The sequence below is a fragment of the Apium graveolens genome, unplaced genomic scaffold, assembly GCF_009905375.1.
Source record: "Apium graveolens cultivar Ventura unplaced genomic scaffold, ASM990537v1 ctg432, whole genome shotgun sequence".
Classification (NCBI taxonomy): Eukaryota; Viridiplantae; Streptophyta; class Magnoliopsida; order Apiales; family Apiaceae; genus Apium; species Apium graveolens.
Window position 1 is genome coordinate 36,807 of NW_027418490.1, and position 72,089 is coordinate 108,895.

The following is a 72,089-nucleotide window of genomic DNA, read 5'->3' on the forward strand; positions in this document are numbered from 1 at the left end:
TAACCATTAAAGCATCAATAGCCTTATAAGAAACCAATTATCCAACAACTTTGTGCTTACTTTTGCCTCGTACCTGTTATGCTTAAACAAAGCACCACTTAAAATCAAATTTATATTAATTTCAAGCACATGGCAACAAGTGATCAAAGAAATTAACGAACTAAATTTAATTTAATTAATGAGGCAAATAATGGCCACTCATATACCCATAAATAAATCCAATTTAAACAATCAAATTGACCTTTGCGTCTACTCACAAGAAAGTATGAAAATTGAAGAAAACTGCTTTAAGATTGTTATCAATCTTGTACGATAAAGACATTATTATATATATATTGAATATATAACTAATTCATAAGAACATTGCTAATTCTTAAATCACATAAGCATATAAGAATTAACAATTAAATTAGGAGAAGGGTTTGAGAAAACAAACAGAGATTGGATTTAATCTCGAGTCCAGAAAACTGTCTCCTTAAAGCAGTTTCGCCCCGCACCATCCGTGTTTAGCGACCTGCTTACCAGGATAAAACGAGATACTAGTATAATCGATAGATCGAATATACTCTCAGCGAACCTGAACTGAGCCCGAGAACTATCACCGGAATATTGGAAAAATTTAAGACTAAAGAGACCAAGAATGAAAGAGATGACTCTTATTTCCTTGACTTAATAAAACTGGTGCCCTAAAACTCTATTTATAAAGAGAGGCTTGAAAGGACTTGTTTTTCTTTTCGATGTGCTACATGGTATTTATAAGAAAAACTAAGGAATAGGTTTGTGCTACTCTCGATGTGGTACAAAACCACTTTTCATATTAAAAGGTAAAACTTTGGAATATCAGTTCTCATTCACCTTTTACTCATTTTGAGCGTGTTAATATGCGTTGGAATCCCCTCGAAGAGAAGAATACGTTCCAATAAATACACACCACTAACACATAATGTGTCTCACTCATATAGAGTCTCAAAATGATTCACAACTTAGTCTAAAATACTAAGTTTGTCCAACAGATTTATCCTGTTCAAGTAAGATCTGAAAGCTAAACATAAAACATATTAGCCATGACATTATCAAATATATCTAACAATCTCCCCCAACTTGTAAATTAACATAATATACAAGTTTAACAGATATTTGATGATGTCAAAAACATTAAGTACAAATACATGAGAATTAGACTAGATAACTACAACTTACAGTCCTTAAAGCTTTTACCAATATCAACTTCTGATAACAACTTCAGTCTGTATAAATATCAGTATTTAAGCAGTTGTAGATCTTCGACTTGGCTTCATCATTTTCTGATCTCTCTGATGTCAGGAGTTGTTCTGAGATAGTTCTTCAACAAACATTTCTCAGCATATCTTAGTTCATCAATCATTCTCCTTTTAACATCTTTAAGCTCTGCAGTATCTTCACCAGTTTGAAAGATTGCAGCTCTGAGATCATTGATCTTTGCTTTTCTCAACTCCTGATCTAGTCTTATGACATAAGCTTTGTCAGACTCCAGATTGAATTCAAGTCCCTTAATACCAAGATATGTTTAGATCTGTGCAGTATTAGACTTCATATCAACAATATCACCATTGTGATCTCTGTACTTTGGAACATATATGCTGTCAGACTTAACAGAATAAAGCCTTTTCTGTCTCTGAATCTGTTCTTTTAAGTAGTTTGCAGCAGTCTCTGTTATTCTGTCATCCACTTGAAGTAAGAAAAGTACATGCTCCAATTCTTCAAAATACTTCAATGGAATGGCATTTTATCTTATATGATAAACCCTACCATCTGTCATGAAATACAACATGATGTATTCTTTCAAGTAGGTATGATAAACCATCTGTACAGATTCCAGTTGATTCAATCTCTCAGGAGTTGCTCCAATACCTGGCTCACTCAAGGAAGTTGGATCATTGGTAGTGTCGTGTACTCTTCTTTCATCAGCACTTCCCAATCCAGTTTTATCTCTAGCTTCCTTTCCAGTAACTACTCTTGCTTCAAAACCACTTGCAGTAGTCTTCAAAGATTGAGTCTGTTTTGCTTTAGTGAATCCTGGTAGGAGTGTCTTTGATCTATTTTCTGATATCAAGTTAACTTGAGCTCTGTCAGAGGTTACTTGCTTCTTCTGAATATCAGAACTTATAATTTCTTGACTCTGAACAACTTGAGCCATGTTAGAGGTTGTTTTAAGAACTTTTCTTGAAGTCAGAGCAAGATCATCCTTTTCATCAGTAATTTCTTCTTCCTCAGGAGGTACATAAACCTTGATAGGTTCACCAACCTTTTCTTTACCCTTGGATCTTGGATCTATCTGTGGTTGTGATCTAGCCAACGTTGCTTCAGTATGTGTCCTTTCTTTGATCACAATGCCTTTGAGTTTTGGAAGTGAATTTTTACGAGAAGCTTCAGATTTAGATGTGACTTTCTCTGATTTAAGTCTAGCTTCTTCTTCCTTTAAACTTTCCAAGTCCATTCCTGGATTTTCTTGAAGAAATAACTGTCTTGACATTTCCTCATCAAGATCTAGAAGTTCATCAGAACTTATCCTTTTACCAGCAGCAGAACTTATTCTTTTCCCAGTATCAGAACTTGTCCTGTGACTAGCTTGTCTTGATGTAAACCTTCTACCTTGACTATGACCGCTACCCATTCCAGAGTATCCTTGATCATCATTTCCATCATCCTTTCCTTACAGTGTCTTGTTAGTGTTGCATTTGGACTTAATTACCATCTCCCCCTTTTTGGCATCAGCAGGTAGTAAAAGAGAGATAAGTAATTCCACTGAGGATTGGATTTCAGTAAGTTGCGATTGCTGAGAAGCTTGATTTGTCAGAATGTCATCAATCTGAGCTTGTTGTTTCTCTTGAGTTTTCTCAATATAAGCAATCCTGTCAATGGTAGGTTGAAAGAACTTTTTCTTATCAATTTTCCAAACTTGTTCTTGTTTAATAAAGTTCTCCTGAATCTTATGTAGCTCTGCATGAGTAGTTGAATGAAGACCTTGTAGATGTTTAATACTCAATGCAGTGACTCTAAGCTGGGTTTTTAAATCATCAGAATTTAACATTTCATCAGCTTTAGTCAAGTGCTCAGCAAGATATATTGCAGTTGGAACATATGAAACTGAGTTCCATTCCTTAGTCCACTCCTGATCTGCAGGAGTTTCACTCCAAGGTACTGGTGCAGCCCCGGTAACAAACTCCTTTACCAGTTCAGACTTAGGAAGAGTCTGTTGAGGAGTATGTCCTGAAGGACCTGCTTCATCAGCATCTACAGTTGGAGCAGCTTCACCAGTATCTCCAGCATTTGCAGCATCAGAACTTAAAGAATCAGTATCTTCTGATAAGACAACAGTGTGAGTAGCAATGGAGGCTTCATCATCCTCTAATTGCTGATCTGATACTAAGTTCTGATCAACAGCCATATCCTGATGCTCACCTAAAGTCTGATCATCAGCATCTTGATGCAGAGAAGGTGTTGGTGATAACTCTGGAGTTTGAACAGCATCAGTAACAGGTGTTGTGGAAGGATTATTTGCTGTTGGAGCTTCTAAGAGAAATACTTCAGACACAACCAAGTGTTGAACATCAATATCAGCATTTGTGCCTGGATCAACAAGAGACACAGATGGTGAGTTAGCCTTATCAGATACAGCTTCCTGAGATGGAGTTAATGGAGAAGAAGTGACCGGAGCAAATTTCTTGTCTTGTGAGATCAGAGATTCCTGATCCCCTTCCTTAGCTGCTTCCTCTTCATCATCTGAAACTGGCCTTTGTGCCCTCTGTTTCTTGTACTTCCTTGTTGATTTGGATTCCTTGGGAGTTTCAGGAACTGTCATTCGTCTAAGCCTGTTGAGAAGCCTAGAACCCCCAATTTCAGAATCCTTCTGAGAAATCTCTTTCTCAGCTTCAGAAACAACAGGTTCTCTAGAAGAAACCCGTTCCTCAGAATCAGATTCATCTCTCAATACAATCCTCCTTCTCTTTTAAGATGTTTGAGGAACATTCTTTGTCCTCTTTGGCTTGGAAGATGAAGGCTTCACAGTAGGTGCTGAAGATGAAGGTCGAGCAGTCTGTGAAGTTGAGAGATAGGATTTGAGATATGTTCTGAGGGTAGGTTGAGTAGAATGAGTGGTAGGTACTGAGGTTGATGGATTTTGGGTGGTTGGAGTTGGTTGGACATCAGAGTAAACAGATCTATAAGTATCAGGATCAGCATTTACCAGGATCTGTTTTACAGACTTAGAAATCTGTAATGGTCTAACCACTTTTTTCTTAGTATCAGCATTTACCAGGTCATTAAAGTATCGTTTTGTAACCTTAAAATGTGGGGTTTGAGTGCTGACTAAATGAGGTTCATCAGTACAGTAAGTGTAAATAAGTTGACAGAATCTAGCAAAATAAACAACATCTCGATCCTCTGTCATCCTATCCCCAATAAAACCAATTATTCCAGTTGCAAAATCAAAATGAGTTTGATGAATAATAGCATACCCTATGTGCTGACTCAGAATTAGGATAGCATCAAAATTTGAACATTTGTTCCCAAAAGCTTTGGTGATGCAATCAAAGAAGAAACTCCATTCTCTTCTCATATTAGCCCGTTTCAACTGTCCAAGTTTCGTCAGACTCTTTTCATATCCCAATTCAGCCATTAACTCCCGAAGGGCTGAGTCCTCTGGAATTGAGAAAGTACAATCTTCTGGAAGATGTAAAGCCCTGCGTACTGTACCAGGAGTGACTACAAAGGATGAATCACCCACTTGGAAGATAATACTGGGAGTTCCACGTTGACCACCATCATCAAAAAGTCCAGTCCTCCAAAACCTCAGAACTTGTTGGCTTGAAAAGAATTCAGGCTGTGTTAATGCATACCCAACCTCACTATGTGCAAGAAGATCTTGCACAAAGTGCAATTCAGATGGAGCTTCAGTGTGATCAAGAACTGCAGCATAGTTGTTGGGGACAAACTTAGCTCCATCAATGATTAAATCCTTTGGTGCCATGTGAAAAAAATGAGATTCAAGTATGCCTGTTAGGTGTTTGAGATAATGTCTGTATGAAAAACCAACGTGAGAAATAAAGAGAAAGAGAGTAAAAGTAAGGAGAGAGATAAAATATGAAGAAAGTAAAAGATTTAAAGAAATCTTCTCTCTGTTGTACTTATACGCTGAACAAAAATGTTACCGTTGGACACCTGTCAGACATGCAGTAATAACGAACAGTTACTGGGCTCGAGAAAACAGGAATCATTACTTACCCAGTTGCCTAGTTTCAAGGAAAAACCGTTCCATTTATCAAGAGAAACAGTTTTAATTCAAAATTGAAACCGTTAGCACTGATTGAATTATTTTTCACTGCATCATTGATATTCTGAAAATACATCACATGAAAATGACCAAGATAAATTAGATAAGTAAGTGCTGAAAATGAATCAGAACTTAATATAAAACAAAATTTATATGATCATCAGAATATCAATCAGGATTTATTAAACACAAGATAAAATAACTCAGAGACAAAATCTTGAAGTGAAAACAACTTTCATTAATATATCAAGATAATACATTTATAAAATGGAAATTACATCAATACTTATACAAGATTTTCCCTAAGCTTCTAAACCTAACATCAACAGCCTTAGTCCTAGCTAAGAAGCCTGACAAAGCTGATGATGAAGAAAAACAGGAAGAAGACGAGATTAAGTCATCTTCTTCTTCCTACTCTCGACAAACAGAATGGCGAGTCGGATGATTCGCTCTTGCTGGCGGAGAGCTTCCAGCCTTTTCTCCTCCAATCGCTCCAGATGGCGATGGTAGTCCATATAGAAGAACAGAAGGTGTATCAGTACCTCCTGTGGGACAGAGTCCCATATCTCCTCAGGAATGGCTGTGACATGCCATTCCTGCTGCCACTCGGCACAGCTTAGCTCCATATTGAAGTTTTGGTAGTTCAAAAACATGTTGTATCTGACCATTGTGTTTTTGAAAGAAGAATTAGGAAGATAAGTGTGTGAGAAGAATTTGATGGAAAGACTGATGTGAAGTGGCTGCTTATATAGGCAAGAGAATGTCAGGAGACGCAAAGAAATTGAATGCTGACAGGTAGAATTAATTCTACCTCGTCTCCCTAGACTTTGAAAAAGAATAACATTCATTGGAAAGAGGAATCATGGTTTAAAACGCACAAGAAACAAGAAACAATGGACTGTTCAAGTACGAATACCATTAATCCTAATCATAGTGACTATTAATCTTCCACTTCAACATATTCTAGTTCGAACTGAGACTGTTATCAAATTTTATTCACAGATAAGCCAAGTAAAGGATTGACTGAGAAATCAGAACTTAGACCTATACAAGTTCTGAGTTAACAGTCATCAGAACTTAACAGTCATCAGAACATAATTTCTTAACTCGAAAAAGGAATGCCCATCTTAGTAAGTCCTCATACAAGTTCTGAGTTATAGACTTCAGAACTTAATCATCAGAACGTGTAACTAGAACTTGTCCTCAGAATTTGTGCAATAATGACACAATGACTGTTTATCTAAAATAACATAGACCACCATAGAAATTTTCATCATTCAGATGGAGTGATTAGTGTGTGCATTAAGCTAAATAACAGACAAAGAGTAAAGTCTGATTCACTTCAGTACATCTTAGAAATAAGGCATAACTAAAATTTTGCTAAAGAGTTGTCATTGTCCTGAAACCTACTGATGAATGAGTTCATGCTTGAGTCCACCTCAACTGTTTTGTGCTAATTTTATGCATCTTTTGAAATTCTATTTTACAGTGGCTTCTCAGTGTAAGTGAGTCACGACTGTTTATCAGAATTTATGCTATTATCAGAGTATTTCTCCAGTAATCATAGAGTGTGAAAAGTCACCAAGAAAATATTTTGCTTTTCTAATGCATATCTACTTAATACCAGCAATGCACTTGGGTCGTCCCTTCCACATTTTTACTCTAGATCTCAAGGGAGTACCTGATTTTATTCTTTGAACTTTTTGTTTTTCTTTTGATAAGTGAGGTTTATCAGCACTTAGTACATTCAGCAGTTTTACTAGTATCAGAACTTAACAGATGAGTAGCATTATTCTAATTTGTGACTTAGTAATAAGATATACAAAGTAAACTTAACTAAGCTCAATTATCAGAATTTGCTAGTGTCATAGGGTTTCCACTGAAATAATTACTTCTTACATGGAATCATTTGTTTATTGAAGACTACTAGGTCAGTATCTAGCACAGTTATCCTCATAGGATTGAATAGGTACTTGAACAGACATATCACTTATCAGAGTTTAGAAACATATATCAGACAACAGTCAGTACTTAAAGACATTTATCAATTAAGCACAGAATACACAACGAGATTAATTCTGTAAATACTGAGCATAAAGTCTGATAACACAGAACAAGACTAAGCAGATTTAGAGAAAGAACCTGAAACCATTCCAAGTTCATTTACCAATCTTGTAAAAGTAGCTTCACACAGTGGTTTTGTGAAGATATCTGCTAGTTGTTGATCTGTGGGAACAAAATGTAATTCCACTGTACCTTCATCCACATGTTCCCTGATGAAGTGGTACCTGATGCTGATGTGCTTTGTCATTGAGTGTTGAACTGGATTACCTGTCATAGCAATAGCACTTTGATTATCACAGTAAATAGGGATTTTGAAATATGTTAACCCATAATCCAGTAACTGATTCTTCATCCAAAGAATCTGTGCACAACAGCTTTCTGCAGTAATATACTCTGCTTCTGCAGTTGATGTGGAAATTGACTTTTGTTTCTTGCTGTACCAAGAAACCAATCTGCCTCCAAGAAATTGGCAGCTTCCACTTGTGCTTTTCCTGTCAATTTTGCAACCTGCAAAATCTGCATCTGAGTAACCTATTAGTTTAAAATCTGATTCTCTAGGATACCATAATCCCAGAGCAGCTGTTCCTTTAAGATACTTAAAGATTCTTTTTACAGCTGTTAAGTGAGGTTCTCTTGGATCTGCTTGAAATCTTGCACAAAGACAGGTAGCATACATGATATCAGGTCTACTAGCAGTTAGATAGAGTAGAGAGCCAATCATACCTCTGTAGTCAGTAATATCTACTGATTTACCGGTATCCTTATCCAGTTTTGTCGCAGTGGCCATTGGAGTGGATGCACTTGAACAATCTTGCATTCCAAATTTCTTCAGCAAGTTTTCGGTGTACTTAGTTTGACAAATAAAAGTGCCTTCCTCATTCTGCTTGACTTGAAGGCCCAGAAAATAGCTAAGTTCCCCCATCATACTCATCTGATATCTTGACTGCATTAGCTTGGCAAACTTTTTGCAAAGTTTGTCATTTGTAGATCCAAAAATGATATCATCAACATAAATCTGGACCAGAAGTAAGTCCTTTCCATGGTTGAGGTAGAACAGTGTTTTGTCTATTGTCCCTCTGTTGAATCCACTTTCCAGAAGAAACTGAGCTAAAGTCTCATACCATGCTCTAGGAGCTTGCTTAAGTCCATAAAGTGCTTTATCAAGCCTGTAGACATAATCTGGATGTTTGGTATCTACAAAACCTGGAGGTTGTTCAACATATACCTCCTCCTCTAATTCTCCATTGAGAAAAGCACTTTTCACATCCATTTGAAAGACAGTAAACTTTTTATGAGCAACATAAGCCAAGAATATCCTTATGGCTTCTAACCTAGCAACTGGTGCAAATGTTTCATCATAATCAATTCCCTCCTGTTGAGAATATCCTTTTGCAACCAGCCTTGCATTATTCCTTGTAATTATGCCATCACTGTCAGTTTTGTTTCTGAATACCCACTTTGTACCAACAACAGATCTATTCTTTGGTCTTGGCACTTGGGTCCAGACTTTGTTTCTTTCAAATTCATTTAACTCTTCCTGCATTGCTTGCACCCAATCAGCATCTTGAAGAGCTTCTTCCACTTTCTTTGGCTCAGTCTGAGAGAGAAAAGAATTGTAAAGACATTCATTTGAAGTACCTGTTCTAGTTTTGACACCTGCATCAGGATTTCCAATTATCAAATCAGGTGTATGTGATTTTGTCCACTTCCTTGCAGATGGAAGGTTTTCTCTAGAACTGGATGCTCCCCCATAATCCATGCTATTTTCATTTTCATTTTCTGATGCTCCCCCTGAAACTATGCTCTCTGAGTTGGATTCTTCAGTATTTAGATTTTCAGCACTATCAGAACTTGGCTTATCAGAACTTGACGAATCAAAGCTTGAAGAGCCAGATGCATGTTCTGATGTTTCTTGAGATGTGGTAGGATCTTGAGTATGATCCCCCTGCATAGGTGCATCTTCCTTTGACGTAGTCTCCACAGTTTCAATAACATCAGAGTTTAATCCATCAGAGTTTACAGTATCAGGACTTAGACTGTCAGGATTTTCTGTATCAGAATTTGAGTCTTTATTTTCAAATCTCAGCTGATCATGGTCAATGAAATCTTCAAGACCAGTAATCTTTTTATCATCAAAAGAGACATTGATAGATTCCATGACCACTTTTGTTCTCAAATTATAGACTCTGAAGGCTTTTGTGGAAAGTGGATATCCAACAAAGATTCCTTCATCAGCTTTTAGATCAAACTTTGATAGCTGTTCAGGATGAGTCTTGAGAACAAAACACTTGCATCCAAATACATGAAAATATTTCAGATTTGGCTTCTTTTTCTTCACCATCTCATATGGTGTTTTTCCATGCTTGTTAATGAGTGTTGCATTTTGAGTAAAACAAGCAGTCTGCACAGCTTCAGCCTAGAAATAGGTTGGAAGCTTTGCTTCTTTAAGCATTGTACGTGCAGCTTCAATGAGAGTTCTATTCTTCCTTTCAACAACTCCATTTTGCTGTGGAGTTCCAGGAGCAGAAAATTCCTGCTTTATTCCATGGCTTTTGCAGAACTCTTCCATTATCAAATTCTTGAACTCAGTGCCATTATCACTCCTTAAAACTTTCACAGAATCTTTGACCATTTTATCCAGATGTTTAATATGATCAATCAAGGTTGATGCAGTTTCACTTTTTGTATGCAAGAAATACACCCATGTGTATCTGGTGAACTCATCCACTATGACCAACGCATACTTCTTCTTTGCAATAGACATGACATTTACTGGACCAAATAGATCAACATGTAGTAGATGATAAGGCTCAAGAATTGATGATTCAGTCTTGCTCTTGAATGAAGATTTTCTTTGTTTGGCTTTCTGACATGAATCACAAAGACCATCAGGAGCAAATACTGTGTTTGGCAATCCTCTCACAGGATCTTTCTTGACCAGTTCATTTAGATTGTTGAAATTTAAATGAGAGAGTTTCTTATGCCAATTCCAGCTTTCTTCAATTGATGCTCTACTCATCAGACAGATTGCAGAACCATCAGTACTTGTTGAAAGCTTAGCTTCATAAATGTTTCACAGTGTTCTTCAAAGAAATCAACATGATAACCTCTGTCACAGATTTGACTTATACTCAGTAGGTTGTGTTTAAGTCCTGAGACTAGAGCTACTTATTTAATTATGACATTTCCAAGATTGATATTGCCATATCTCAATGTTTTTCCAATGTTGCCATCTCCATAAGAAACACTTGGGCCAGCTTTCTCCACAAAGTCTGATAGCAGGACCTTATTTCCAGTCATATGTCCTGAACATCCATTGTCCAGAACTAGGATATTTTTCCTGTTTCCCTGCAATCACAAAGACCACTAATTATTAATTTTAAGGACCCAGACTTGCTTGGATCCTTTGGCCTTATTAAGTTTGTTAACATTTGCAGCGGATTTAGCATCAGAGTTTATGTTAACATTTTTCTTATCAGAACTTACACTATCAGACTTTGAATCAGAATTTACACTAGAAGGAACAATGGAAACTTTCTTCAAAGAAGGTTTTATTTGATAATAATCATAGTACAAACTATGATATTCCTTACAAGTATAAATGGAATGCTATAAACTACCACAATGAAAACAAGGATTTTATGGTTTGTATCTAACAGACTGACTCTTAACTCCTGATTTTGAAGGTAAGGAGTTAATATTCTTATTCTTCCTGCAAAAAGAAGCCAGATGGTTAGAACTTCCACAGTTATGACATGTTTTCCTAGGAGCATCAGGAACAGGTTTATAATCATTGCTTTTATTCACACCTTCCTTTCCATTCCTATTTTTCCTAGGTGATTTTACCTTGTTTGCATTCTTGACATCTTTCAGCTTATGCTTAAGCTGCTTCTTTGTCATTAAGCCTATGTTCACTTCAGCTGTCTTTTCCTGTTTTAGTTTGTCAGAAGTTGATTCCTTTGTAACTTCTGATTTTTCATTTTCAGACTTTACAGTTACAAACTTTACAGGTTTTAACTTTGGCTTTTGCTTATCAACAGACTTAATTTCTTCAGTTCCTTTATCTTTCTTATCTTCTCCATAACCTAAGCCCTCTTTCCAGTTTCCACTACTTAGCAAATTTTGAGTTATTTTGCCAGAGTTAGTCCAAGTCCTGATAATCTCTCTTTCCTTTTCTAACTCAGTTTTTAGAGATTCATTTAATTTTAGCACTTCATTCCTAACATAAAAAGCATCATCTCTATCCTTCTGAGTTTGATGGAACATGACTAACTCTTTTTCTAAGAAATCATTTCTTTTCTTAAATGCAAGATTTTCAGAAGTTAATCTTTCACATGTTAAAGTTTGATCTCTATAACTAACAAACATGGTTTTAAGATATCTTCTCAACTCATTAATATCATCAGTATGAAAAGCATAAGTAGTCTGAGGTACCTTTGTTTCAGCAGCTTCAGAACTGCTCTCAGCACTTTCTTTATCAGCATTTGTCATCAATGCATAGTTTTCCTCACTTTCAGAGTTTGAGGTGTCTGTCCAGCTTTTCTGCTTTGTGACAAGAGCCTTGCCTTTGTCACCCTTTACCTTCTTGCAGTCAGGAGATATGTGGCCTTTCTCACCACAGTTATAGCATTTAACATTGGTGTAATCTCCTCTGTCAGACTTTCCTCCTCTGCCTTCAGGTCTTCTGAAATTCTTCTTATCAGAACTTATGCCTTTCCTGGAAAACTTCTTTCCCTTCCTGAACTTCCTGTATGCAATCTTTGTGATTCCTTTCACCATAAGAGCACACAGCTTCATCATCTCCTCATCAGCATCAGTCTCAGGCAAGCTTTCAGAATCTGAGTCATCATCACTCTCAGAACTTGATGACTTAGTATCAGACTTTTTGAAAAGAGCTTTACCCTTGTCTTTCTTTGAGGAAGCTGCTTTGGGGAATTCTTCTTCAGCCTTAAGAGCAACTGTCCTTGACTTTCCTCCTTTCCTCTTGCTTCTTTGTTCCATCTCCAGCTCATGAGTCTTGAGCATTCCATAGATTTCATCAAGAGTTGTTTCATCAAGATTGTAGTTGTCTCTTATTGTCGTTGCCTTCAAATCCCAGCATTCAGGAAGAGCTAACAGGAACTTAAGGTTTGAATCTTCAAGATAATACTCTTTATCAACCAATGACAAATCATTCAAAAGTTTGACAAATCTATCATATAAATCATTCAATGACTCATTAGTCTTTGAGTCAAAGTGTTCATACTCTTGAGTGAGTATTGTCTTCCTGTTCTTATTAATTGTGTCAGTTCCCTGACACCTTGTTTCCAGAGCATCCCATATCTCCTTAGCAGTCTTGCAGTTGATTACCCTGTTTGACATTACATTATCAATGGCACTATGCAGTAAGTGTCGTACCTTAGCATCCTTAGCAATTGATGCTATGTCTTCAGCAGTATAATCACTCTTCTCTTTTGGTACGGTCTTTGCTGCTTCACCTGTAACTGCAACAGCGAGCTTGGTTGGTTTGTGAGGGCCTTCCTTGATTCTATCAAGGTATTCTGGATCTGTTGCTTCCAGGAACATGGTCATCCTTACCTTCCATATGGGATATTCAGATGGTCTCAGTATGGGAACTCTGATGGTCTCATACCGACTCTGAATTTGTGTCTTTGGTGATTCCTCAGTTTTGGTAGGCTTAGTTGGAGTTTTTGTGTCCGACATGATTGTGTTTGGATCTTTAACTGTATGTATGTTAACAGATAGGCTCTGATACCAATTGTTAGGTCACACACACACTGTAGAGGGGGTGAATACAGTGTATAGTACACTCAAATCGAACTTTAAGAACTTAAGTAACAGAAAACAAACTTTATTGAAACAATAAACTCTGTTACAGTATGGAACTGTTACCTCTCAGTGATGAACAAATATCACGAGAGCTGCTAGGGTTACAATAAATAATGTTCTCGATAATGATAACACTTATAGTGTAAACCCTATGTCTGTGTTTATATACTACACAGTTACAAGATAATCGCTAATTGATATGGAATATAATTCTGCTTCCTAAAATATATCAATCAGATATCTTTTCTTCCAAGTATTCCATTCTTTACGGAATTCCTTCTTCATGCATATCTCTTCTTATGTTTATCTTGATCTTCTTTCCTTTAATCAGCTACTGTCCTTATCTGATTGTCCTTCAGCACTTAAGTTCTGATATCTATCTTCTGATGATTATCTCCTGATAACATACGTACTGATATCCTTAAGTCCTGACTTCCAGTATAAGTACTGATCAACAGTTAAGTACTGATTTATCCTGTTCAAGTAAGATCTGAAAGCTAAACATAAAACATATTAGCCATGACATTATCAAATATATCTAACAAATCCATCTTGCTGCAGCTACGGTACCATCAGCCGACACTCTCCTCCACATTATTAACTTTCACTTTATATAGGAAAATCATCTAAAAAATGATTAACATATGATGAATAAAATTGTCTGGAGGCAGTAGAAAAAAAATAAACTCAAATTTCTATACATATGTAGTTAGTAAAATTGTGTAAAGTAAATAATTAATTAATACCTTCAAAAAAATCAGTTGCAGTTTTCTCACTAAGTTCTTTTATCGTGATAGTATGAATAGAATGATAAATTGACCATTCGAATTGAGTTGATGATGATATAGCTTTTCTCGAAGGAACGCAACCTTCTTCACGAAGTCTAATTCGAGAAATGAAGTACATGTAATAATTTTGGTATTGAGAATAAATACATACAAAAGTGCCATAATTACTCAAATGTGAACCTCTATCTCATCTCAAAAACGGCATCATGGTCCAGGTTTAGATAAATTTTGGAAGCAGGTATAGTGCTAATCTGAACAGAGGTTGCAACCAAGAAAATTTAAAAATTTAGCTTCATTGCTGCAATATTTTTGATAGTTTTATTAATAAAGAGGTTAGTTCATTAAAAATTAACTAACTATGAAAAATCTTAAGTTTGGTAGTGGTCAATATGACAATCGCTCGCTCTTCTTTTGGAATCTCTTTATAACGTGCATCAATTGAAATTGCAAGATTACCCTACACGGTAACTTTGGAGGAATGCCTAGAATAAAATAATAGATGAAGTAATAATAAACATACAATATGGAAAGTAATATTAAATATATGTACACAAACAATAATCAGAAAGAACCAAGAAAATTAATACCTTCCATCAGTTATCTGAAAATGGACAATGTCCCTTTGACCAAACTTAGTATCAATCTTGGAAAGCTCCTCAAAACTCTCTAATACTCCCATAACATCTACAATCAATCTTGACGTTAGACACTTTGCATGAAAAAAATTACTTGAAAATTTTAAAAAAGGATTGTGTCCTCAAAACCTGTTGCAAATTCTGGAAATTCTGTACCACCGTTTGCTTGTGCAACAACAAATAATTCACTTAGATTCACAAATTCAAATTTGTGGGTAGATATCATAACATCATCATCATCAACAGGATCTACAGTTATCGTATGTGAGAAATTAATTATTAACCTAGGGGAAACATGTTTTAGTGTTCCAAGAGCTTTTTTGGTGTAAAAATTAGAAAACACGTATACGCCACCCTCCACTATCTTATCAGAATGCATTTTTCCAGTAATCTGGATATATGTAAGCATGTACATGACAATCCTACATAAACAAATAATGGTGAAGAAGTGGTTAAACATAGCAAATATTTTATAAACAGATTGATATTTAAATATAATTTATGTAACTATTATAAGTAAAAAAAAATATAGATTTTACACTATCATTCAATAGAATGAGGTTATATCTCTTGATGATATCGATTGCGGTAGAAGAGTTTGGAACCGAAGGCCACATTCGAGTTACTCTTGCTTTAATTTTCCAGGTGGTTCTAGAGAGGTCGAGAGAAAATAGTTGTTCGAACATTGTTGCTAAAAATCTGGAAAATAGTATATTCAGCGAATTAGTTCGAATCAATTCAACTTTTAACTACATGATAGATACATAAAAAACTATGAGAAAATAGAAAATCAGAAATAGTTGAGTATTATTACGTCTATGTAGTGGTTGCTAACTGTTAGTAGGAAGATGTGATTTTGTGTGAAAGGATGAACATGGTTTATATATGTGATTGAGACATAATTAGTGGGAGGAATTGATGTATGTATAGAAAAATCAGCACTTAATAATTGCTTCCATGATTCAAATAATAAATTAGTGATTTTCTAATCATAAAAGAATCAATTATAACATGAATTATGGACATGTATGATATTATTTGGATTATTGATTTTGTAAATCATAAAAAGAATCAATTAGAACTGTATCTATATTTTTGCAGGGTGTAATTTGCTAATAAATAATTAATATGACTATTTACTCTTATTAAGGAGAGGAAAATAAAGAAGGGCATTTTAAGTAAATTGTAAAAGTTAGTGCTAGTAAATATTAAGAATATATTTAAAATTCAGTTTGATACATACTATAAATTGTATGTATCATGTGGTGTGCAACAAATTGTCCGATGAAGAATTATGTTTACAAAGAAGAATCAAAGAAGAATCGGCAGAATCACGTAGCTCTACAATAAAGGAAATTGAAATACATTCGATGATAATTGTGATGATAATTGTGATCAGACATTCCTTTTATTCTTTGCAGAATAACTGTGATTGCTGTCATATTGGTAGTTATCATGTTGAATTAATTCAAATATGTTGGATAGTGAATATGGAGTATCCGGAACCCATGAATAGTGAATATGGAGTATCCGCTAAATATAGTATTGTTTGTATTGATAAATTGAAATCGGTAAAATTCATGGGTTGTAACTGGGTTGGATTATTAAAATAGATCATGTATTTGAATTTTGTATGACCAAAAAGGGTAAACAAATGATTAAGGAGATGAAAATAGAGAAGGGCATTTTAAGTAAATTGTAAAAGCTGCTGCTAGTAAACATTACGAATATATTGATGTTTCCGACAATTATAAAATTTCTAAAAGAATAATATAAAAATAATCATGCTTTTAGAGAAAAGTTATTAAATTGACCATTAAAAATAAGCGTGTAATTTGTACAATTGAGATTTAAAAAATTGAAAAGTCGGTTATTGTTAAAACATATAAAAATAATAATGTAATATACTTTGTAAAAAATTAAATAGAAATATTTTCTTAAAACAAAGTAGTGTTCTCGAAGTATTTACAATCTTATAAACAGTAGTATTATATATTTTTCATAAGTGCCAGTTAGACCTGGCTAACACCGCTATAGGACACGTAAACACGTTACGAAGCGCTACGAATAATTAGTATTTGGATTCAAAAATTCCGTACACAAACACGAAAAAACACGAATATAATTAGTGTCGGGTTTGGGTTTTCAGTATATGTACACGACACGGAACAAAAGTACACGAAATAAATAAATAAATAATTTTTAAAAAATATATAATATACATATATATACTAAATGCCAAATATGAATTTTACCTATTTTAAATAATATATATATAATTGTAAATACTAAAATATATTTTATTATTTATTGACTACGTGAGTGAGCACTTCACAGTTAATTATTTATTGTAGTTTTTAACAATTAATTTTTTTTATATAATCCGTATACTTTAGTATACTAAAATAGGTAAACACAAGTATATTAGTTTTGAGTTAGTGTCACCAAATTGATATATAAATGAAAATCCGGCTTAAGATTTGATACATTAAAATACAAAAGTACATGACACTGTTTCAGGTCTAGTCCAGTACAGAACTCTATAGTCTCTATAGTCTGTAAATTGAGAAATGAGATAGGACACCCTGAGAAGATTTTTTAATGAGTGAACAAGATTGTTTGGCAATATTAATATTATCATTATAGAGTAGAGAATAATTATTCTCATTATTCTTGTACAGAATGTGTTATCAAAATTATTCGTATATAAATAATGTAATAATGAAATATAAGTGTGTAAATAAATAAACTATAGTAAGTGTTTCAAAATAAACTTATAAAAAAGGGTTTTTGAAACAGTATTTTTTTATGATTTTATAATTTTTATATTTGCAAAAATATGATTTTACAATAAGATGCAAACTGATGTCAATTCAAATGTAACACGATTCAACCACAAATACAGTCAAACTTTTTTATTCATTTTTAGTAAAGGTAAGAAAGGGGTGGTTAATTTTGGTTGTAAACCGTATTTTTGCATTTTTTTTAAAAATATAATAAAATCACAAATAAGCCTAGAAAAGATAGTGTTAGAAAAAAATATCAGACTAATTGGTTAAAAAATTGGCTTCATTGTTAAAAAATAAAAAATATGTAGAAAAATAAAAAATATAAATTTGTAAAAAATTTAAGAAAATAATTATTCTTGTATACATAATTACTGTTTGATATGGTTAAATAATATATATTTTTTAAAAAAATTCATCTAATATTGAGCTTAATTCATAACTTAGTTCTTAAAAATTATATTTACTTTATCAAATTACATATTTTAAATTTATTTGTATAATATATATAATAATTGTATATATATAATCAAAATTATAAAATAATTATATATAATAAATTAATTTCGATTATTGACCGGATTATAATTCCAATTACCTGATTAATCATTGTGTTTACCGACTAATAAAAACGATTCCAGCAATTTACAAAATCGGGGAAAAAATAAATAGTATTTTTGATAATTTTCAAAAAATTAAATATTAGCAATCTAACGGATGAGAGGTGAGTTACGTGTTACTCCGATTTGCGCGGTTCTAATTAAGGCCCTCTGTTGTAAATGAAATCGATCAAAGTGGCGGGGGGTTAGGGTTTAGACAATAGTTTAGTGGTATTACAAAATTGGAGGGAAACGCTAAAGGAGAAGGGGGAAAAGAAGATGCCAGTGGCAAGGCCCGAGTCTTCTGATTCTCGAGTCATTGCTCATGTCGACATGGATTGTTTCTACGTTCAAGGTCTCTCTCTCTCTCTCTATTCAAATTTCCCTTACTATTAAATATGTCTATATGCTCTCTCCCTCCCTCTCTCTCTCTCTCTGTTACATACTTGGCTAATTGGCTTCAAAATTTTTTTGATAGATATTTCACATTTTAGTATATAATTTTGAATAAGTAATTTTGTTTGTATTTATCAAACTTACTTTCAATCTACCCGAGAGTCCGTTTCTGCCAACTATTTATGTGCATACACTCGTGGAACAGTTAAGATCATTTAAATTAGGAAGCTACAAGTATTTTTTTTGCCAATTTCTAGTTAAACATATGGTTTATATGTGTTACTCCAATGCTGTTTTCTGCAGTGGCCGAGTCAGCATGTACTGTTTAAGGAGGCATTCTTCAAATGTTCAAGATAAAACACTACAATATATATATATATATATAGAATGAATAAAGTTCTATGGAGTCCACAAAGTTCCACGATGAGTTTTCATGTTCTGAAAATGTTGCATAAATCATAATAGATTCATTACTGACACTAGCAAAGAAATCTGATAGAATCAACCGAAGACTCCAAACGGATACAATACTCAACTTGATCTTTCTTGGACTGCTTGGTAAAAAATGTGGCCATGTGTTGTTTCCGACTTAGTAAGGCATTGCATCATCTCCAAGCATAACTATGAGCGCTACCAGGATTACCAATTACCAATATGAGTTTCGAATCTATCTTTCTTTTTCCAGTTTGAATATCCTTTACTAACAAATATTTAGAGAGCATTTTTAGACTTCAATTAAAAAATATGAAATCTAGAGTTTTATATATCTATGCACAATCAATAAACAAGTTTAAAGTGAATTTAAAACTCAGAGAATTAAACAGTTATCTTGATTTGTCCTTATTTGAGATAACATCAAAAATAATTCACAAACCCTAAAAAACATCACATAAATAAAAACAATTACAAGCAAACAAACAAACAATACACAAGAAATATGACTAGGAAGATTGAAAATATTTTTTTTTAAAGTCATGGGGGCACGTGCACCCCTATGCAGCCATCCCCCTCCGCCACTGGTTGTCTGCAATATTGAGAATTTGAGATACATTCCTTCTCATTTTTAAGAAGTTGTGATTAAATTTTTTTTACGTGCCTGTCTGATTTTCTTTTTCAATTTTCGTTTTAAAGTGGAGCAGCGCAGACAGCCTGATTTAAGAGGACAGCCTACTGCTGTTGTACAATATAACGCTTGGAAAGGAGGGGGCCTGATTGCTGTTGGCTACGAGGCTCGTAAGTTTGGAGTTAAGAGGTAAATTTTGTTATTTCGTAGGGAAGGAGAACTTTTTAATTTTGGATACTGAAAAACAAGAGTATTGTGGTATTTAGGTCGATGAGAGGGGATGAAGCCAAGAGTGTCTGTCCAGAAATTCAGCTTGTCACTGTACCAGTTGCCCGTGGCAAAGCTGACCTAAGCATATACAGAAATGCGGGTTCAGAGGTTGAAGGACTCATAATTTCTCTTTTTAACTGCATCACCCCTTTAACTTAAATATGTGACCAACTTTTACTATTGAAGGTCGTGGCTATTCTTTCAAGGAAAGGTAGATGTGAGCGTGCTTCGATAGATGAAGTGTATCTTGACCTCACGGAAGCTGCAGAAAAAATGTTGTCAGAAACTCCTCCTGAGAGTGTTGAAGCGATTAATGACGAAGTTATTAAATCCCATGTTTTGGGGCTTAGTGCCGTAAGAAATCTATATTTTCATTTGTTCATCCTATTCTACTACAAAATTCTATATCTAGTTTACAATCCTACATCAAATATGATCCATATCTAGTTTTCCGTCATTGTGTAATTAAAGGGGGCGGAAGAAAAGTAATTATTGGGGGATTTTTTAAATATTTATTATTATTATTATTATTATTATTCTAATTATTATTATTATTATTATTATTATTATTATTATTTTAACTATATAAACTAATTCTGACTTTGAAAGCTAATATTCTGTTAACTATTTTTTACCTAAAGGAGCCCAGTGATGTTAGGCAAACTGTGAGAGAGTGGCTTTGCCAGAGGAACGCTGATCGTCGTGATAAGTTATTAGCCTGTGGGGCTTTTATTGTTGCAGAACTTAGGATGCAAGTATTAAAAGAAACTCAGTTTACATGTTCTGCAGGCATCGCTCATAACAAAGTAGGGCGGGGTATTGGTTATCTCTATTGTTGTCTTTAATCCACACAGATAATAATTTCACCCCTTCAAAATGGATAGCGACATAGTGGGTAGCTTACGTTTATATATGTTGCAGATGCTAGCGAAACTTGCAAGTGGTATGAATAAACCTGCACAACAAACTGTTGTTCCTTTCGCATCTGTAGAATCTTTGCTCGACCCGCTTCCTATAAGGAAAATGTAAGTTAACTCATGTGCTTGGTATCTAGTCTTACTATATACTCCCTCCGACTCCTAAATAGTTGGCCTGTTTTGACTTTTGTTACTCAAATTGACCCAACTTTGACCTAAGGAATATAAATATTCTTTTAAAACTTTTGTAAAGATTGAAAAGGAAACCTTAAAACCAACATACCTATTGTCCCCCACTCAAAAGTAGGGCATGGGATGCTGAGGTGTATGCAGACCTTATCCCTCTACCCCTTCAAGTCTAAAGAGGTATCTGTAAAGATATTCGGCTTTTTTAAGAAAAAATTGGAAAGCTATATAGCATAACTAGTTTGCATGATAAAAATGAACAATTGACCTAAAAAGTGAAACAAACCAGTTTTATTGTGACGGAGGTTGTATATACATATCGAAGTTGCTACCTGGGTTTGGTTATGTTTATTTTGAGTTGCAACTTGTCTTTAAATCAGTTATTATTCCCATAAAAGCAATTATTTCATTTTTTTCTATGTAGGATGATGCAATATTCTCTTGTGGTCTTCTGCAAGGTGATGCATTATTTTAGTATTCACCTGAATCAGAAAATTTTAATGCAGGAAACAGCTTGGTGGAAAGCTTGGCCATTCTTTGCAAGATGATCTCGGTGTCAATACTGTTGGGGATCTATTACAATTTTCGGAGGAAAAACTACAAGATCGATATGGAATAAATACTGGGTGATTATCCTTCATTTTAGAACATGGTGGTTGACTCGAGCTGTGAACGTCTTCGTTAGTGCATCATAAATATTCAATTATGATAGTGTAATCTTTATGAGATGTTATATCTTTATTTTAGGTGATTAATTTTGAGAAGAGAAATGTTATTTCCTGAGAAAACTGTTATTTCCAGAGCAATTTGAGTTCTGTTTCTGTCCCTTGATAGACATAAAGCATACAATTTTAATACAAATTTCTCTAAAAAATACCTCAGAAATAACATTCTACCTCGAGGTTTAGAGAAGCTGTCTAATATATATTTTAAACAGTTATACTGTTCGTGACCTAAATGTTACTTCTTTCCTTTCCAACTATTTCTACATGTATTAGTATTATGGTTTGAGCACTGTTTAGTTAATGATGTTCATTTCTTCATATCATATAAGTTTTTCTGCACAAGGAAGTTATAATAATCCTGTAAGAACATGTTACGATTCCTGGCGAAGGATGTAACTTCTTTGTAAATATCATATATATTGTATTTCCATTAGCGTGTCATCTAAGATTCAGTAGATTTGAATTTTGTACTAATATCTGTTTCACCTTTTACATGCACAACAGTACTTGGTTATGGAACATTGCCAGAGGGATTAATGGTGATGAGGTTGAGAGTCGTGTTCTTCCTAAGAGTCATGGTACTGGGAAAACATTTCCGGGACGTAATTGTCTAAAGACAATTGACGGGGTAAGTCTTTCTCTCTTTTGTGGTGATTCTTGTATCTTTTGTTTAAACTAAGGGGTGGTTCAAAGTTGAGGTGTTCTGATTGTAAAGTTTTAATGTCTACCCAGACTTTTGTATAGTTGATTTAAATGTGTAAATTGGAAAATACTCAGCTCTTCCTTTTTTTATATGACTATTAACTCAACGCATAGTATGCATTATCATTCTTGTTTTTCAAATTTCTTGGCTTGCCTAGCTAGCTTTTAATTTTTATATTTGCCATGTTAAGTAGTTAATTTCTGAATTTTATTGTCGATTTATATTTATTGCTGCATACACAGTTTGTAAGTTGTTAGTGACATAATAACGGAGACATGCATATCCCTTGAGATTTAATACCTATTTTCTGTCTCTTTACTCATACAACTGTTTATCCTCCAGATTGAACGCTGGCTTAGTAAATTTTCTGAAGAACTTGCTGAGCGCCTTGAAGCAGATTTGGAACAGAATAAAAGGATTGCCCAGACACTCACCCTACATGCTAGTGCTAGCAAGGTTGTCTTGTGTGTGTGTGTGTGTGAATATGCCCCAACACCCCATTCTTGCTCATTAAACAATGTTGCTATCAGTTGACTTAGAATTTTCATACCAGTTAGACATACATAACTTATTTGGGGTAACAAGCATTGTTGAGTTAAGTATTCAAAAATGTTGAGGACTTGCTATATGTGCTGATCATATGTTTTTTGCAGGCAAATGAGGCTCAGTCCCAGAAAAAGTTCCCTTCAAAGTCATGTCCACTAAGATATGGGACTAACAAGATTCTAGAAGATGCCTTGAACCTTTTTCAGGCTGGCTTACGTGAATATCTCAGTTCAAGTAGTAAAGCTCATGGAAACGGGTGCAGTGGATGGGGAATCACTAATCTTTCTATTTCAGCTAGTAAAATAGTTGATATACCATCTGTAAGCTCAATTATATGTTAAATATTAGTTTCCTCATCATCTCTTTGCTCACACATTACCGTGGATAGAGTTTTTGTTATAGGAAAACACTTATTCCTTTTTTTTTCTGGACTCACTTCTTCCCTTTAACAGTGTACGTATAAGTATAATATTGAGTGTTTATAGTGTTTCACAAATGCTCTTGGCAGGGCACCTGTTCAATCATGAAATACTTCCATAGTCAAGATCAGCGGTACCCTTCAAGCAAAGAGTTTGATGACAAAGAAATTCATGAATCTACAGCATTATCACCCTCAGGTACTTGTGCTGGTCTGCATTTTGCAAAGACCTTTGTTTCATTCCCTGAACCTACATTTCACAGATTGTATAAAATTTTCAGTAGGAAGTGAAAGCTCTTCAAGGAAACATCTACTAGAGCCAGAAACAGAATGCTCTAAGGATGGGACAAAGATGAATATTGTGATGAATATTGTGATGCAAGCTCACCTAGATGATAAAAGTAGAATGTTTGAAGAGAAGGTTTGTGTGTGTTACTTCTATACAAATGATTTCGACCAATTTTCATTTTTTTTATCAAGTTATATACTTTAGTATCAAGTAGTAGGTTCATGGTTTCTTACCATAGAAATGGCTGCATTCGCAGCAGTGCCACACTACACCTTTCTGAATTCATAGTTTTTTTTTCCACCATATCAAGTTGCTAAGCAGCTCTGATGTGTACTCTTTTTCTGTAATTGTATAACGTTTAGTTTTTGGCCTTATATTGGTTCTAGAATGAAATATAGGTGAACAATCTTTTATGTACAGGAATCTGTATGAGGTAGTGGTATAATAGTTTGCCCTTGCGAAGAAAACGCTGGTGCTTATCGCCAAACTAGATTTGGCACCTGGTTAATGAGTGCTTCTACACTAGGTAGTAGGTCGGTAAAACTGAAGAGTTGTTTTCTGTCTATTACAGGCATTGATCTATAACCTCAAACTCTCCGATCTATATTTGTTCACCCCACAACAAATAGACCAACTCTTTGGGGTTGTTTATGTAAATTTGACAAGCAGTGAAGTTAAAATGAATATTTTAGTCTAGTTTTGACTTGTGTAAAATTTCGATCCTAATTGAACGGCTTGAGCTTAATGGTATCAACCTCACGAGGTGGGTGTGTGAGTGTGGTCATATATCAACAATTTCATAGTATTAATACACTAGAGACCACAATCTGTCCAATATATAACAAGTCAGTTTATGCAATTTGATTATTTTGCTGCCATATTTATGTACCAGTAGTCAAATTTGGTTTTTGTTTACTGAAGTCCCACTTTTTTATGGTGCGAAATATCATTACTTGGAGATTTGTTTGTAACTAGAACTTATCCTGTTTTTCATCTACAGACACAAACTAGCTTCTGTAGAGAAAGTTTGCCTTCATCAACTTCAGGTTTTCTATTGATCGATATTTATTCGTCCTTCTTTCCCCCTGTCTATAATATCTATTTCATTTTTATATATGATCTAATAATTGTTTTCCAGCTAAGAAAAATGAGCCACAACTGGACTCCGTTGGGGAAGAAACTGTAATAAAAGATGCTATTAGTGGGAACAGGTCACAAGACCAGAAAGGGAAGGCATTTAAAGAAAAGGTTGTTATTGTGATTGTTCTTCATTGATGCTTAACTATTACGTCTAGGACATACTGTCTTCTTTCACATTTTTGAACTGGACCCCCACTTTTTTTACCTATATGTTCTAAATGACAATCTAGATTTGCATGTTTATGGACATGGATGTATGTAACATGAACATTTAGAAAATTAATCTTTCAACCCTTATAGCATTAATATACTGAACAATTCAAAACTGGAGTTTCATTAAATATACAGTATTGGCGTTTCAGTGCTGATACCAAGGGCCCTTGTTGTTTAATTGAGCAGAGTTCAGCATCTAAAAATTAGAAACTAAACAGTAATGATTTGAATATTTTGTTTTTTTAAAATTTACGCGTATTAATGCTAGGGTTCAACTTGTCCCTAGGCGTGCTTATTTGAAAATGTTCTGCCATGTAACTGTACATAGTGAACAATATCTGCTAAAAAAATTGAATGAAATATATTTTTTATCCCTTGGAAAAAAATGGTGAAATTGATCACTGTAAATTTTGGGTAAAAGATCAACCCTTCAATTTACTAATCAAATTTATAGTATATAGTTATATATATATTTGCTTAATCCATCCAGCAGTTGTTGTAGTTTCTGTTCCTTTCATTGTGTATTTTCCGTTCATTATTGTATAAATTCTTAGCCTGGTAGTGTCATCTGTTTGCAGCAGGGAACATCTTCTATTCTGCAATTCTTTCAAACACAAAATTGTTCTTCGTCAATTCAGGAGCCGAAAGAAGAGACCGTGAATGCTATTCAAGAAACAGCGGAGTCCTCATGTTCAGGTAATGATAAGATTCAAAAATCATGCATATTTAAATCTGTACGTTTTTCCGCTTACCTATGCACGATTGCGCCCAAGACTAAGTAGCCAATTTGGACTGTTTAAAGGCAAGGCAGATGACACCGTGCCTCTAGAAAGTGGTGGAATCAGGAATATGCATCACAGTGCTGACCAGAGTCGTGTTGCTTGCATGTATAAAATTGATGAGATTGATCCCAATGTAGTCGACGAGTTACCGCGGGAAATTCAAGAAGAAGTTCGTGCTTGGCTCCGACCTCAAAAGCGCGCTAATAATACAACTAAACGTGGTTCTAGTATTACTCATTATTTTTCACCAAACAAGAACATGTAAGGACCGAAGGACATTTTTAAACGATTTCCTTGTAAATAGGTGTACAATATGTTTTAATTGCTTAATTGCAAGAACATCCTTAAAATAGTCTCATTTAGATCTCCCAGTTTCTTCTGCCATTTGGTTCTAAATAGGGCATTTTCTCTTGTATTAGTTTCAGTGACAAGTTTTAAACTATAAGAATTCAGTACCGCGTATTAATTAACTCAGATGTTTGTATAATATTTAGGAAAAAAGGGAACTTGCACGCCTCAAATTTAAGTTGGTCACAAGTTTATATAGTTAGTTGTTAAATACTGGTAAGTATTAGAATCAAGATTTGATAAGTATTAACTTGTTTACAAGAATAAAATAAACCAAATATGTGTTAATTTCGTTGTGACAATGATTTCTTGACAGTTTAGGGACATGTTTAAACATTACTCAATACTTGTCTACTTGAATCTCATCATTGGTATCATGCCATAAAAAGTAAAATTATGTAGATCAGGCTAGTTCCTCGCAGATCCTGCTAATAGAAAATCACATAATAAAATTTATTGCAACCTTATAACTTGCTACAATCGCATCAGTTCTGCTACAAGTGAAAGTCATGACCTAATTTTTTTTTTCTGGTCAAATCCAGTTTATTTTTTTACGAGTTAAATCATAAATGCTACTCCCACTTATCAATTTTTTTGCACGGCTAGTCGGTGTAGTCCAGGCTTCTCCAGACCTCAGCACACTGAGAAGATCTGCAAAATTGATGACTATGTAGCTTGTGTGGTTGATAGTAAGTTAAGATGCCTGACATGCTTACAAACGATGCTCAGCTTCAAGCTCAGTTATAAACTTTTTCATACCAAGATTCCATGCCTGCTAAGCGGCTAATTGATCAAAATCACATATTAACAGCAAGCATTCGCTTCGTCCATTTTGTGTTTCATTCCTGTTTGCAGGTTGCTTCAGATTTACAATTCCTAGAATATACACATGGAATTAGTTTTGTTCTGGTTAGGATATTCATGCCTCTGAAAAACAAGCACCTGAAAAAACAAGTACATAGACGATCTAGTTACAGAAACACAGTTTTTTCCATCTCGATCAAATTTCATAGGGTGCCATGGTCAACCAGGCTTGTCTTAGGTGAATTTTCTACACCCTCATCAATCCCACAGAAGTTTAGCACAATAAATATACATTGAACATATTACAGAGCTCGGGCTACTCAATAGTAGACTGCTTGGAATTGAGCCATTCTTGTGCGGCAACCAAGTCAGGTAGCACAGTTGCACCAGATTTCCTCCATTCTTGAGCATCCGGTGTCTTAAATCTATCCAACAATAAGGCATGCATCCCTATGCTCTTTGCAGGCACGTAGTCTTTACGCATGCTATCTCCGATGTGCAGAACTGCTTCTGGTGCAATATTTCCTGCTCTCTCCAGAGCAATCTTGTAAATTTCTGGATCAGGCTTCTCAACTCCTTCAAGACCCGAAAACACGCCAAAGTCCCACTCTGAACCCTAAAAGTTGACAGGTCATTTAAGAAAATTATCACGATCATATAATGGAAGAAACTTCAACTGTCATCACATTTACCATGTAGAACTTAATCAATGATCCAGTATAAATGATATTAGTTGGGTCGTTCTGAGCTTATCTATGCATATTTACCTGATTTAAACCCATTGCTGGAAGAATAACATCCCGATATCGATACTCTGCGTTGCTAATGAGTCCAACCAGCAATCCTTCTTTCCTGGCCCATCTTAGGAAAGGCTTGGAATCAGAAAACATAGAATAAGGCGCAGCAGACCCAAAGGTGGAGTATATGCGTTTGAAAACTTTTTCAAATGTCTCTTCATCATAATCATATCCTGCCTGGAAAAATAAAAATACGATTCACCCTTTAAAAAAACCTGATGCTTGAAAATGGAATGATATCAAATTAGATGTCTTCGTCTCAGTATATAGTTCCATCACCTGAAGGTTTGAATCTATGTGGAACAAAAACTAATTATAAATAACACTGTAATAAACTGAAGAGCACTTTGATTAAATTAGTAAATCGATTACAATACTTAGAGACTAAGTTCAAGCAACCATCAAATGAACCGTGTTTAAAATGAAAAATACAGATAAGGAAGGACTTTCGAGAGGTCCGCTCTCTCCCAAACCCAAAATAAAGAAGCTAAGAATCATCTGCATAACCCTAATTCTCGTCCCTCTTTGCCTCTTATTCTTTCCTCCTCTGTAATGACCTTTCTGCCCTTCAATTTCCCTGTGAATTCCCTTCCCTGCCCTTCCGTTCCATTATGTCCTTTCTACCCTTATACTTCTTTTTAACATACGATATTAGTTGTTTGGTCTTATTATTTGCATCCATCACATTACATCTAGGGATGGTGGGTTATACATAAAATAGAAACTCAAGGAAACAATCTTCGGAGTATCAAAACATTTGTACAGTTTAGTTGTTTACAAGCCTATTCCAATTGCTAATGAGCGAATAAAACTCAAATTGTTATGTGAAACTAAAAACTAGGGGTTACTAGTAAGATCTGTCCCTTTCTCAGTGAGTCAATTATGTAACAGAGAATACTGTGTATTCTTTTTTTTATGCTGTTAGTTCTCTAGACTTGCAATGCAACCATCTCTACCATTGTTATTATGCTATAGCATAAAATAGTCAGAGTATTATAAAATAAAAATTCAATTTCATTATATTAGATGGTAATAATGAGACGATTTAGCATATAGGGGAGGGGGAATAAGGTAGCACACATGTATAGTTTTTTTAAGATCTGAAAGCAATAATTGGCAGCAACCTGTAGACTGCAAGTCGTGGAAAAACTAGATGAAAGAATTACCTTCAGAAAAGAATCTCTAACGCAAGTTTTCCACCACACAATGTTGGGAATTTTCTCTGCAAACCCAAAACATGGATGTTCTTTTGCCATTTTTGTGTATGCAATTTTAAAACCCTCGTGTACACGCTTGTAATCCGGACATGGCAGTCCTACAGATTTGGCTGCCATGCAATAGTAGTCACCAAGCTCCCCTTTGTAAGCTATTAATGTGCCAGTGACATCTAGAGTGATACACCGTAACTTTGTCACTACAGACATTTTGGGTTTGATATTCTGGCCTTTTGTGTCTTGGTCCTGACATCAATTGTACGGATTCTTTAGTATATCGCCAGTTCAATGACATTCCATAAGAACAAAAGTATCAGCTCTCTATACGACCAGCAACCTTACTTTTCGAATTATCAAGGATTTTGTTAAGGACATGTTATAATAGCATTGGCAAGAATCATCAACTAAAATGGCCTAATAACAAATCTTACACTGCACAGAGACATTTGAACAATTAAAAATGATACAATTATCTCATCTTGAATAATGGTGAAGATGTCTCCACCCTTATTTTAGAACTTAGAACCCCTTCGAGGATTTAGAATAGTTATTTTTTACAACATCATCACCACCAATAAATAGGATAAAAATTTCCCTAACTCTCATCTGAGGCATAATTTGGTAATACAACAATTTGACCAATACTGTTCTAGAAAATGACAGGTACAATGCCATCAATTTCTTAGCAGTTCATATGCTCATAAATTTCAAAGATTTGTTCTGAAAGGAGTATGAACAGAGTTACGTTATCCTGAAACCAATACTTAATATTCAAGAAACAGAAATTTGTGATATGTTCACTTAGGTATGGATTTATTGTGCTTTCACAGGACTATACAGAAACAAACTTTAGTGGAAAATATATAACTTTGAAGCAGTAAAAGTGTACATTTTGTTTATCATAATTTAGGTGGAACTGGCTGAAAAAAAAAACTTTTCCAGTTTAATGAGAAAATAATTTTGAAGTTCATAATCTTCAAGCCATGTCCAAACAGAAAATCTTGCATATTAGTTAACGTAATGACTAGTAACTTGTGTGAAAATTTGACAACTCTAGACTCATGATAATAATGGGAATGATTTTAGGATCTTATATTGTTATAAGATACTGTAATAAAGATACTGCAATAGTAATGATTTTGTTAAAGATCCACAGTACTCCAGAAGTTCATCAAGCAACATCTGTCTATAATCAGTTCAAAACTTCTAAATAATACATTTACTTCGCTTGACAATGCATAACCATGTTATTATCTCAGCAAGTACATTATCATTCCTGCAAACGTTACTTTATATATGGAGTGAATGTTATAGCAGATCACGTAGCTCGCCTCTACTTAGCACCTAATAGATTACTTTGCCTTCTACATAGTTTATATTCCAAAGTTGCATTTTAATACCATGTATATAAAGTTTCGAGACAACAAAATCAATGTATAAGTCTTCTGAGTAAATACACTGCAACGCTTGCGTCAAATAAAGATACAAGGATGATATACCACATAATTAAAAATGATGTTAAGGCGCAAGATAACAGGGAAGAACAACATCTCTAGATTATTTGGAAGTGCTAAAAAATGCCAACTCTATGCAGACAACATCAAGATTACACATGTTTTATCACTATCATTTCTCAGTAAAAATAACCCAAATTGCGTGCGCAAACAATCAGAGGGATAAAAATTATCACCCCGGAGGCCTGGATTAAAAAAATTCATTAATTTTTGTTCTTTACTTAGTTAACTCATATTTACATGTCAATATATCAGTCCTTTTGAGCAATTACATTGCTGAACTTGCATAACCTAAACATACAGAGTGATAGACCTTAAAATTAGAAGTAAGACTTAAGCCGAAAATAACAAAGACAAAAGAACATCAAGTTAGACATCTTAGATCATTCAAAGTACAAAAAAGACATGCCAACACTGTAAATGATAGTAACTGATAACATCAAGATCACACCTTTTTTATGCCAAAACTCTATTCTTACTAAAACAAACAAGAATCACAAGAAAAGAACAACACGAAGCAAAAAAAAAACTATGCAGATAAAAACATAATAATAAATATTGATTTCAGTTGAATCAACTCAATACCAACAACAAATTAAACAAAAAAGAAGGAAGCCATAAAATTAAAAATGAAGTTTAAACAGATTTATTTACAGTAAAAAAAAAAAGAAGTAAAAAAACAAACCGAGAGTTTGAAAGAGGGAGGAGTGTTGAAGTGGGTTCGTCGATATAGTCGCAAAAGGGAAGCTGGTTTTGGGGGGGTTGGGGGCGCCCACCTTATTTAAATCCATTTTTGCTCGGTAACTTTACAAGTGTTGTAGTTTGTGTGTTTTTTAACTTTAACTTTTTATGTACACGTGCTGCACATAACACATCAACTGAACCCATGCCTGTTAAATAATTACTGTATGTGCTCCTTGTTTACGGTAAATCCAAAAATATCCTAAAAATTTGTCGCGTGTTAAAATTTGAGACATTTTAAATAAAAAGGTGCTCCAATAATATTTTAGTGGTGTCTTAAAATATTAGGATATTTATTATGTGCCTCATTTTTAAGACACCACTAAACATGCCTTATCTCATTTATTTCAGTTAAAAATTTATTGCCCTCACTTTTAACACATCTCTCCTCTCATCATTTATTTTCTCTCCTCAAATATATTAATATTTTAGTAATAAGGCACAAATATAAGACATATTATTGGAGTTGATATACAATAAAATTGTCTTAAATCACTACAACGCAATATTTTATTATATTTATAAACCATTTACTAGGATATTGTTGGACTTACTCTTATATTACGGGAGAGCACAAAATCGAATTAGAACCGAAATCGGGAAAACCCGGAGAAAATTGATCCGAGTAAAATCGATCCAAAATCGAAACTGAAATTGAAAAATTAAAAATCGATCTAGTTGGGTTTTGGTTACACATCTCAACCGAACTGATTAAAATCGTACCGCACCGATTATTAAAATAATAATTAAGTAATAAATATTATATATAATTTATATACATTTTAAAAAATAATATATATATATTTGAATAACCGAAGAATACTAAATAATAATACACATCAGGGGGTAAGATATGTTTCGGATAGTTCATAGTTCATACTACTATCCAGAATTCAAAATGTGTACTACTAATTTAATGCAGCAAAATGATTAGTTGTACAGAAAATTTTGACCTTGTAAAAAGGTCGAGAAAATACTCCCAGTAGAATAGTTTTTCTTTTACGAACAAAGTGAAAATTTCATTAAAATATTGAATCCCAACCAGGTCAAATCCCCGAACTGTCAACTACAACCTGATTGTGAAATAAAAATCTAGCTAACTAAATAGCTGTTTTGTTTTCAGATTGTTTAACACATAGAATATTCAAATTTTTTAAACTAAAAAGTATTACAATGACATTTCGAGTAATTCAACCTACATCAATTTCAAAACTAGTAGTAACACAATTAACCTTCACATAAGCACCATATCTAGCCCAATGTTCAGAATTATCAGTTATATCAATTGATATTATAGTAACAAAAACCCCTAAAATACGAACACTTTTCTATTGTGAAATGTAAGCTTTTGCGATATCTACCGCCTTCCCATATCTGATATAAGCCATATAAATCCTTCTCGGAGCGACTACCGAAACCGGTAACAAAAGACATAAGAACATCACGACACAAAACACAAACATCCCAAAAAGATGGGCACGACTAACAATCTTGATAATAAGGTACTCGACAATATCTCACCTGAAAGAGATTAGATATTGGTTTTATTGAAAAAAATAAAAGATAAATAAAAGAGGAGACGGGGAGCGAGATGGGCTTGATCGATTGATGGATGAAGGTTGAAAAATAAAGAAATGGTGGCTAAAACTTTAATTTCGGGGGTCGACTCTCAAAACCCTAAAAAAAATATCATGAATCAGTAGAATAGTTAATTTGTACCTAGTTTTGTTACAATTAAGTCGGGGTACTAGTTAAAGTGATATATTCTACGCTACTGTACCATGTTCTTTGAATCCATCCAGGTAGACAGTAGGCTGGAAGTCGAAAAATTAATTATTTTATTAGTTTATTTTGCGCATTAATATGTCTCGTTTGTATATTATTTTTTATTTTTATATTTTTCGATTTTATAACTAAAACCGATTCGATTATAACCGAACTAGTATTTTTTAAATCGAAACCGAATCCAAACCGACGGTTGCGGTTTTTAATTTTAGAAACCGAAAGCATATAGTTGCGGTTCCAGTTTTATCCGAAAACCGAGCCGAACCGGCCAATACTCTCCCCTAATTTATATGATGATGTCTATCCTTTACAATTTTTTCATTTTAAGTTTTCTACCTATAAAACTATTTCTCTAAGCACCGAAATGAATTATTTGAATCATTTTCTCTTCGTAAATATCAGAGATTCCAAAATCGTTCCCAAAATAATTCAGAAATGATGGGTTGTCAATTAGTTATTGGGTATTCCCTTATAAATTAATAGGATTTCGTCTGTATATTTATATGAACTCCATCAATTAAAACATGTCAATGTCAAGTTTAATTTGGGAATAAAATTGAGATCTATACTAAGCTCCATAGCATTGTTCTTTAATTAATCATTCTCGAACCTGATCAGATAACTTAAGTGATAAATTTTTATTTTTGTCATTTTATATCATGGATTCGAATTTCGTTCACCCTAAACTTTTATTAAGACATATACTAATTAGCTATAAGGTATATAAGCCTAGTTATTTTAATAAATATTATTCTCATTTTGCTTTCTCATTTATGCAAAATAAGTATCATCTCGTACTTTTTAACGCTGTGCTCCCGAGATGTTTTGGGAGAGAAGAGAAGAGATGGGAGAGAAAAAAAGAGAAATAGTAAAAACAAATAAATTAGTCGTGTGCTCCCCAGTTTGCGTAAAAGAAGAGAGAATGTGACCAAAAAGATTAAGATAATGTGAGATGATCTTTCCAAATCTTCCCATTTTTGGGAAGAAAGTTTGCGGAGAAATTATAAGAAATTTTCTCTCTGGATCATTTCTCTTCTCTCACAAAAAAACTCGGGAACACGCCTTGAAAATAAAATTTTAAAATTATCATTTCTCTCTCTTTTCTCCATTTTCAAATTTTGAAGCATAACATAAATATATACTTAAAAGATTTTTTCACATTAAATTATAGACTAAATATAGACCGTCTCTAGCTACAGGGGTGTTCATGAGTTCACAAATTAAACCGACCCAATTCTCTGTTCGACCGACCAAACCAATAAATAAAATCCGATACTTGATTGATTTAAAATCATTTCAAACCGAATTAAACATGCTGAGTATTGATTTTACATTTTTTTTGGCCAACCCAACATATTTAAACTAAAAATTTTGTTCAATAACTTTTTTTCCACTAATTTTGTTCAATAATTTAAATAAATATATTTATATATTAGATACAACTACGTTATACAATATGTCATACTTTAACCGATAAAACTATTTTTATATTTTGTATTTGTGTAATTGAATTATGACACAATATACATTACTAAACTTATAATATTAGTCAAAATAAAAAATTATCACTTAATTCTAGGATATTACGTATTTTAACTATAATTCGAATTTTTGAAACACTTTCTCTCTATAAATCTATACTATACTATTATAAACAGAACACCCTCTATTTGGTAATTGCTCGGTATAGTTGTTTGGTAGTTGCTCGGTAAAGTGGTTTGCTACGACAAATAACAACGGTCAGATCTAAAGTCAGAAAAATGAGAACCATTGGATACAATAATAAAATATTATTATATTAATATTTAAACTGCTCTCATGAATTTAGGGTTCGAACCCCGTCAACAGTTTATTATATTTAAACTTTTATATTCTTTATTTAAACAATATATTATATTATATTATTTATTTTCAGTCAAGTTTCAAATTATTATAAAACATAAATTGTTATAATTTATTATATTTTTCGATTTATTTTTCAACTATTAAAAATTATATTATAAAATATATTATTAAAAAATATCGAATGTTAAAAACAATCCGTGTATCACACGAGTTACAGGGTAGTATATATAATATTGTTAACTGATTTAAACTTTAAATCAACCCAAACCGAAAACCAATATACAAAGGGAGAGGATTGATTACAAATATATTTTTCACAATTTGAATTAAAAAATTTGAAATCTACTTAATAGAATCGGATTGATAAAATGTTTGGAACGAACTGGGTGAATGAACACCCCAGCCCCTTCTCCATCTTTAGTGCCAAAATCCGTGCACCAGCTTCATTTCCCTCTACTAAACCAAACCCAACAGATACATACATCATACATACACACCCCACCCACAACCATCTCGATCTCATCATTCCAAAATGGTTATGTTTCTTCCCACATTTCAAACCACTACCACTCTCCACCCCTCTTTTATTAACAATTATTATCCTACAAATAATGCTTTAATTAATCATAATCTAAACTTATCTAAAACCCTAAACCCTAGCTCTTTCAATTACTCTCCTTCTACTCATTTCCACAAACTCTCCGCATACAACTCTTCTTCTTCTTCTTCGCCTAGAAGAGGCAGGAGATCATTCGAAAACGATGACGATTCTTTGTACAGGCGAATCTCTCCTGTTGGTGACTGGACCGTCTCCATTGTTCCCATTCTTGATCAGTGGATTTCGGAAGGTAAGAGTGTTAATAAGGTGCGCCTTCAGCGGATTATTCGGGAATTGAGAAAGTACAGACGTTTCAAACACTCGCTCGAGGTACATTTTCGATATTGTACAATGTATGCTTGCTTCTTTATTGTGTGTTTGATAATTGTGAAAATTTTAATGTGATTCGATTACATGCTTGATGTTAAAATTTACCTACGGGATTGTAATTGAGGTGGTTTAGAATTGGAGCTATAATGAAAGATAATATTAGACTTTTAGGCCATGTTTGTTTCGTGGGATTATAATCCCGGGATAATAATCCGGGGATAATTAATCCCATCAAAATTAGTCCTATGGATTAAATAATCCTATCCTAAGTTTGTTTGGAAGGATTAAGTGTAATGTTGGAATATAATCCTTTAAAACTTTATCCTATGTTTGTTTTGTGGGACAGTACTTGAGATTGGAATATAGTCCTTTAAATTTTCCAATCCTATGTTTGTTTCATATGAGATAACAATGAGGGGATTATAATCTTATAAACATGACATAAGACCATGTTTGTTTAATGGTATTAAGCAGGGGATAGGATTATAATCTTTTAAATTTTTCAATCCCATGTTTGTTTTGTAAAAAATTAGTCAAGAGTTATCCAAGGTTTATAATCCTTTAAATTATCATATCCTATGTTTGTTTTGTTGGAGAAAATGATAGGATTATAATCCCATCTAATGCTTGGTGGGAGGAGGTATTGTTTTATTCTCTCTTACAAGTCATTTTTTAAAAGATTATAATCCCCCTCATTGTTATCCCATTTGAAACAAACATAAGTTTGAAAAATTTAAAGGACTATATTCCAATCTCAAGTACTATCCCACTGAAAAATTTAAAGGACTATATTCCAATCTCAAGTACTATCCCACAAAACAAACATAGGATAAAGTTTTAAAGGATTATATTCCAATCCTACACTTAATCCTTCCAAACAAACTTAGGATAGGATTATTTAATCCATAGACTAATTTTGATGAGATTAGTTATCCCCGGATTATTATCTCGGGATTATAATCACACAAAACAAACATGGCCTATGGGGATTATAATCCTTTAAAAAATGATTTGTAAAGGGAATAAAACATTACCTCCTCCCACCAAGTATTAGAGGGGATTATAGTCCTATACTATACTCCAACAAAACAAAGATGGAATTGGATAATTTAAAGGATTATAATCCTTAGATAATCCTTCACTAGTTTTTTTACAAAACAAACATGGGATTATAAAATTTAAAGGATTACAATCCTACCCCCTACTTAATACCATCAAACAAACATGGCTTAAGTTATTAAGATAGAATAAAGCTTGGGATGAGGATAAAGTTTATGTATTTTTTGAGGTACTCTGGAATTATATCATTTGGCCTTGAGGTTTTATAAAGATATTATTAGAGAAAGTGTGGATACAGAAGTAGGAATAATTTTTTTTAACGAAGCAAGGCAAGGGTGCTGATGGAAAGGTTATGCGAGAGCTTCTATCCACTTCTCTACTCATTATCCAATACCAGGAAGATAATTCTCGGATTTGTCCTTTATTTGATTAAAAGAAAACTGGCAACATGACTTGGGAAAAAGAAATTCCTATTGATTATCTTCCTTTCTTTTTTCCAATTTTAAATTCAGGAATGCATTGTAAATGTGGAGTGGATTTCTGTATTAGTGGTAAGAGGGGTGGATTATGAAAGAAGTTTATATGTTGTAACTTTTTAAGTATTCCTGTGTGGATCCAAGGTTTTCAAAGAAGAAAGTGCACTATAAACCCAGCAGTACCTACCACAAGCTAGCAACAGAACTACTTTTTTAATACTTGTGAGAAGGATATTACTTGCTATCCTCAGCATGACCGAATCAGTGTAAAGATTAATTCCTTACAAAATTCATTTCTTGGTTGAACGAGGTAGAATGAAAAAATAATTGGTGTGGAGGACAATAATATTTTATTGTATAGGACTATAATATTTGAACCATATGTGGTTATTGGTTTTGCTTTTTTAGTTACCAGGAATAAGAATTAAGAAGTCCCAGATATAGTTATTATATCCTCAACTAATACACGTCTTTCTAAATATGTATGTTCCCCTGCAAATGTTTCTGGCTTTCTGCTCACGTTTATCTACTTACCGGTACCACCGAACTAGGTCAAAATTCATCCTTTTTATGATTGTAGAATTCTTGTCAAGCTAAAGCAACTTGCTAACTTGAATTCATCCAATGAAGGTCTTAAATATATGTATCAGTACTGATAATGAATAGGTAAAGCATCAGAGTTATCTCGTGAAAAGTCAGCATCACAGATCAGCACACATAAAAGCTTCTAGTGTAGAAGTGAAAGCTAGTCACAGCATATATCTGGCATTTAGTTAGAAATATAGATAGAGATCAGATGTGTATGCAAATAGAAGGTAGCGATATAAATATAGTGTAGAACATTACATTTAGACTCAAGCATTCATAACAAATTGTGTCATTAAGTTCTTGTAAATACAAGTTTATATTCTTATTTACTCTGTAAATATGTAAATCTGTCAAGTACCCTTGTATTCTAGATTAGTTTTGTGTTCAAGTCTTTCTTATTGTTATATCAGGTTTCTGAGTGGATGAGTGACATTCTGTGTCTTAAACTTTCACCTGCTGATATGGCTATCCGGCTGGACTTGACCTATAAAGTTCATGGGATTGACCAAGCTTTGATCTATTTCAATAACATCCCAGGACAAATGAAAGACGTGGAGGTTTATGGTGCACTTCTTCACTGTTATGCTGAAGAAAAATCTTTGGAACGAGCAGAGGACCTCATGCAGAAAATTAGGGCTTTGGGACTGGAGATGGACACAATTAGCTATAATGTCATGCTTAACCTCTATTGTAAGACTGGAAGCTATGAAAAATCAAAGTCTTTGATACATGATATGGAAGAGAAAGGCATTAAAAAGGACAAAGTTACCTATAGCATCCAGCTAACAGCCTGTTCCAGCAGCAGTGACACTGAAGAGATTGATTTGATACTTCAAAAAATTGAATCTGATCCTGAGCTGGTTTTGGATTGGAACACCTATACCATTGCGGCAAATGTATATATGAAACTTGGTTGTGTAGACAAGGCTTTGGAGATGTTGGTGAAAGCTGAGGGATTAATACTGACGGCACACAAAAAGAATACTGGATTTGATTTCCTTCTGACACAATATTCAAATTTGGGTAATAAAGCTGAAGTAATGCGGGTTTGGGAACTGTATAAGAATATTGAAAAGGTAAACAATAGCGGGTATATACGTATGATCCCATCGCTTTTAAAGTTTGATGACATAAAAGCTGTGGAGGATGTCTTTGAGGAATGGGAGTCCAGTAAGCTGACTTACGATTTTCGGATTCCAAACTTCTTGATTGGTTATTACTGCAGAAAAGGTCTTATGGGGAAAGCTGAAGCTCTTCTAGACAGAGCCAAACAGGATGGAAAACCTCTACCTTCAACATGGTATTATTTTGCCACAGGTTATATTGGTTGTGGTGAACTTCCAAAAGCAGTAGAAGCAATGAAAAGAGCCATTTCAAAGTGTCAACGAGGTTGGAAGCAACCAAGCACAGATATCTTGATGGCTTGCTTGGAATACTTGAAAAAAAACAAAGACGTTAAAGAAGCAGAGGAATTTATAAGGTCCCTTGTTGTTAAGGATATTGTATCCGCTGACACTGAAAAGGAGTTCTTGGATTATTCTGGCATTAGCAAAGAAGATCGTGATTCCAACAAATCTAGTGAAAGGGATTTGATCGTAGTAGGCGAAGTATGTGAACCGTAAACGTGAAGCATAAAAAACTGTCCGGGAAGCGATTAGCTCTTTTTTTAACAACGAACCAAGTTAGGAATGGGTATTTAGGCTTTTTATTTTGCGCGTGATGTCATATTGGATGCAGAAACTTATCAGTGGTTTATTGCTGAAGCAAATTGGCGTAATGTGCTACCAAAGAGGTACCATATGCAAGTAATAGCAATTCCGGAGAAGTAGTTTACCAAGTGCTTATTTAGTTGACTTATCAATACATGAGCATTTCAAATTTATGGGCATTAATTATTGGCAAAAATATTTGGTTGAAGATATTCACGGAAGTACTGTTTGTGAGAAGCAAAGTTGTTTATATAGCCAGAGTAGGCAACTTTCTTTAAGGTAATATATCAAGTTGTTTCCGCACCATTAATTCATCATACCCCTTAATTCATCATACAACAAAACAAGTGTTAATAGTTCATTAATTATCAATTTAATTGTAGATCAGAAAATAACAATTATATATATATGGGTGACAATCCATAGAGCTTTCCCTTATATAGAGGTCCGTAGAGAAATATTATTTAAAAAATGTAAATACACATTTATTTTTCATTTTTTATGATATATAGTTACAAATTTTAATTACCAAATTAAAAATAAAGTTGCACATGTTTTTTTTTAAGAAAATCATTAAAATTTGATTAAATAGTTTAAAGTGGTTCTGTAGTAGAATTACAGTAAAATCATACTTATCTCAAATTATTTCAGAGTAGAATCAAATTTAAAATCATTTTTTTTGAAATTTCAATTGCTAAATATTATATTATATTTAAATATAATTATTATTCTACATTAGCAACGAATTTGATAAATATCTATCATTCCGTACGGTTCTCTTTTATAAAAGGGTTATCTCTTGAAGAAAGACATATATATATATATATATATATATATTTTTTTTTTTTCCTATTAAGAAAGATGCCATTCCCATTGATTCATGATAGTCATACAAAAGGTATCACTTTCTAAATTTTTTACAATTTCACATATTTAGGATTTAATTCGATACAACTAATCAGCATTCATTTTTTAATTGAATATGATGATTACATGATTCCTTTGAATCAATCATAGATAGAAATAGGTGTAAAAAAAAATCAAAGATAGAAATAGACAGAAGTGGAATGATTTATATAAAAATAGGATTGAACAATTTAATTAAGTTTAAATTATATTAATGATTGTTTTGTTTTTATCCAATGAAATTAAAAGTAAAAGTATAAAAAATTGAAAGTCAAGTTTTCAAGATTTTCACTCAATTTGAGGTTATAAATTATAATTCAATAACACAACAAAACCAATATCATTTAAACTTATCTCCTAATATTCTTTCAGAAATAACTTATTGTGAACATTATAAATCTATTAAAAAGTAAAAATATTATAAAAAAATTATATTTTAAATAAATTCATAAATTTTTAGTGAGAAATATATCTCAAATTAACTAAAAAAGTAACATGACTAACACATAATTTTAAATAAGTTTGTAAGTAAAATATTATCTCTGGTTTGTGCACTCTAAGGTGAGCATATAGTGTGCATCAAACTTATTTGCATATAACAAATTCCGATCAAATTTTTTGGTCTAAGTCATCATAATTTGCTTGGCTATAAAAGCTCACACATATATACATATAATAAATTCCGATCAAACTCTTTGGTCTAAGTCATCGTAATTTGCTTGGCTACAAAAATTTTAGTTGGCTTTCATGTTAAAAATCAAAATCATAATACTATCTGTCTCCAAAAAAGTTGTTATTTTATTAAACTTTATATAAGTCAAGTCAGAATTAATATTTTATCAATTTAAATAATAAATAGAAAAATATAACCTCTTCTTTTGCCCAGAAAATATTGATCCTGGTTGAACTCTTATATCACGTAGAAAATGATTATAACTATTAGATCTATATTTATATTTCAAAGGTTCAGATGGAAACAACTTTTCCCGATTCACAATAATTTTCCTGAAATTTAAATAAATTCGACCAACAAAAAATTATTACTTTAATATTAATTCTTAAAATATAGATCACACATGTCCATGTATTATACGAACGGTCCCCCACCTACAGAGTCGCAGATAGCTAAAATTACTGGATGTCACTCTATATACCTATTATTTAAAATATTAACCACTTCAACAGACTCTTTTTATTAGATAAAATTATAGCTATCAAAGTTTGGTTTTCTAAATTTGTTGATGGTCTTCCCATTAACTATATCAATTTCACGTCAATCTCCCGCCCTTGTCTCTCTTTATCACTGCTTACCAACTGTGACGGCCTCAACCCGGGGTGAGGAGTTGACATCACCAACAATAATAATAAACATAACATAATCCAAATCATTAATTATACATAACCACGACCCCTTTACCAAGACCTTTTCCAGGTTTAAGTATGATTTAGGTTACAACTATTACAAAACCGACTTACAACAAACCATCCTGACGCAACTAACTTAATACAACAATCACATTCCAAACCAATCACGCAATCCAAATAATCCCGAGAATAAATATTTAACTACTACTCTATCTCGAAAATTATAAAATAGAATTTATAAATTTGATATTTTTTTTTATCAAGAAGATACTCAAAATCAGAATTTTTAAATCGTAACTAGAGGGAAGTTAAATTTTTCCGAAGCAAAACACAACCCAACACAACAGGCAACAGCACGCATAAACATGTGCCGCCACCCTCACCGGAAAATGGTGAGGGGCGGCGACATGCACAACACCAGCAATACAGACCGAAATATACACATACATATACACATAAATGTACACACGACTGAGCAGCAAGAATCGAGCAAAAACAGCCGTACCAGAAACACATCGGCGACTCACATGAAAAACAACGATGAAGATGGCAGAGGAACAGAAGAACAGAGGATGGAGGAGAGAAAGGAGGAATCGAATAGAGAAAACATAGAGATGGTGAGAGATACCCAAACTTCGAATTGATTTTACTATAGATCTTCCATCCACTTCAATCTACAGTGATATGGTTGATAAAACTTGATTCTACTTGTCGCGAGCTTCGATTCGACTACTTGCACGCCAAAATCGGAGTTCGATAATACCTTCGAATCACGATTTAATTATGAAGAACATGAAGAACATTTACTACTTTCTCTGGATAATTATGAAATTTTACTGGTGAAATGATTATATGCGCGAAATAAAACTACAGAAATGGCTATTTAAAGAGGAAATTTTGATAATATTCCATGAATAAGCTTTGAAATATTCCTTGAATATACTTTTGGATTGAATATTCCCTGAATATATTTTGGAATATTTCTTGAATATACTTTTGGATAGAATATTCCCTCCCGCTATCTTATTATTCACCCTCATCTACCTCTTGTGATGTACTTATTTTTTCGGTTGTTTTATTTTTTCTCCTCCAGACATGTATATTTTCATCTCTTTTCTTTATGTAATATTTTTGATTTATTGTGTAATTGATTTAATTTAATAAATATTTCTGCAAATACAGTCATTGTTATAGCAAATATGTACTTATATGTATAAATTACTAGGGATTTAGTATCTAAAAATTAGGTATTTATTTAGCAAAGTTGTAATTTTTTAACGTTTTTACAGAAAATTGATGGCTCGTTTACATCTTTACTTATATTCATTTGATTTTGAAAATTTGGTGTTTTCGCAACAACTCCCCTGTCAATCCCAACCCCTCTCTCAATCTCAATCTCACCCAACCCGAATCACAAAAAGAAGCTGTTGTGAAATTGAAAAAGAGAAAGAGGTCCAAAAATTTAAATTTCTTGATTGAAGAAAGATATATTGCTCCTTTCTGCTTGGTTAAACATTAGTATGGACTCGATACAAGGTAAAGATCAAACACATACTTGTTAATAGGATATGATTTGGAAATATTTTAACAATAATGAAGAAGGCTTTGAAAGTGATCGAAGAGCAAATTTTTTGTGTAATTGATGGTGCACTATTAATTAAAAGAGTGGCCAAATTTGTTGGATTCTACAACAACATTTGCTCAAAAAATCAAAGCGAAACAAGTGAGTAAAATAAGTTAATAGTTTATTATATCTAGTTATTTCTGTCTTTCACTCTTGTTGACATTGTGTGATTTATTAATAATGATCAATTGAATATTGTCTTTATATTTTAAACAATCTGTTTTGGTTAAAAATGAGTATTGTTCAATGGTTTTAATCCTCTTTTCTCATGATTTTGTCAATTTGGAACTTTGTTGTTAGATAGGAAATCCTATTAATAAATAGGATAGTTGTTCTTGTGTTTCAGAGTATTGCTTTTAGTAGTAGTACACTAATAGTTCAGAAGTTCTTATACACTTTCAATTCAGCATTTTCTCACCAATTTTTTAAGATAATTATTGATCTGTTTTGATCTTATGCGCGCAAAACCTATTATCTAGGCACAGTTTCTTTTAGTGTGAATTGTGACCTGAGATACCAGTCTTTTGAAATTCTTACTAATATATTTGGTACAATTTTATCGGAGGATGTATTAATCTGTTTTGATCTTATGCGCGTAAAATTTTTACAAGAAAGATTAATTTTTACACTTTGCTAATGTTGGTCCATAGTTTCTCCAATTTTTCAGGGCTGGTAGTAGTAGCATAGTTGCTTGTCGTTTTTACCAATTAATATTTATTCATTCATGTGCTAGTGCAACATCCCTTCTAGGTCTAGCCATTACAAGTTGTAAATGCAGGAAAAAGAACGAAAAAACAGTAAGTAACGATGGATGAATAAATAATATATAGTAAATCTTTATTTTAAGAAATTATTATTTCCACCGTTTTCTGAAATGTGGCCACATTACCAATGAAATGGTGCTGGGACTGAAGTTGGGAAGTCAGATTGTTAAACTTCTTACTTTGAGTGGCAGGATAACACATCTGTATATGCAATTAGGTTCACAGTCCGATCATTGTTCCAGAGGAACAGTGCTCTCTCAAACACCTAAGACTGGAAATAAATTGAGCTTTAAGAAAGTGTTTCCCAATATGATAAGAAAAGAGTAACTACAGAAGTATCCAAGACCATGTGACCAAAGTAAGATATTCGATAAATGTGGAAAAAGTGACGCGTTTATTATATAATTATTTGATAACATCTTGATGAGTGCTATTCCGAAATGTAGACCTGTCATGGTATTATTGTAACTCCCCCAAATCCGGGGTCAGAGAATTTGGTTGTCACGATGGAACCTCAATATAAAATAACTTGTTTAATCAATAAACAATTCCCGGCAATAATATTCAACATCTGCGACCCCAACTATACCAAGATCTTTTCAGATTACAGTTCTAGAAACAAGAATTCCAAATTTTACAAATAATTTTTTCCTTCTTCTTCTAAAATGTTTTTGAACAAAATCCAAATCTCAAAACTAAACCCCCTAGTATAACTTCGAAAAGAAGTATATTAGGTTCAAATACACGATAACATAACTAATATACATACAAATAATTTTATACAATAGAACTTACTTTAATCCCGCATACTCTGGACCAACCATCTTCAGAAAACTTCTTTCTCCGCTTTTCACAAATTACACGGCTTACTGCGTAAGTTATTCCTCTCACTGGAAGATTAAATTTAAAACATGCAAGTATGAGCGAAAGAAATACTCAGCAAATTCAGCATAACATCATTAGAAAGCCTCAAATAATTTGCAGGTTTTTTTAATAAAAATCAAAATTTACACTTTAATAACATTAAAACGATTTTGATGATTTGCAACACTTTTTCGTTAAAATATTTTGATAATTAAGCAATAGAGGCTTCAACAATAATTTAAATTTCAACAAGAATCAAAATATGTAAATAACAGAGAGAAAATGCATTTCAAATCCGTAACCAAGTTTTATTTAAGAATTCAGAAATAAACTTTCATTTAGACTTTTATGATTATCAATAAATGATTGGAATCTCTCAAGACGCATGTGTTGCCTTCGATGATCAGTCGCGAAGCAACACCGACATGCCGAATCACATCCAAAAAAAGGGTACCCCAAAAGGCAACATATTGGCCTATAAAAATGATCATATATATTACAGTATATCGTAATATATGCACACGCTGGGCCGGCGCCAGGATCTCTTACGTAACCATCCATTCTGAAATAACAATAAACTATTATTCCTATTCCACAAAATCGACTTTAATATCAAACATTATATCTCATTGTCCAAGAAACAACCAAGGAATTACTATTTAACAACATTAATGGATTCTAGTAGAATAATTACTATAAGTGTTTCCTAACCAATATCATAAAGACAAGTTATATCGAAATGACAATATATTTTAATTTGTACCATATCGATCATAATCGAAAATACTTGCACATTCAGAAGTAAACATTTTGATAAGTAAAGCATAAACTATTCTAGAATTAGAATAGTGGTGAAATACTTGCCTTTGATTTTAGCAATTAAGCACATCGCACTAACACAATATCTTTGACATTCTAAATTTTCATATCACCACCATCTTTTTTACAAATTCTCGGATTTGCCGCCCATGCAGTGTTGCAAACCCATTATTCAATATTATTCGACTTTACTCTTCATCTATTCTGTCAGGTCTTAATAACTCTATCGTAGGAACATATTTCACATAGCACGTAATCACATAATTCATGCAACATGTAATTCAGATCATCACAACATTAGCCTCGGTATGTCTAAAACTGAAATCAAGTCAATATACGACTTTTCGGTAAATTTACGACTCAGAAAAGTTTATAGAATAAATGACCTTTTGATACAAAAGGATTTAGGTCTTGAAAGTATTTTTAATGGAAGCGTAACATCTTTCCGAGTCTAGCCACGTTCGTTTCATTTAAATCACTTTAACGGTCTATTTAATAATGAATTAATAAGAATAATTCAATTATTATTAAAAATAATTGAATATCCAAATTAATTAAATATTAATCCTAATTTAAATAAATAACTATAAGAGTATATAATTAGAAATGATTTTTCAAATTTTAGAAATTTTTATAAAAATTTGGGTTAGAAATGTTTTTTTTTGGTTTGAAATTTCAGATTTTGAAGATCAAACGCGTTCTTGAGCATGAATGCTTCATGAACACAACAATGGTGCCCAGATTCCGGTCATCTTCTCTAGTGACTTGAACGAACTCCGGAGAAGCTCTCAAATACTCAAAACATCACAGTTTCGAATGGGTTTCGACATATTCATGTCATAAATCAACCCAACAATTCGAATAACACAACAACAACAATAAACGAATCAACAATCATAAAAATCGGCCAAAATCCGAGAAAAAAGGCGAGTTTCGAATTTTTTTCGGCAAGGCATTAAACGGAAACCAAATTCGACGCTCTATATATCAAAAAGAAACTCTCAACAACTACAACCTATTATAATCAACTATATAAACAACCCATCAATAACGAAGATGGAAAATCGATAAACATCTACTAATAAAACCCATGAACTTGTTTAACCATTTGGGAAATCAATCAAAGCATATATTTACATGAATCGACGCTGTTAGTCTCTTAACAATATGACAAGAATTACAGAAGGGGGGTTGAATGGAATTATTGAAACTTTTTTCTTTCAAATAAAAATTGTTCTAACTCGAATATATATATATAAGTATGAATTGATTAGCACAATGCGGAATAGTTACTTAAATGAATCAAAATACAAGTAATTAAAAACAAGAGTCTTTAAAAACTTTCTAGTGGATTTGAATGATTCCACCAGAGATATATATTATATATCGAGAGAATCCTGTGTGCAAATTGCTCACAGCTGCTTACAAATGTTGAACAACTAAGAGTACAGAGAAATGCTAAGAATTCTGCTTACAAATATTTCTCTGCTTGTTTTTTAGATTATTCCCTAGTTGCTACTTCTTGGTTTATATATATCACCAAGATTACAAAGTAATGAGACAGGATAATAAAATAAAAACTATCTAGTCTAATACAATGCTACTTCATTACTCTATTCCAGCATCTTTGAATATCTTCAAAATAGTATGGAAATGGCAATGCTTCTTTGTTCTCGAAAACCCAGTTGAATAGGCTATCACATTCCATTTGCATCCACTCGACGCATGTGACTGTGTTGTCACTGTCAACAGATATTTGAATTCTTTATCCGTTGGGTTCATGATCATCCGTCGAGTTATTGATCATCCGTCGGGTTGTTGATCATCCGTCGAATTCATTGTTTGCTCATCTGTCGGGTAGTAATCAGGCACTTGACTTCATTTCACTTACACATTATTACAAGACATCATCTATGTACAATTAATCAACCTATTCTGCATATCTAACTGAGGTCAACATGACTCAAATACTACTACAGATTCTAAACAATGTGTATGCAGAAATGTGCTACTGACTTATTGTTACATAAGCTACTCACTCGATGGATAATAAGTCATCATCCGTCAGGACTATATTGAGTCATCCGTCGGGACTATAAACCTTATCCGTCGAGTGCTACATAATTTCACTAAGTAAAATCTACCAAGTTGTTTTGTTCATGAAATCATCAAGTACATAACATATACACAACAATCTCCCCCAATTGATGTCTACTGGAATTGTAGCCATAAATTAAGAGACACTTGATGATAACAAAACACCTTAAAATTATAACTTTTAAAAGACAGTAGATAATACTGAAAAGTGCTTCAATTAACAAAATGTACAAAGTTTTGCTCACAGTCATTTTCAAGATGCTCCTCTAGCCTGAGCAGATTTATCTAGTTCCTTGAAGATCTGGATCTCTTTCCAAGCTTTCTGTTGTTTTCCTCAATCTGATTTTGGAGTTGCCTGTGGAATTCCAGTTCATCAGATTCTGAGAGATTTAACTTTCCTTGCATTTCCAAAAGAGTCTCATTGTTGGAGATGCTCAATTGGTCTTCTAATCTGAAAAATCATCTCACTACTTTGTCATCCATGAACTCCATCAGCCAGTAGGGCCTTATATGCACTCTTCTCCCTGTGTAGAGGATAATTAGAGTCTTTGGGAGTGCATCTTTAGCTCTAACACTCCTTAGTTCTTCAATCTTCTTCAGTACCAATCTTCTTGCAGTAATGTTAAACCCAAAGTTCTTCTTGAAGGATGAATAAACTTTAATCAATATAACTTGGCTTTCTTGAAGGATCCTATGAAGTGGCCACTGAATCTCTTTTCCTCCTTTGTACTTGAACACTAACCTTTCAGGTAGGTTTCTGTATGCATCAATTCCTCTCACTTCATCTAGATAGAGGTTTAGATCAGAAAATTCTTTGATGTCACACAAGTACATGTAATCTCCCTTATTGGCTTTAGATTGAGCTTTGACTAGAGATTTAGATTTGAGAGGTGACAGCTTCACTTTCTTGACTGCTCTTGACTTTGTTCTCTTTGGCTTGTTAAGGATTGGCAAATAGAAGTCAGGAATTTGTATGTTCTCCCATTCTACTGATTCATCCTTAGGCACTATAGGTTCACCATGGATGTTCCTGTAAGGATCCACCACTTTGATATCTTCAAATACCACAGAGGGTTTTGAAGCTTGAGTTGTAGTTGGAGTGGATTCCTTGGGAAACTGATTCTCCAATTCCTTATCAAAAATGTCCAATTTCCTTTTAGTTCTTTTAGCCAATTCCTAGATTCTTGGAGACTTATTCTGTTATTCAACTTGCTTCTTTGATTCACTAACTTCAGATGGCTAAGAAGGAATTTGTTGTGATGAATTTACAGCATGTAGCTTGGCCAAGATAGCAATTTGCTCTTTCTTTTGTTTAGTCTTTTTAGCATCCAGAGCATCTTGCTTCTTTTCCTGCTTCAATCTAGCCTTTTCTTCTCTCTTTACTTGAGAAAATTGAGGATGTCCAGCCACCACACAAATTTCTTTCCCATTCCTGAAAATTTTAGCAATCCTTCTTTTTGAAGCTGAGTCAGCTGGATCTTTGTAGAAAGCAATTGATCTTGACAGAAGCTTCTTTTCATCAGGCTTAGGTGTCTCATACACAGTATCCAAAGGGTTCTTCAATGATGATTTTGAGTAGTTTACCCTTGGTTTCAGAATTATTTCAGCCTTTGGAGATTTGATGCATGATGGCTGTCCTCTTTCCAGATAGTTCATGCTAATCTCATTCACACTAATTTGCTTGATTTGAGAGTGATGGATGGCTGACATAACTGGCTCCTTGACAAGTTCAAATTTCTTCTGTATTTCCTCATCAATCTTCTCCCAGTTGACTAAACTCAACTTCTCCTTATCAGCTGCTCTTATGTTGGCTGCTGCTGTATTGATCAGATCAATACTGTTTGTAACTGGTGGCTTTGAGATAGTAATTGAAGGCACAATTACTTTATTGATTTGAATCTGAAGCCCCTCCCCCTTACTTGGTCCTTTCTCCCCCTTTTTATTATCATCAAGTTGAGTAGAGGAGGAGGTTTGAGCAACCACCAATTTTTAAAGTAGATCTGTTTGTTGGGCTTGATGAAGATGAATGGCTGTTAGAGATGCTTCCATGGCTGACATTCTTGTGTCCAAGGCATCTATCTTGTTTGCAAGATCAGAGTTTTTCCTTAATTGCCTCTTGATGTCAAACATTGTAGTTCTGGAAGTTTAGAATCTAGCTTGTCTGAAATGGCCTTCTTCATCTCCTCAATATCACCCTTCATGGTGTTTACATCCCTAGCATGCTGGAAGCCCTGGATTTGTTGAAGTTGCAGGGAGGCTAGATGTTCCTGAATGAGCTTCTTGATACTGGCATTAGTAGTGGTTTGAAGAGCAGTATTTGTCTGATTGATTAGTTGGATCAGGGTGGTTTTGAAGTAGTGCTCATCACAGTGCTTTGAGAATTCCCATGATGGCATACCTGATCTTGAACTTGAGTCTACTTCTCCCCCTATTTCTATTGCCTCATCTTCACTATCTCCACTCCCATCACCAAAGAAATCAGCTGAACCACCAGTCTCATAGTCCACATCACCAGCTGTAGAAGGCAAAGCTGTGATGGCATCCTTAGCTCTCATCATAGACTGTGTGGTATGCACCAGAGTGAGCATCCTTTCTGCATTGTCATTGCCCTGTTCAGCTAGAAGTTGATAATCTGGAACAGGGTGAGTAAATGCCTCAGCATCAAGGGAAGTGGAATCTATAACAGCTTTAGGATGCTGAGATAGTTCTTCCTTGTCTGCATCCTGGACATTCACTGACTCACTAGCAATGACATCCATCCTTATAGCTCCAGTACCTGCATTTCTCTCGTTTTCACTCTTTTGTTGCATCAGGGTCTCACCCTGGCTCCCCACCCTCACACCCTCACCTTCACCTACTAAGGTGGGACTCCTCTCACTCTCTTTTGCCAATCCTGAAGAAATCGATTGCATAGTTTCACTCATTTCATCTCCTTTTTCCTGGGAGCAACCCAGACTCTCACTCAAAACACTATTCTCTCTCAATCCTAAGAGTGATTGTACAACCACTAAATATTCTGCACTTAAAATAAATGAAGTTTGAAGTTGTGCAGAGATACTCGACGGATGAGTGATATCCATCGAGTGAGTGGTGTTGCTATCCAATGGATAACTGCTGTTAAGCTTATCTGTCGGGATACAATCACTACTCGACGGATGGGCAATATCCATCGAGAGAGTAGAAATGAATGAGCTGGGAAAAGAAACTATTGTTGACTCTGTGCTGATTGAGGATATTTTAGGCACATATGATACAACAATTCCTGAAAGAATTGGCAACTGATCCAACAAATCATCTAAAAGATGATGCTCACTTGCACTAGATGTTGGATTCCCCAATAGAGTTAAAGAAGGGGAATCAGGGATTGATATGTTTATCATATCCACATCTAGAGAATTTGTTGGTGAGTTTGGTGTTTGAGGTGCTTCTATAACTAGAGATTTTGGCTGTGACTCCACATTTATCGGAGCCACATCAAACTGAATTTGTGAAGGTGCAGTGACTGTGTTTTTTACACCAGTTTGCATAGTGTGTGTACCCTGCTGCGCAACCCCAAGGGTTTTAGACTTCTTCTTTCTGGCATAAGTCTGGGGTGAGCTTGTGTCCCTAACCCTCTTGGCCTGTGCTCTTGGTTGAGAGCTTTGTTCAATAACTACATCCTTTTGGGAGGATGCAGCTAAAAATGAGCTTTTGTAATTTTGAAGCACTGCATTTTGTTGGGAAACTGCAGTGTGGTTAGGCTGGGATCCACTCAACTCTCCATCCTTATTTTTAGAGTTTCTTTTATGTTCACCCCTTCCCTCACCTACCTTGCCCTCCTTCACACTCCCCTCTTTGGTTTTAGTGGGTTTTGCAACTGACATCTTTTGAGAGATACCAGAGGGGGCTTTCTTAGATTTGGATTTTGAAATAATTGCAGGTATAGTGGCTTGGGTAGGCAACTGTTTGGTCATTGACACAGTTGCCATAGCCACACTAGAACTCAAAGAAATTGTTGAGGTCGGAATAGTGGTAGGGATAGATGAACTTACCTCACTTACCTGAGGTGCTTGCATTACAGGAAAATAGAACAATGGCACATCCTTGTGATGATTAGCCCTGTTCAAATCTGCAATGAGCCTTCTCTCTTGAACCCAACATTCTAGTTTGTTGTTTGGGTTCTCAAGCACAATCTCTTCACAGAGGTGGTTAGCTAACATCATAAAGAATCTAACATAATACACATTTTTACCTCTTTTATTTAACTCTCCTAATTTAAAGCCTAACTCAAACAAGATAAGATCACTGAAATTGTAGAATTTATCTGTAACTAGCATATAGAGCATGTTAAGCATATATATATTGACTGAATCAAAATTACTGATTTTTCCTGAAAAGACCTTTGTCACAACATCACACATAAAACTCCATTCTTTCCTAAGACCCATTCTCCTAATGTCACTTAACTTAGAAGTAGAAAGAGCATAGTTCATGGAATTAAGCATATTAATAATATCAGTGTCAGTGTATGGTGAGGTCACAGTGTTATCAGGAATCTTGAAACATGCTTTTATAACATCACTATTGATACATAATTCTTTACCTTTAATGGTGAGTGTGATGGTTTTATCTGTAGAGTTGTAGGTAGCAGTGGTCCACATCTCTTCAACAACTTCACAGAAGATTGTAGGAGATTCCAGCATGGCATAATTGAGCTTGCAATTCCTCACAAAGTCCATCATCTTGTGATAGTCACCAGATTGCTGAATACCCTTGTTAACCAGTGCAGTGAAATTGTTCTTCTCATAAATGAACCCAGTTTGAGACATAATCTTTACAACATGTGCCATTGTTAGAGAATAAGAGCTTGAAGAGAAAGAGAGTAAGTGCTTTGAGAGAGAATGAAATTAGAGCAGTTAATTTGAGAATGATAAAAGAAAAACAATTGAAATGGAATAAGCTTTTATATTATCTTAAATATAACTGTTAAAAATAATAAAGTAAAATAAAGTAACCAATAGAAATTGCCTAAAATAGCCGTTTAAAAATAAACTTTAAAAATTACACCATTATCCGTCGTGTTATGCTTACAAACTATAAGTGTACTCGATGGATAATGTAGAGGGAATTAACGGCTGAGATTAAGACAATTCGACGGATGAGGATAAACGGTTATCCGTCGAGTCATAAACTATTCCAGAAAAATAATTGATTTTTATTAGCAAATAGTATACCGACGGATAATCAAACTCGATGGATAAGGATCATCCGTCGAGATGTAAATTTTGACTTAGCCAAAATTTCATCCAAGACTGAAAAATCAATTAAATTTCTGGCTGCATTTCAGCTTGCAAATTAACTCATATAGATTTAAGAATAATTAAGCATACCTAACTCACTTACCAACCTTGAAAAGGTGGATTCATCCAGTGGCTTGGTAAAGATATCTGCAAGCTGCTTTTCACTTGGAACAAAATGAAGTTTTACAGTACCATTCATTACATGTTCCCTTATGAAGTGGTACTTGATATATATATGCTTTGTCCTTGAGTGTTGCACTGGATTTTCAGTGATGGCAATGGCACTTGTGTTATCACAGAAAATATGAATCCCCTCAACTTGCAAACCATAGTCTAGCAATTGATTTTTCATCCATAGTATTTGTACACAGCAACTACCAGCAGCAATATATTCAGCTTCAGCTGTGGAAGTAGAAACTGAATTTTGCTTTTTACTGAACCAGGACACAAGCTCGTTTCCTAGAAATTGACAGATTCCTATTGTACTTTTTCTATCAATTCTACAACCTGCATAATCCGCATCTGAATAACCAGTTAGATCAAAACCAGAATCTCTAGGGTACTAAATGACAAGTTTTGGTTTTCCCTTGAGATATCTGAAAATTCTCTTAATAGCTATTAAGTGAGATTCTCTAGGATCAGCCTGAAATCTGGCACATAAACATGTAGCAAACATTATATCTAGCCTACTAGCTGTTAAGTACAGAAGTGAGCCAACCATGCCTCTATAACTTGAAATATCCACAGACTTTTCAGTAGTGTTTAATTCAAGCTTAGTTGCAGTGGCCATAGGAGTTTTTGCAGATGTGTAATCCACTAGATCAAACTTCTCTAAAAGATCAAAAATGTATTTAGTTTGACTAATGAATATTCCATCACTAACTTGCTTAACTTGTAAACCAAGAAAGTAAGTCAGTTCTCTCATCATACTCATTTCATACTTACTTTGCATTAATTTGGCAAACTTTTTGCAAAGTTTCTCATCTGTAGAGCCAAAAATAATATCATCTACATAAATTTGAACAAGTATACTAGAGCCATTAACATTTCTGAAAAAGAAAATTTTATCTACAGTACCTCTTGTGAAGTGATTTTCCAAAAGGAACTTTGATAAAGTGTCATACCAGGCTCTAGGTGCTTGCTTCAGTCCATAAAGGGCTTTCAAAAGATAGTAGACATGTTCTAGAAAATTTGGATCTTTAAAACCAGGAGGCTGACTGACATAGACTTCCTCCTCTAAATCTCCATTCAGAAAGGCACTTTTGACATCCATTTGATAGAATTTGAAATTGGCATGAGCTGCATAGGCTAAGAAAATTCTGATTGCTTCAAGTCTTGCAACAGGAGCAAATGTTTCATCCAAATCTATTCCTTTTTGTTGACAATAGCCCTTGGCAACCAATCTAGCTTTGTTCCTGACTACTATGCCATTTTCATCCATCTTGTTTTTTAATAACCATTTGGTGTCTATTGGATTCTTTCCTTTAGGCTTGGGCACCAGCTTCCATACATTATTCCTTTCAAATTGGTTTAGCTCCTCCTGCATAGCTAAAATCCAATCAGGATCCAACAAAGCTTCTTCTACCTTCTTTGGCTCTTTCTTGAAAAGAAAGCTACTGTATAGACATTCTTCTTGAGTTGCTCTCCTTGTTTGAACTCTAGAAGAAACATCACCAATAATAAGCTCAGAGGGGTGATCTTTTGTCCATTTTCTTTATTGAGGTAGATTAGCTCTAGATGAAGAGGCCTCATTGTTGTCTTGATGTGTGATTGAGTTTTGATTGTTAGAAACCCCCCCCTGAGTTTGTGGATCTTTGATTTGAGAAAGGGAAACATTCTACAGGTGATCTATCTTGATTTCCAGCTTCTCTTGATAACCCGACGGATGGTGAGTTTTGGGTACCGACGGTTGAGGCTGGTTGTCTCCCGACGGATAACGAAGATTGCCTCCCGACGGATGAAGCATTATGTAACTCGAAAGATGTTGAGTTTTGTGCTTCATTGGTTGTGGATTTTTCTGCATTATCCTTAGATACAGTTTCTTGATCACTTTCATCATCACTATCATCACTAACCATCTCCACATTGTCGAATTTGAGGCTCTCATGGTAATCTCCATCTTGCAGTCCTTCAATCTTTTTATCATCAAACACAACATGTATTGATTCCACAATAATGTTGGTTCTTAGATTGTAGACTCTATATGCTTTACCAACAGCATATCCAACAAAAATTCCTTCATCTGCTTTAGCATCAAACTTCCCATTTTGATCAGTTTGATTTCTCAGAATATAGCATTTGCAGCCAAAGATATGAAGAAAATTTAGAGTTGGCTTCTTATTCTTGAAAAATTGATATGGAGTCATGCATCTTTCTTGATTAACCAGAGAAATATTCTAAGTGTAGCATGCAGTATTAACAGCTTCAGCCTAGAAATATGTTGGCAGTTTAGATTCTTCAAGCATTGTTTTTGCAGCTTCAATAAGTGATCTGTTCTTCCTTTCCACTACTCCATTCTGTTGTGGAGTTCTTGCTGCTGAAAACTCATGCAGAATTTCATTTTCCTCACAAAATGCTCTCATGACAGAATTCTTGAACTCAGTTCCATTGTCACTCCTGATTCTTCTAACCTTGAAATCAGTATGATTATTGACTTGCCTTATGTGATTGATGATGATTTCACTAGCCTCATCTTTAGACTTTAGGAAATATGTCCAAGAGAACTTTGAGAAATCATCTACAATTACTAGGAAAAATCTTTTTCTTGAGATAGACAACACATTGACTGGTCCAAACAAATCCATGTGTAGCAGTTGCAAAGGTTCTACAATTATTGAATTAAGTTTCTTCCTGAATGATGCTTTAATCTGCTTTCCTTTTTGGGAGGCATCACACAGTCCATCCTTAGAAAACTCCACTAGAGGAATGCCTCTAACCAGTTCTTTCTTTACTAGCTCATTCATGGTCTTGAAGTTTAAATGGGATAGCTTCTTGTGCCATAGCCAACTTTCATCCCGACTTGCTTTACTGAGAATATAAGTAACAGATTCTGCATTAGATGAGTTAAAGTCAGCTAGGTACACATTTCCTTTTCTCACACCAGTGAGAACCACTTTGTTGCTTCTCTTATTAGTCACAACACATGCTTCTGAGTTGAAGGTTACTGAATTACCTTTATCACAAAGCTGGCTGATACTCAACAGGTTGTGTTTGAGACCATCCACTAAAGCAACCTCCTCAATGATGACATTGTCCTTTGATATCAAGCCATATCCCACAGTATAACCCTTGCTGTCATCTCCAAAAGTAATACTTGGGCCAGCTCTCTCCTTAAACTCTGTGAGCAGGGTAGAATCACCAGTCATGTGTCTTGAACAACCACTATCCAAGTACCAAAGATTCTTTCTGTTTCCCTGCACACATCAAAATCAAATCAAGTTGATTTTGGTACCCAAGTTTCCTTGGGTCCTGCCTTGTTAGCTTTCTTTTTCTGTTTCTTAGGCTTTATCTCATTTGACTAGGGAATATCAGATTTATCCTTAGTCATTTGAGTTGGGCCTTTGAAACCATTCATTGTAACAAAATTATCATGCATATTATTATTAACAGGGAATGGCATGCTATTAGTAAACATGTTATTCCAGTATGGCATGCTAAATGGCATTTGTGGCATACTAAATACGACATAATAAGGATTAGGTGCAAATGGCATGTTAGCAAACTGTGCATTCATATTCTGTGTAGACATAGCATTCATAGGCATGGGAGACATGGCATTCATGTTTGGAAAGTGAGGTAGCACAGACATGGAAGTAGGCATGGCAGATTTGCAATTAACAGATAGATGATTTACACTACCACACTTGACACAGATTTTTCTAGGAGCATATTTATCAGGTGTGTAATTATTATGTTTGTTAATCCCTACTTTACCATTTCTATTATTTTTCTTTTTAGTCTCTGTTTTTACCTCTATCTTTTCAAGTCTGTCACTTAACTGTTTGACAGTCATGTGACCAATATTAGCCTTTTTCCCTTTCTTAACCTGACTCGATTCTCCTGAAACAAAGTTCTTGGAAACAGACCCATACTTTTCATTCAGCTTAACAAGTTTGGATTTTCATCATTCGACAAATAACCCTTTTTGTTATCTGACGGATGATCCTCATTATCTGTCGAGTCTACATCTGTTAGCACTCCATCTACCAAATTTGGTTCTAGTTTCTCTTTGTTCTTTTTCTAGGCTGCATCACAAAAAGACTCAATTCCTTGAACTTTGGTGATTTGAGCATGGACATCCTTGGATGTTTTCCATGCCTTAATCGCCTCTTGTTCACGCTCGAGCTGCTTCTTTAAAATTTCTTCTTTCTTCAAGGACTCAGTTAATTCCTCCTTGGCAATCTTACATTCAATTCTTAATTTTTCAAAATCAATGAACTGAGACTCAAGCACATTATTTCTCTCACTCAAAAATAAATTATTTTCTTTGATTTTAGCATTTTCTTTAGTAAGAGACTTAAGTGTAACACGCAAATGATATAACTCTGTAGACATGTCATTTATGATATCATTACACTCTGCTTTAGATAAATGTGCAAGGTTTGTAGTAAATACCTGATTACTTGAAGAACTTGTTTCTGTCTCATCAGACTTGGCCATTAGGGCTAGATTAACATAGCTGATATCTTTATCTTCATCCAGACCATCTGCTGCCCAGTTATTTTCTTGTGTTATGAAAGCCCTTTCCTTTTGTTTGAGCAGTTCAAAGTATTTTTGCTTATAATCCATAGGCTCAAACTTTTTCTTACTGGAATCTGACTTTCTACACTCACTGGCAAAATGCCCTGCCAAGCCACATTTGAAACATTTGAATTTTGATTTATCCACCATGTATCTATTTGGCTTGGCTGCTCCAAAGTTCTTCTTGAACTTGAGCTTAGCAAATCTCCTGGAAAGAAATGCGAGGTGTTCATCAATGTCCTCCATGTCATCTTGGCTCAAAGAATCTCCATTCTCAGCTACCAGCCCCTTACCCTTGCTTCCACAGACCCTTGAAGTTGACTCAACAGCTTCCATCTTCTCTTCCTTCTCTTTTTCCAACTCAGCAACTAGTGCAATGAATCCTCCTTTCTTCTTTGCTCTCTCCATCCTCTCATCTTGCTCTATTTCAAGCTCATAAGTTTTCAGGATGCCATACAGTCTCTCCAAAGTAAACTTCTTATAATCTTGTGAGTTTCTTAATGAGACTGTCATTGGTTTCCATTCCTTTGGAAGAGATCTAAGGAATTTTAGATTGGAGTCTTTTTTCAGATAGACCCTTCCATGCAACTTTAGAGCATTTAGCAGTTTTTGAAACCTACTAAAAATGTCAGTGAGAGACTCACTTTCTTCATTATGAAAATGCTCATATTGCTGAATCATGAGCTTCATCTTGTTTTCTCTAACTTGCTCAGTGCCGTCACAGATGATTTGTATTGTATCCCAAACATCCTTGGCAGTTTTGCAGTTGATAATGTTGTCAAACATATCTCCATCAACTGCATTAAACAGGATATTCATGGCCTTTTTATCCTTCCTAACTTGTTCAATGTCAGGATCAGACCATTAATGCCTTGTCTTGGGTACTGATGGCTCGTTTCCTGTTGCAGCTCTCATTGGAACATGAGGACCTCTTTCTATGCAGTCAACATAGGCCTCATCTTGAGAAAGTAAATGAAGATGCATCTTTACCTTCCAATGATGGTAATTATCTTTATCCAGAAAAGGAATCTTGACTCCAATATCCTTCTTGTTCATCTTGCTGTATTGTTTTGATCTTTAAACTCTTTGTAAGTTAAGAGCTTGCTCTGATACCAATTGTTAGTCCCTTAACAATATGATAAGAATTACAGAAGGGGGGTTGAATGGAATTCTTGAAACTTTTTCTTTCAAATAAAAACTGTTCTAACTCAAATATATATATAAATATGAATTGATTAGCACAATGCGGAATAGTTACTTAAATGAATCAAAACACAAGTAATTAAAAACAAGAGTCTTTAAAAACTTTCCGGTGGATTTGAATGATTCCACTAGAGATATATATTATATATCGAGAGAACCCTGTGTGCAAATTACTCACAGCTGCTTACAAATGTTGAACAACTTAGAGTACAGAGAAATGCTAAGAATTCTGCTTACAAATGTTTCTCTGCTTATTTCTTAGATTATTCCCTAGTTGATACTTCTTGGTTTATATATATAACCAAGATTACAAAGTAATATGACAGGATAATAAAACAAAGACTATTTAGTCTATTACAATGCTACTTCATTACTCTATTCAAGCATCTTTGAATATCTTCAAAATAGCATGGAAATGGCAACGCTTCTTTGTTCGCGAAAACCCAGTTGAATAGGCTACCACATTCCATTTGCATCCACTCGACGCATGTGACTGTGTTGTCACTGTCAACATATATTTGAATTCTTTATCCGTCGGGTTCATGATCATCCGTCGAGTTATTGATCTTCCGTCAGGTTGTTGATCATCCGTCGAATTCATTGTTTGGTCATCCGTCGGGTAGCAATCAGGCACTTGACTTCATTTCACTTATACAGAATTATAAGACATCATCTATGTACAATTAATCAACCTATTCTGCATATCTAAACAATGTGTATGCAGAAATGTGCTACTGACTTATTGTTACATAAGCTACTCACTCGATGGATAATAAGTCATCATCCGTCAGGACTATATTGAGTCATCCGTCGGGACTATAAACCTTATCCGTCGAGTGCTACATAATTTCACAACGTAAAATCTACCAAGGTGTTTTATTCATGAAATCATCAAGTACACGACATATACACAATAATCTCCCCCAATTTATGTCTACTGGAATTGTAGCCATAAATTAAGAGACACTTGATGATAACAAAACACCTTAAAATCACAACTTTTAAAAGACAGTAGATAATACTGAAAAGTGCTTCAATTAACAAAATGTACAAAGTTTTGCTCACAGTCATTTTCAAGATGCTCCTCTAGCCTGAACAGATTTATCTAGTTCCTTGAAGATCTGGATCTCTTTCCAAGCTTTCTGTTGTTTTCCTCAATCTGATTTTGGAGTTGCCTGTGGAATTCCAGTTCATCAGATTCTGAGAGATTTAACTTTCCTTGCATTTCCAAAAGAGTCTCATTGCTGGGGATGCTCAATTGGTCTTCTAATCTGAAAAATCTTCTCACTCCTTTGTCATCCATGAACTCCATCTTCCAGTAGGGCCTTAGATGCACTCTTCTCCCTGTGTAGGGGATAATTAGAGTCTTTGGGAGTGCATCTTTGGCTCTAACACTCCTTAGTTCTTCAATCTTCTTCACTACCAATCTTCTTGCAGTATTGTTGAACCCAAAGTTCTTCTTGAAGGATGAATAAACTTTAATCAATACAACCTGGCTTTCTTGTAGGATCCTATGAAGTGGCCACTGAATCTCTTTTCCTCCTTTGTACTTGAACACTAACCTTTCAGGTAGGTTTCTGTATGCATCAATTCCTCTCACTTCATCTAGTTCATCTAGATAGAGGCTTAGATGAGAAAATTCTTTGATGTCACACAAGTACATGTAATTTCCCTTATTGGCTTTAGATTGAGCTTTGACTAGAGATTTGGATTTGAGAGGTGACAACTTCACTTTCTTGACTGCTCTTGACTTTGTTCTCTTTGGCTTGTTAAGGATTGGCAAATAGAAGTCAGGAATTGGTATGTTCTCCCATTCTACTGGTTCATCCTTAGGCACTATAGGTTCACCATGGATGTTCCTGTAAGGATCCACCAATTTGATATCTTCAAATACCACAGAGGGTTTTGAAGCTTGAGTTGTAGTTGGAGTGGATTCCTTGGGAAACTGATTCTCCAATTCCTTATCAAAAATGTCCAATTTCCTTTTAGTTCTTTTAGCCAATTCCTAGATTCTTGGAGACTTATTCTGTTGTTCAACTTGCTTCTTTGATTCACCAACTTCAGATGGCTGAGAAGGAATTTGTTGTGATGAATTTACAGCATGTAGCTTGGCCAAGATAGCAATTTGCTCTTTCTTTTGTTTAGTCTTTTTAGCATCCAGAGCATCTTGCTTCTTTTCCTGCTTCAATCTAGCCTTTTCTTCTCTCTTTACTTGAGAAAATTGAGGATGTCCAGCCACCACACAAATTTCTTTCCCATTCCTGAAAATTTTAGCAATCCTTCTTTTTAAAGTTGAGTCAGCTGGATCTTTGTAGAAAGCAATTGATCTTGACAGAAGCTTCTTTTCATCAGGCTTAGGTGTCTCATACACAGTATCCAAAGGGTTCTTCAATGATGATTTTGAGTAGTTTACCCTTGATTTCAAAATTATTTCAGCCTTTGGAGATTTGATGCATGATGGCTGTCCTCTTTCAAGATAGTTGTTAGGAATATGTGTATTAGTTTGATGATAAGTTAAACAAAATACTTAAGTAGAAATCTAGTGTTTGTAGCCTCAACGGATAAGACCTTCTTGGCTATCCGTTGAAGGAGTAGCTTTACTTAGCAATAAGTTTAGTATTATAGCACATTTCATTCTCTGGATTCAAGTTGTAATTCTTAGATGTCGTAGGAAATTATCAGTCATGTTGACTACTAGTGGATATGCAAATAGTAGGGCTAATTATAAATATTTCATGCCTTGTAATTTTGTATAAGTGAAGAAGTATCAACTGATATTGAAGACCTTCAATGGATAAGAAACAAAGCTTCAACGGATGTCTCTAATGCTTCAACGGATAATATCCATCAACAGATGAGTGCTTCAACGGATAAAGACTTGAACTGATAGTGCATCAACGGATAAAGCTTCAACGGATAAAGACTTAACGGATAAGGCATCAACGGATGAAAGCTTCAACGGATGCTTAGTTCATTAGCAGTTGATAGTGACAATTCACAAGCTGACAGAGGCACATGGGTTGACAGAGACAAACTGGAATGTGGAAGCCTATATGAGGAATCAAAAAAATGCAGCATTTCCATTCTGATGCAAACAAGGAAGTATTCAAAGATCTACAGCCAAACCTAAATTGCTTTTGATAGAGAAATGAAGAAGAAACATGTGAAGAATCTTTTTAATTGTATTTTACAGTTTTGTCTTCACTTGTAAACTTGGTGATATATAAACCAAGTAGCAGCTAGTAATTAGATAAGAATTTTCCAGAGCTGTTTAGAAAAATTCAGAGAGAAAATCATCTAGTTTGTACTAGGAAGCAGCTGTGATTTAATTCTTTGAATCACAAATTTTCTGAAATAACACATCTCTGGTGGAACAACAAATCGACCAGAAAAGTTTTTAAGTTCTCTGTGTTCTTTACATTTGTGTTTGAATATATATCTGTCTGCATTGGCTTCAAGCAATTCACACACACTTGTTCTCAGAAATACTTAGCCTTAGAAACTGCTCAAAACTTGAAAAAGTTTTGAGATTTACATTCAACCCCCCTTCTGTAAATCTCATTGTTAGTCTACTAGGAATAACAATTGGTATCAGAGCTTGCTCTTAACATACAAAGAGTTTAAAGATCCATTCTGCTAACATCATGAGTAAGAAGGATATTGGTGTAAAGATTCCAATCCTGGAAAGAGATAACTATCATCACTGGAAGGTGAAGATGCATTTACATCTTCTCTCTCAAGATGAAAGCTACATCAACTGCATTGAAAATGGTCCTCACATCCCACACAAGGTGGCAACAGCTTCTACTGTAACAGTTGCTGTTGGACAGTCTATTCCCAAGCCAAAGGCAGAATGGACTGTTGAAGATATTGAAGAGGTCCACAAGGACAAGAAAGCCATGAACATTCTGTTTAATGGCCTGGATCAAGATATGTTTGACAATGTCATCAACAGCCAAACTGCTAAGGAAATTTAGGATACTGTGCAGCTTATCTGTGAAGGCATTGAGCAAGTTAGAGAAAACAAAATGCAGCTTCTCATTCAACAGTATGAATATTTTCACTTTGAAGAAGGAGAATCATTGAATGATACCTTCAACAGATTTCAGAAACTGTTGAATGGATTGAAGCTGTATGGGAGAATTTACCAAGTCAAGGACTCCAATTTAAAATTTCTAAGGTCTCTACCAAAGGAATGGAAGCCTATGACTGTTTCTCTAAGAAATTCTCAAGATTATAAGGACTTCACACTTGAAAGATTATATGGAATTTTAAAGACATATGAACTTGAGATGGAGCAAGATGAGCTGTTGGAAAAGGGAAAGAGAAAAGGAGGATCAGTTGCACTTGTAGCTGACAGTGAGAAGGTTGGAGCCAGGAATGAGGAAAAGACAATGCCAAGTCTCAAAATTGGCACAAGCAAATCAGAATCAAGCAAGGGTAAAGAGCAAGTAGTTGAGGATGAAGACAATTCCAGTCAGGATGACTCTGATGATATTGATGAACATCTGGCTTTTCTGTCCAGGAGGTTTGCAAAGATGAAGTTCAGGAAAAATACAAAATTCACTAAGCCAAACAAAAATATGGTAGACAAATCAAAGTTCAAATATTACAACTGTGGCATTATTGGACACTTTGCAAGTGAGTGTAGGAAGCCAACCTCTGATAAAAAGAAATTTGAGCAAGTTGATTACAAAAAGAAGTATTTTGATTTGCTCAAACAAAAGGAAAGAGCTTTTCTCACTCAAGATGATTGGGCAGCAGATGGGGTCAATGAAGATGATGATATGGAATATGTCAACCTAGCCCTGATGGCTAATTCTGATGAAAATGAAACTAGTTCATCAAGAAACCAGGTAATTACTACTGATCTCTCTCAGCTTTCTAAACATGAATGCAATGAAGCCATAAATGATATGTCCAATTAATTATATCATTTGCGTGTTTCCCTTAAATCACTAGCTAAAGAAAACACTAGGATCAAAGAGAATAATGTGTTTTTAAGTGATAGGAATGCTGTGTTAGAGAATCAGGTAATTGAGCTTGAAAAAATTAAACTTAAATGCTTGACTGTTGAAAGTGAACTAGAAGAAGCTGTTAAGAAAGTAGAAATTCTTTCTAAACAGTTAGAAAGTGAGCAAGAGGTAATCAAGGCCTGGAAAACATCTAGGGATGTTAGCGTTCAGATTGCCAAGGTTCAGGGAATTGAATCATTCTGTGAGGATGCCTGGAAGAAAAACAAAAAGGAGTTAGAATTAATTGATGGATTGTCAACGGATGTGGAATCAACGGATGATGAAAGTTATCCGTTGAAGGAAGAAAAGGAGCATCCGTTGAAGGCTCATCAATTAAAACAGGCAAGTAATTTTAAAAATAAAAATCTCAATAAAAAGAATGATTCAACTCTCAAGAACTTTGTCAAAGAAGGAGCTAGCACATCCAAAGATGTCAGTAAGGTGAATATAGGACACATGACTTTAGATCAGCTGAAAAATAGGCTTAAGTTGGTTGAGGATAAGAAGGAAACTAAAAGAAAATCTAAAAGAAATGGGAAGGTAGGGATTAATAAATATAACAATTACACACCTGATAGGTATGCTCCTAGAAAAAGCTGTGTGCATTGTAAAAGTGTTAATCACCTATCTGATAATTGCAAATCTGTTAAAAATGCTCCCATGTCTTCAAATCCCTCCATGCCTAACATGTGTATGTCACCTCTGCATGCCATGCCTGTTTTGTTTCATCAGAATCCCCATGCACATTTTGCAAACATGCCATATATTAATAATCCTTATTTTACTGCATTTAGTATGCCTCAAATGCCATACAATATGCCTATATGGAATAACATGTTTGCACAATCTATGCCTTATCAAATTCAATCAAATGTGCTAAATGATTCTGTGACTAACCCTACACTTCAACCAACCACATCTGAGATCAAGGTTGACCCAAAGTTACCTAAGTCAAAAGATGCAGGAGGAATGAAGTCTAGGAAAAGGAGGAATGAAGTCTAGGAAAAAGACTAACAAGGCTGGACCCAAGGAAACTTGGGTACCAAAATCAACTTGATTGATTTTGTTGTGTGCAGGTGAAAAGAAGGAATCTATGGTACTTGGACAGTGGCTGTTCAAGACACATGACAGGAGATTTCACCTTGCTCACAGAGTTTAAGGAGAGAGCTGGCCCTAGCATAACCTTTGGAGATGACAACAAAGGATTCACTATGGGATATGGCTTGATTTCAAAAGAAAATGTCATCATTGATGAACTCAAACACAACTTATTGAGCATCAGTCAACTATGTGACAGAGGGAATAATGTTTCCTTCAATTCTGAAGCCTGTATTGTCACAAGTAAAAAGGAAAATAAAGTGGTTCTAACTGGAGTTAGAAAAGGGAATGTGTACTTAGCTGACTTCAACTCTACAGATGCAGAATCCATTACTTGTCTTTTCAGCAAAGCAAGTGCAGTTGAAAGTTGGCTATGGCACAGGAAGCTGTCCCATTTAAATTTCAAGACAATGAATGATCTAGTCAAAAAGGACTTAGTTAGAGGAATGCCTCTAGTGGAATTCACAAGGGATGGACTGTGTGATGCTTGTCAGAAAGGAAAGCAAAAGAAAGTATCATTCAGTAAGAAGTTTGAATCTGTAATTGATGAACCATTACAACTGCTACATATGGATCTTTTTGGACCAGTCAATGTATTGTCAATTTCAAGGAAAAGATATTTCCTAGTGATTGTTGATGATTTCTCTAAGTTTTCATGGGTCTATTTTCTTGGATCAAAGGATGAAGCTAGTGAAATCATTATCAATCATATCAAGCAAGTCAACAATCATCCTGATTTCAAAGTAAGGAATATTAGGAGTGACAATGGAACTGAGTTCAAGAATTCAACCATGAAGTTGTTCTGTGAAGAAAATGGGATCATGCATGAGTTCTCAGCTCCAAGGAATCCACAAAAAAATGGTGTGGTAGAAAGGAAGAACAGATCACTAATTGAAGCTACAAGGACAATGCTTGAAGAGTCAAAACTCCCAACTTACTTTTGGGCTGAGGCTGTTAACTATGCATGTTACACTCAGAATATTTCTCTAATCAATCAGGCAAAAGGCATGACTCCCTATCAATTATTCAAGAGAAGAAAACCAACTTTAAATTTTCTAAAGGCTATTCTCAACAAGAAGGAATAGATTTTGATGAAACATTTGCTCCAGTTGCCAGACTTGAGGCCATCAGAATCTTTCTAGCCTATGCAGCACATGCCAATTTCAAAGTCTATCAAATGGATGTCAAGAGTGCATTTCTAAATGGGGAATTGGAGGAAGAAGTTTATGTAAGCCAACCTCCAGGATTTGAAGATCCAAACTTTCCAGACTATGTGTATTATCTGTTGAAAGCACTCTATGGACTAAAGCAAGCACCTAGAGCCTGGTGTGAGACTTTGTCAAAATTCCTTCTAGATAATCACTTCACAAGAGGTACTGTTGACAAAACTCTCTTCTTTAGAAATGTTAATGGCTCTAAAATACTTGTTCAAATTTATGTAGATGATATTATATTTGGATCTACTGATGATAAGCTTTGTAAAAAGTTTGCTAAGTTAATGCAAAGTAAATATGAAATGAGCATGATGGGAGAGCTAACTTATTTTCTTGGTTTACAAGTTAAACAAGTTAGTGGTGGAATTTTCATTAGTCAAACTAAATACATTTATGATCTTTTAAAGAAGTTTGACTTAATGGATTGTTCATCTGCAAAAACTCCCATGGCCACTGCCACCAAGCTTGAACTAAAAAGGCTGAAAAGTCTATGGATATTTCAAGTTATAGAGGCATGGTTGGCTCACTTTTATATTTAACTGCTAGTAGACATGATATAATGTTTTCTACATGTCTCTGTGCTAGATTTCAAGCTGACCCTAAAGAATCTCACTTAGTGGCTATTAAAAGAATCTTCAGATATCTCAAAGGGACTCCAAATCTAGGAATTTGGTACCCTAGAGAGTCTGGTTTTGATCTAATTGGCTACTCAGATGCAGATTATGCAGGCTATAAATAGACAGGAAAAGCACAACTGGCACCTGTCAATTTCTAGGGAACAAGCTTGTGTCATGGTTAAGCAAGAAGCAAAATTTTGTTTCTACATCAACAGCTGAAGCTGAGTACATTGCTGCTGGTAGTTGCTGTGCACAGATACTATGGATGAGGAATCAACTATTTGACTATGGTTTGACTGTTGACAAAATTCCAATATTCTGTGACAACACAAGTGCCATTGCCATTACTGAAAATCCAGTGCAGCACTCAAGAACCAAGCACATTGATATCAAGTACCACTTCATTAGGGAACATGTGATGAAAGGTACAGTGGAACTTCATTTTGTTCCAAGTGAAAAGCAGATTGCAGACATATTTACCAAGCCACTTGATGAATCAACATTCACAAGATTAGTAAGTGAGCTAGGTATGCTTAATTATTCATAAATTTATGTCCTCTATATAATCTGCATTGAAGCCTGAAATGAATTTGCTGCAAGAACAAAGTTGGCTTTAAGAAAGACCTATCCTATCAATGGATATTCCCTATCCGTTGAAAGCCAAAATTGTTCTATCAACGGATGTTCATTATCCGTTGAAAGACAAATACATTTCTGGTAATTTTATCCCTCAATGGATAAAATAGTGTTGGTCATCAACGGATAACTATTTACCTTATCCGTTGAAGTGTCACATCAGTTACTTTCAGTAAGTCACAGCCGTTGATTTCTTTACTTAACCGTTGATATAGATATACACTGTTGTATGTATTTGTTTTAAAGGCAGTTTAGAATTTCTACAGTTTTATTTATTCTTGAACGGCTGTAATTTACTTAAAAGTATCATTTTATTTACGTTTTAATTCAAGAAAGTATAAAAGCCCATTGAACTCTTATTTTCACTTTACGCTTTCTTGCAATTTTCATTCTCCTTCTCTCCCAAAATTCTCAAGTTTTTCTCTGCAACCTCTACTCACAATAATGGCACCAGTAGTCAAAATTATGTCTCAAACATGATTTGTTTATGAAAAGAATAATTTCGTAGCCTCGGTTGAAAAGAATGAAGCCCATTCTGATTATCACAAGATGATGGACTTCATCAAAAACTGCAAACTGAGCTATGCAATGCTGGAAGCCCCAACCATCTACTGTGAGGTGATTGAGGAGATTTGGACAACTGTAGAGTTCAACTCCACAGATATGACTATTGCCTTCTCTCTCAAAGGTAAGGATTATTGTATTAACTGTGATGATATACAGTCTTGCTTTAAGTTGCCTGAGAATAATGCCATAACACCATACACTGATAAAGATGTATCTGCTATGTTAGATTCCATAGGCTATGCTTTTGATTCTGCTAGTTTATGTAGCATTAGAAGGAAAGGCCTTAGGAAAGAATGAAGTTTTCTTGGAGATGCCTTTATTAAGGTTTTCTCTGGGAAGATTAGCAATTTTGATGCCATAACTTCATCTCTTGTTAATATGCTTTATATGCTAGTTTCTGATAGGTACTTTAATTTTAGCAACTGTGTCATGCTAGAATTAGGTTCCAAATTAGGTAACAAAGCTAATAGACCACATAACATCTACTATGCTAGATTTTTTATGTTATTGACTAACCATGTTGCTGAAGGATTGGTTATATCAAATGAGAATAATAAACTCAAATGCTGGGCACAAGAGAAAAGGGTCCTTGCAGACCTTTTGAGAATGAACCTCAACAGCCAGGTGCCATTGGTATATTTGCCAATCATGAATGCACCACAGGTAAGTGAGGTAAACACTTCTATAACTCCTACTATTTCCAACCCCATTGTTTCTTTATCTTCCAGTGTGGCAATGGAATCTGTGTCTTTGTCCAAACAGGTTCCTACCAAAGCCACCAAAACTAAAGTTTCAAAACTCAAGTCAAAGAAAACTACCTCTGTTGTTTCTCAAAAGATAACAGTTGTAACAACTACCATAAACCCTGAAGGGAGTGAACAGGGTGTGAGTGGTGAGGGGAGGGGTGAACATCAAGAAACCCCCCAGGATAAGGTGGGAGAGGTGAGTGGTACCCAACCCAGCCAAGCCACAGTCTCTCAAAAGACTGTGGTGGTTCAAAAGGAGTCTAACACATCCCTAGTTGCATCCTCCCAAAAGGATGTAACTATTGAAAATAGTCCCCAACCAGGGACACAGAACAAAAGGGGGAGGGACACTGAAGCCACACATTCACCAATTAAAGCCTTTTCAAGGAAGAAGAAGGCCAAGACCCTAGTTTCCACACAAGGGGCACACACATCACAGATACATCCACCTGTATCTGAGCCTTCTCAAATTCAGCTTGATGTGATTCCAGCAAATGTGGAGTCACAACCCCATTCTCTCATAATAGAAACACACCAATCATCAAACTCTCCATCACCCTCTCTGGATGTGGATATGATATTCACATCGATTCCTGATTCTCCCTCATTAAAACTCAGGGAGGAGCCCCACTCAAAACCTGATGATCATCATCTTTTAGATGATTTGTTGGATAATCAGCCAATTCTTTCAGATGTAGTTGAAGAATCTGTGTCACCACACTTAAAATTAATTCACACAGATTCAACAATTATGTCACTTTCTATATCTACATCCTTTCCTTCTTCAACGGATATCTCTCATCCGTTGACAAGTGGTTGTTCTTCAACGGATAAGCTTAACAGCATTTATCCGTTGATACCATCAGTTTCCACTTCAACGGATACTCCCTATCCGTTGATGGTCTCTACACACATAACAGAAACAATTCCAACTGTAGAGGACATGGTTACTGTACAATCACTTTTAGGTTTGAGGGAAGGGAGTGATCTTTTGAGTGAGAGGCTGGGTTGCTCCTAGGCAAAAGGAGAGGTTGAGAGTCACCATATGCATGCTATTTCTTCCAGCATGGCAAAAGTGAGTGAGGGGAGTGCCACCTTAGAAGGTGAGGGTGAGGGTGTGAGGGTGTGTGTGAGCCAGGGGGAACCCCTGATGCAAGAAAATAGAGAAAATGAGAGAAAGGCAGGTACAGAAGCTATAAGGGTGGATCCAGCCATTGCTAGTGAGTCAATGAAAGTGGATGATGCAGAAAAGGAAAGACAATTTCAGCAACATTACAAAGCTGTAATTGATAACATTTCCTTGAATGCTGACACTTTTACTCATCCTGTTTCAGCCTATCAATTATTGGCTGCTCAGGGCAATGTGGAGGCAAAACAGACTTTAAACATTGTACACACTTCAGAATCTCTTCTCAGAGACAAAGCTGCTGTTAACAGGCTGCCTTCTCAAGCTGGTGAGCCATCTGAAGAATTTGGAGTAAATTCTAATGATGATGACTCTGATTCTTTGGATGAGAGCATGAACTTAGGGGGAGTAGCAGGCCCAAGTTCTGTTCTAGATCTTCCTGAATGGGCATGGGCAAAAACATCAACACCAGGAGAGTTTGGTGTCACTTTGGTCAGACAAGTCATGACAATTCAGAAGGCCCTTCAGGAGACTACATATGCTGGTACCAAGGCAATACATCAAGCTCATCTGGAATCTCTGCATCTCTTGCAGTTGCAGCATTTCAAACAGAATCTAAGTGTGGATGAGCTCAAGCAGGACATTGCTGATCTGAAATCCTACAATGCTGAGAAGTTGGATTCAGTCATACCTTATGGTACTATGTAAGATTTGTTGGGGAGACTGAGGAAATAATCTGATGCTGACAAGAGGCTGGCCAGATTGGAAACCAGAGTTCAGATCATTGAAGACTCTATGGTCACTATTCTTCAGAATCAACAAACTCAAATAAATCTACTCATGCAGCTGGCAAAAGCACAAGGCTTGACCCCTACCCTTGATGATAACAAAAAGGGGAAGAATAAAGGGGAAGGGGAAGGAGAGCCATCAACAACAGTTCAAATTTCTCAAGTGCTAGTTCCTGCCATCACCACTTCTCCAATTATTCAAATCAAAGGAAAGCTTGATGGAATTGATCTAATCCAGATAGCAGCAGCTGAATTGCAAGTCAAAGAGCAAAGGAAGAAGATTGATGAAAAGATGCAACAAATATTTGGTTTTACAACTTCTCAATCACAATCTGTGAAGCACAACACAAAAGTGGAATCAATTATTGTGGAGCTCAAGCCAGTAGGGAGGAATAAGGTTGGAGAGACTTCTTCCAAGAATCTGAAACCTATGGTTCTCAAGCCCAACAACAGATCCAATAAGGACTCTACAAAGAATCCTCTAAGCCTTGCTCAGATGAAAGGAGTGGATTTTCCTCTTCCAAAGCCTGATGAAGACAAGCTTTTGGGTAGAAGTATCATAAAGCTCAAAGAGACCATGGATGTGGCTGTAAGGAGGATCATGGCTATTATCTTCAGAGAAGGAAAGAGCATATTTGTGATGCAAGGACATCCCAAATTCTCAATAGCCAAGAGGGAAGAAACCAGAAGGTTGAAGGAAGAAGCCAAACAGCTAAAAGCTGACAAAAGAGCACAAGCAAAGCTTGAAAAATAGCTAAAGTCAAGTTAGGCTGAAGAACAGAAAGAAATTGAAGACAAAAGTGAAGATGAAGCTATGGGGGACATGGTTGATACTGATATGGAAGAAAGAAGTAAGGAAAGAGAAGAATGGCAGAAAGGGAACAGAAAGAAGGCCAATGCAAAGAGAAAGATGGTAGATGAGACTGAAGAAACCCAATCAATATCCAAACCACTACCTTCTATTCCTGAACCCATTGTGCCTGACCCCTTCATGAACATTCATGGTGAAACAATCATTCCCAAGGAGGAACCAATTGATTGGGACACCATCAAATTGCCCACCTTCCTAACCTCTTCTCCACCATCAAAGAAGCAGAAAAGAAGAATCAAATCAACACCCTCTAAAGCCTCAATCAAATTCACACAGAAGCCT

The 72,089-nt window shown here is 34.7% G+C and overlaps 3 protein-coding genes across 5 annotated transcripts; 2 read left to right on the top strand and 1 right to left on the bottom strand.

The window, feature by feature from the left end:
• Window positions 1-18,180: 18,180 nt before the first annotated feature.
• Window positions 18,181-26,116, top strand: LOC141701745 (DNA polymerase eta). 3 transcript variants are annotated; one of them, XM_074505388.1, is made up of 16 exons: window positions 18,181-18,367; window positions 19,540-19,660; window positions 19,738-19,849; window positions 19,928-20,095; window positions 20,383-20,547; window positions 20,663-20,766; window positions 21,351-21,470; window positions 22,074-22,197; window positions 22,615-22,728; window positions 22,926-23,138; window positions 23,327-23,435; window positions 23,518-23,657; window positions 24,526-24,571; window positions 24,664-24,773; window positions 25,457-25,574; window positions 25,681-26,116. In XM_074505388.1, the coding sequence occupies exons 1-16, from the start codon at window positions 18,292-18,294 to the stop codon at window positions 25,923-25,925; spliced, it is 2,085 nt and encodes a 694-aa protein (XP_074361489.1). In that variant the 5' UTR covers window positions 18,181-18,291; the 3' UTR covers window positions 25,926-26,116. The 3 variants fall into 3 exon arrangements, with proteins under 3 accessions (XP_074361489.1, XP_074361491.1, XP_074361490.1); XM_074505390.1 differs by having other exon boundaries at window positions 25,460-25,574; XM_074505389.1 differs by lacking the exon at window positions 20,383-20,547.
• Window positions 26,117-26,930: 814 nt separating this feature from the next.
• LOC141701744 (uncharacterized) lies at window positions 26,931-31,157 on the bottom strand. Its single transcript, XM_074505387.1, has 4 exons — window positions 31,023-31,157; window positions 28,776-29,069; window positions 27,580-27,786; window positions 26,931-27,428 (listed from the first exon to the last, which is right to left on the bottom strand). Exons 2-4 carry the CDS (start codon window positions 29,031-29,033, stop codon window positions 27,129-27,131), a joined length of 765 nt encoding a protein of 254 aa, XP_074361488.1. The 5' UTR covers window positions 29,034-29,069; window positions 31,023-31,157; the 3' UTR covers window positions 26,931-27,128.
• Window positions 31,158-35,077: 3,920 nt separating this feature from the next.
• LOC141701743 (pentatricopeptide repeat-containing protein At2g20710, mitochondrial-like) lies at window positions 35,078-39,753 on the top strand. The gene is made up of 2 exons (XM_074505386.1): window positions 35,078-35,636; window positions 38,170-39,753. Exons 1-2 carry the CDS (start codon window positions 35,241-35,243, stop codon window positions 39,379-39,381), a joined length of 1,608 nt encoding a protein of 535 aa, XP_074361487.1. The 5' UTR covers window positions 35,078-35,240; the 3' UTR covers window positions 39,382-39,753.
• Window positions 39,754-72,089: the final 32,336 nt, after the last annotated feature.

Excerpts from the sequence above, each read along its gene's own strand:
- LOC141701745 (XM_074505388.1), top strand. The coding sequence starts at position 18,292 with ATGCCAGTGGCAAGGCCCGAGTCTTCTGATTCTCGAGTCATTGCTCAT. Across the intron at positions 20,548-20,662 it reads CAGGCATCGCTCATAACAAA|ATGCTAGCGAAACTTGCAAG; the intron begins GTAGGGCGGGGT and ends TATATGTTGCAG. Across the intron at positions 23,436-23,517 it reads TACAGCATTATCACCCTCAG|TAGGAAGTGAAAGCTCTTCA; the intron begins GTACTTGTGCTG and ends TAAAATTTTCAG.
- LOC141701744 (XM_074505387.1), bottom strand. The coding sequence starts at position 29,033 with ATGTCTGTAGTGACAAAGTTACGGTGTATCACTCTAGATGTCACTGGC. Across the intron at positions 27,787-28,775 it reads TTAGAGATTCTTTTCTGAAG|GCAGGATATGATTATGATGA; the intron begins GTAATTCTTTCA and ends TTATTTTTCCAG. Across the intron at positions 27,429-27,579 it reads CAGCAATGGGTTTAAATCAG|GGTTCAGAGTGGGACTTTGG; the intron begins GTAAATATGCAT and ends GTCAACTTTTAG.
- LOC141701743 (XM_074505386.1), top strand. The coding sequence starts at position 35,241 with ATGGTTATGTTTCTTCCCACATTTCAAACCACTACCACTCTCCACCCC. Across the intron at positions 35,637-38,169 it reads GTTTCAAACACTCGCTCGAG|GTTTCTGAGTGGATGAGTGA; the intron begins GTACATTTTCGA and ends TTGTTATATCAG.